This window comes from Pelodiscus sinensis, chromosome 11 (assembly GCF_052426305.1).
Source record: "Pelodiscus sinensis isolate ZL-2025 chromosome 11, ASM5242630v1, whole genome shotgun sequence".
Lineage (NCBI taxonomy): Eukaryota > Metazoa > Chordata > Testudines > Trionychidae > Pelodiscus > Pelodiscus sinensis.
In genome coordinates, this window is record NC_143062.1 from 20,391,340 (window position 1) to 20,461,753 (window position 70,414).

General features: G+C 45.0%; 1 protein-coding gene across 2 annotated transcripts; it reads left to right on the forward strand.

Moving 5' to 3' along the window:
* The first annotated feature begins 16,264 nt into the window (after positions 1–16,264).
* NINJ1 (ninjurin 1) lies at positions 16,265–50,434 on the forward strand. 2 transcript variants are annotated; one of them, XM_075938935.2, is made up of 4 exons: positions 16,265–16,658; positions 36,187–36,421; positions 44,164–44,329; positions 47,159–50,434. In XM_075938935.2, exons 1-3 carry the CDS (start codon positions 16,584–16,586, stop codon positions 44,316–44,318), a joined length of 465 nt encoding a protein of 154 aa, XP_075795050.1. In that variant the 5' UTR covers positions 16,265–16,583; the 3' UTR covers positions 44,319–44,329; positions 47,159–50,434. The 2 variants fall into 2 exon arrangements, with proteins under 2 accessions (XP_075795050.1, XP_089637311.1); XM_089781185.1 differs by lacking the exon at positions 16,265–16,658 and adding an exon at positions 32,496–32,943.
* The last annotated feature ends 19,980 nt before the right edge of the window (positions 50,435–70,414 follow it).

Sequence of the window (70,414 nt, forward strand, 5' to 3'; positions counted from 1 at the left end):
ATATGCCACGACATCATAACCGAACCAGGTAAAGTGGTGCGCGACCACCTGCGACCGTTATCGCGTAAGCTATGGGGTGTGGTGAAGGAGGAGCTCCAAGCGATGTTGAAGTGGGGGGTGATCCAGGAGTCGCGAAGCGAATGGCGAAGCCCAATAGTGTTGGTACTGAAGGCAGACGGATCCACCCGATTCTGCATTGACTTTCGCAAGGTAAACGCGATCTCCAGGTTCGACACGTACCCCATGCCCCGCATAGATGAGTTGCTAGACCGATTGGGAAGGGCCCGCTACCTTTCAACCATAGACCTTACGAAGGGATACTGGCAGATCCCCCTGTCCCCCAGGGCCCAAGCCAAGACGGCTTTCGCCACTCCGTTCAGGCTGTATCAGTTCGTGAATATGCCCTTCGGCTTACATGGGGCCACGGCCACCTTTCAAAGGCTGATGGACCATATCCTGAGGGACCACCAAGAGTATGCTGCGGCTTACATAGATGACATTATTATCTTTAGCGGATCCTGGGAGCAGCACTTGGGCCACATAACAGCCGTACTGGGGGCGCTCCAACAAGCGAACTTGACAGCCAACCCAAAAAAGTGCCACTTCGGGAAAACAGAAGTATCCTATCTGGGATATATGGTGGGACGAGGGCAGCTTAAGCCCCTACTGGGTAAAGTCCAAGCAGTACAGGAATACCCCGTCCCGACCACAAAAAAGCAAGTACGCCAATTCTTAGGGTTGGCCGGCTACTATCGGCGGTTTGTGGACAATTTTGCTTCAATAGCCACCCCCCTGACCGATCTGACAGCCAAGGGGCAACCATAACGTGTAAGGTGGACAGAGCACTGTGACGCGGCCTTTAAAAAGCTGAAATACACACTAACTCACGCCCCGGTACTAATCCAACCTGACTTTAACAAACCGTTTATTCTGCAAACAGACGCATCCGACCTCGGGGTGGGAGCAGTGCTAGCCCAAGAGGAGGAAGGGGAGGAACACCCAATATTATACTTGAGCCGTAAGCTATTCCCCCGAGAAAGGGGATACGCAACAATAGAAAAAGAGGCCCTAGCCCTTAAATGGGCCATTGACTCGTTACGCTATTTCCTTCTAGGCGGCGAATTCACCTTGGTAACAGACCACGCGCCCCTGCAATGGATCTGAAGTATGAAGGATACGAACCCTCGGATATTAAGAGGGTATCTAAGTCTGCAACCATACCAATTCACAGTAAAACACCGATCTGGCACCGCTAATGCGAATGCAGACTGTTTATCGTGGGTACCGGAACGGGCAAAGGAGGGGGCGGCAGGGCTAGGAAAGGATTTAAGGGGGGAGGTGTGTGACGAGGCAGCCGGTCTCATCCCGCTGCCCCGCACTGTCAGGAGTGGCGGGGGAGCCATGGGGGAGCCCGAGACCACTCCGCCCACTGCGGATACGGCCGTGGCGGTGGGGCCGCAGCCCAGGCTGGCGCACTTAGATGACATCACCCGTGGCATCACCCTGGGACTCCCGGGGAGCCGGGTGACGCAGCCGGGGGCGGAGCCTAGAGGGGATGCGGAATGGCGGCCCTTTCAAAAGGGCCAGGAGGGACAGGAGTCGGGGGGAGAAACGGAGGAGCCGAAAACCACTGTGGAGGCTCGGAGGCGGCAGAGTGCGGTGAGTCTCTCGCCGCGATGGGGGGTTGACTGACCCGAACCGGGGAGAGAAGGTCCAGGGCAGGGCCGTGGACCCCGTGAATGGAGGGTTAAGGGGTCTCAACCCCCTCCATTGGCAAGGGAGAGCTTCCCCTGCCTTAGGGCCCTGGGCTGGGACTCAGAGAGAGGGAGGGCCCGAGTCCCCTCCCCGGTCCCCCTCGTGCGACCCACCTTGCGACTGGCCCCTGCCGCTATACCAAAAGGCGGGTCAGTGGTCCCTCGGTACGAGGGGACTTTATTGCCCCCCCCAAACTTGGGCGGGGTGCAAGAGACCAGTCCATTACATATACATAAACTTTTATCAATCCAGGTTCAAAGATAGCACCGATGTGTATCTTCTGCACCCACCAGGAGTTATCAGCTACAAAGACAACAGGGCTACGTCTACACTGGCCCCTTTTCCGGAAGGGGCATGTTAATTTCAGCTATCGTAGTAGGGAAATCCGCGGGGGATTTAAATATCCCCCGCGGCATTTAAATAAAAATGGCCGCCGCTTTTTTCCGGCTTTTAGAAAAGCCGGAAAAGAGCGTCTACACTGGCCCCGATCCTCCGGAAAAAGCGCCCTTTTCCGGAGGCTCTTATTCCTACTTCGAAGTAGGAATAAGAGCCTCCGGAAAAGGGCGCTTTTTCCGGAGGATCGGGGCCAGTGTAGACGCTCTTTTCCGGCTTTTCTAAAAGCCGGAAAAAAGCGGCGGACATTTTTATTTAAATGCCGCGGGGGATATTTAAATCCCCCGCGGATTTCCCTACTACGATAGCTGAAATTAACATGCCCCTTCCGGAAAAGGGGCCAGTGTAGACGAGCCCCAGGTGTTCTACAGTGAATAACTACAATATTTATATACTATTTTCAATCCAGAGAAGATAGATAGGTATTTGGTGCAAACGGTCAAGCACGTCTGAGTTTCTCATTTAAGCTGAATGTGAAAATACACTTAAAATACACTTGTTGGAAGGTACAATGCATGGCAGAGAGAAGAAGCATGAAACCCAAGAAGAAAGGCAAAGAGCGTGGAACAAAGTGGTTTGAACTTTTTAAAAGGAGGGTTAGTGGTAAGTTGTAAACTCTGGAACAAAAAAGAAACAAGTGAACAAAGGGCGCACACACTGCCCTTGCCATTGAGGTGATGAAAAAAAAATTGTCCAAAGTATAGCTGCCTTCCAAAGGCATCTTTTAAATAAATGCAGGAGCAAGAACAACAAAAAAGTATGTGCTGCAGGGAGAGGAGATTGTAAACAGAATTACAGCTATTACTGACACCAAGTGTTGGTTTTGGAATTGCAGCCTCTATTGCCCGTAACCCTTTTTCAAAAAAGAAAAAGTACCCCCAGGTTCCCTGTTCTAACCCAATGTCCTGCCCCTCCCACAGAGCCAGGCATCCCAAGCCCCCTCCTGCTTTAACCCAATGCCCCTCCCCTTCCCCAGAAGTGCCCGCTCCCGCCACCTAGCCCTGCCTTGGTGGCTTGTCTGCAGGGAGCAAGTGGCCTGTCAGCGCTGTGCTCGCTACGTGGGGCTGTGTGCTTCCACCTCAGCTTGGTGCCCCCCCAGAGTGGCGCCTGGAGCCAACTGCCCCCCCCTCGCTGATGCAGGAGGGGGCCTTTAGAGCAAAGCTTATTGTTCTGCTTCACCACCTTTTAGCTCCACTCTGCAGCACCACAGGGGAGGGGCGATGGGGATGCATTGTACTGAGCTGCTGGGAGGGGGTGGGGATAATGCGCGTCTCCAGGTTCAGCTGCCCTCCCTCCTAGAGCATCCTGGGGAGGATGCCGTAGAGGAAACAAACTAGGGGTATGTCTACACTACAGCACTAATTGGAACTAACTTAATTCGAATTAGTTAATTCGAACTAAGCTAATTCGAAATAGTGCATCTAGACCTAAAAACTAGTTTGAATTAGCATTTTGCTAATTCGCGCTAGCATGTCCACATTAGGTGGACCCTGAACCGAGGTTAAGGATGGCCGGAAGCAGTGCCGGCAGGGCATCAGGTTAGGACTTAGAGCGTGGAGCTGCTGTCTCAGGCTAGCCGAGAGCTGTGCTTAAAGGGACCCTACCCCCACCCCGGATAGACAGTTCTCAGGGGTTCCCCGCGTGCTTGTCTAACTCAATGAGGGACAGCAATGTAGTCCTGGCTTGCAGTGCCCTGAATGCCCACACTCAGCACATCATAGCACTCGGCCATCAGCCCGGCTGCACTCTTCGCAGGCTGCCACCCGGGGAGGGTCAATTGGGTGACTGCAGGAGAGCTTCCAACCCAAGGAGCCTGCAGAGCCACCCCAGTCCTCCCCATCGGGGGCTTGTACCCCATTCCTCCCTCACCTCCTTCCACTTACCCCTCTCTAGCCCCCCTTCCTGATGTACAAAATAAAGAACATGTGTGTTCAAAAATAGAAACTCTCTTTATTGGACAAAACTCGGGGAGACTGGGAAAAGGAGGTGGGAGAGGGGAAGAGAGAGGCTGGGAGAAGGGAAGGCAATTAAAATGATCAGGGGTTTGGAACAGGTCCCTTATGAAGAGAGGCTAAAGAGACTGGGACTTTTCAGCTTAGAAAAGAGGAGACGGAGGGGGGATATGATAGAGGTTTATAAAAGCACGAGTGGTGTGGAGAGGGTGCATAAAGAAAAGTTCTTCATTAGTTCCCATAATAGAAGGACTAGAGGACATCAAATGAAATGAATGGGTAGCAGGCTTCAAACTAATAACAGAAAGTTCTTCTTCACAAAGCAAATAGTCAACCTGTGGAACTCCTTGCTGCAGGAGGCTGTGAAGGCTAGAACTAGAACAGAGTTTAAAGAGAAGTGAGATAAATTCATGGAGGTTGGGTCCATGGAGTGGTATTAGCCAGGGGGTAGAAATGGTGTCCCTGGCCTCTGTTTGTGGAAGACTGGAGATGGATGGCACGAGACAAATGGCTTGGTTATTGTCTTCGGTCCATCCCCTCCAGGGTCCCTAGTGTTGGCCGCTGTCGGCAGACAGGCTACTGGGCTAGATGGACCTTTGGTCTGACCCAGTACGACTGTTCTAAGCTCAGGGCTCAGGGTTGGGGGTCTCACTGGACCACCTTGATTTTCATGCAAATCTGCTCCTGGGTGGCCAGGCTGGCAGCTATCCTGCCTAGACGGCCACTTTCCTGTGCCTAGTGCGGAGGTTGTGGATGAGGTCCACGATGTCTGCATTAGACCAGGCGGGCGCCCGCCTCTTGCAGCCCCGGGCAGGCTCCTGGGAGCCGCCAGCCTGGTCCCGGGAAGAGGCGGAGGGCTGGGTGGCAGCGGGTGGCTGGCTCATGCTGTAGAGACCTGGAGATTTTGTGAAACAAAAGACAGGACTATGCAGCACTTTAAAGACTAACAAGATGGTTTATTAGGTGATGAGCTTTCGTGGGTCAGACCCACTTCCTCAGGTCAAATTGTGGAAGAAAATTGGCAGGACCATGTATACCAAAGGGATACAATCAAAAAAAGTGAACACATATAAAATTGATAAATCAGATTTTAGAACTGAGAGGGGTGGGCGGGGGAGGGGGGAGGTTAGTGTCTATGAGATAATGATATTAGGGGTGATAATTGGGGAAGCTATCTTTGTCAATTTTATATGTGTTCACTTTTTTTGATTGTATCCCTTTGGTATATATGGTCCTGCCAATTTTCTTCCACAGTTTCATTACAAGTTTTCTTACTGATCATGTCTAGATATCCAGTACTTTGGTTTTGCCTCAGGGCTGGGGTTAGACTAGCTTATCACTTCAGATCCCTTTGATCCCTATATTTCTATGATTCTATGTCACTACTTTATACATTCTCCTCCCATTATGGCCAGTCATGACTAACCGTTTGTAAATATTATATTGGAGCATTGGGTCTTTTCTTTATGGTTAGAAATGAAGCAGCCAACTAGAAAAAAAATTATTTTTAGTTTACTCAGAATAACTCTCAATTCAGATGCTCCTTTTTTGGTTAAAAAGTGAGTTCTGCTTTTACAGGCTGTAACACTTGGACTGACGGAAGCTTGAGAAGGGAATGTGCTTCGCCCCAGGTCACACGCTGCATTGAGTGTTTCAGACTGCATTTGAATCCTGGCTCCCAGCTCTTTTCTGTCAAACACCAGACCAAAGTGCATCTTAATATGTATACTCTTTTCCCTTACGTCTACAAAAAAGGGGTACATCCCACAAATCTGTTTGTATGGTAGCTCCAGGTAAACATCACAGGCAGCATAAAGTCAGAACCAAACCATCTAGAACTGCAGTACCTCACACACACAGAACTGAATTTCACCTCCTCAAATCCAATAGACGTACAACCAGAATGCTGGACATCATTAATGCTCGTTTACTCCCCCTATGTTTTCAACAATTCTATCAAAATGTGTGTGTAGGGAGAGGGAGAAAGGAGGTAATCAAAACCAGAATTTTTTAATAAAAGTTATTGCAGAAAACTTTAAATTCAGATAATTTTGGCTAGTTCTACTCACTGGCGATACTCCTTAAGACTGCTCTAGCTATTACAGGCCAAGCAGATTGAGGTTTTAATTAGGCATTACCGTGATGACTGATAAAACAGTTGATAGAATGGTAGACTACATGCTCAGCTAGGCTGGCTTCTACCAGCAGTGGCCTCTAGTCTAGCACACAGCCCAAGGTTGTGTCTTAGGCAGGAAGCAATGTCCCTCCCCCAACCTGGAGCTGGTTCAGCCTGTGATGTAGTTTGCAGCTAACTGCTACAGTGGCCCCTGTTGATCATTGCAATGCTATAGGCAGAATGGCCAGGCCCACCTCTGACAAACTGCCACAGTATCTCCTGCACAATTCCTTCCCATTGTCCCGGTAAATAGTTCAGTCATGTTCCTCTGTCATCTTGTATTGGGGATCCAAAGCAGTAGCAGTATGTATGGACAGTTTTTTTAAGCTCTTTTACTCTCTTCTCTTCTTGTATATTTCCTCTACATAACAAGGGGAGTTGTGGATATACCTTTGTTTCCAAGATGTTTCCAAGATGTTATTCCAAATATTATTTTATGGTGTTTTCTATCTTTTTTTATGAGTCCATAATGCTGTAAAAAAATGCTCTAAAAAAGTCTTTCCATCCAGCTATGTTTTTTAAAGTTCACAATGAATTAATATAGATTTGTAAATTATAGGAATTTTCTTTAAGTGGTCCAAGATAGTCCACTAAAAATGCCTACTGCTTTTTATCATGGGGAGCTGTACAATATTTTTTTCTTTGTGCAGATGTACATTACACTTTTTATAAACAGTAAGCTAATGATAAATTAGATTGGACTAATCTGAATTTCCCCCCTTCCCTCCAATCACCTTTTATTAGTACTGTGCTTCTTTGCATTCAGACATGTTGACAGTCCACACACTTTTATCTGGAATGTACCAAGACTAAAAGTTTACAGTGACTTGCTGAAAGTTGCTTGATTAATTGGTTTCGTATAAGATAGTGTGAAGTCCAATAGAAAAATCATTAGCAGCAGTGAGGATACAGAAGAAAGAGTTTAGTTTTGTGATTACTACTGTTACATAGTCAGCACTTTAAAAGCCCAGTTCTCCATTCTGCCCGTCTCTTAGGTACGTCTACACTGCGGCGCTATTTTGGGACACCGGAAGTATCCCGAAAGAGCAATTCTGCGCCTATTAAAGCCACCCATTATTTTGAAATGAAATAATGGGCAGCTTATTCTGATGTCCTGGTAACCCTCATTCCATGAGGATTAAGGGGCATTTCAGAATAGCAAATTATTTCGAAATACACTCAAAATAAGCTATGCAATTTGTGTAGTGCAAATTGCATAGCTTATTTTGAGCTAAGGGTCCTGTGTAGACGCACCCTTAGAGATTGTCTGTGTTGATGCAAAGAAGCCATAAAGCTGCTGGAGCGGTTAGGTGAGGAAGGAATTCCTTAGTGATGTAGCAGTTTCCTCCTATATCCTTTCCTACTTCTCTGCATAAGGAGCAAAGCCCAAAAGGTGAAAGTTGCAGTGTATCTATGCTATGGATAACCTCCGTTGCTCTAACTTAAACTGGATGATGAATGAGCCCTAACTAGCCAGAACCAACATTTTAATGGAAATTTATAGGATTATTTGCTATGTTTAAATACAATTACTCAGATATAAACAGCATAAGAATAGAGCTACTGAGCAACTTGTAACTGTGTACAGCCCTTTTGGAAAGCAATTTTAGTGGTAGCTATGCAGCTGCTTGAAAGGAGATTACATGTGTGTGTTAAAGAGTCTACTTAATTTTTTAATCTATACTCTTTCAATCTTTGGAAATCACAGGCATTACTTATAATAGCATACATTTTTAAAAAATCAGGAAAAATTATTAAATTTTTTCCTCTTACTTTTCACTGTTTCTACCCATCTTGCGGATCTGTGCTAATGTCCTTTACCATAAAATGAGTACACTGTGCAGTCATTCTTTTTTATGTGGATCACTCACACACTAAGGCTGTGTCTACACTGGCATGAATTTCCGGAACTGCTTAAAACGGAATACTATTCCGTTTTCAGTTTTTCCGGAAAAGGAGCGTCTGCATTGGCAGGCTGCTTTTCCAGAAAAGCCCTTTTTCCGGAAAAGTGTCTGTGGCCAATGTAGACGCGCTTTTCCAGAAAAGAGCCCCGATCGCCATTTTCGCGATCAGGGCTTTTTTCTGGAAAAGACTACTAGGCTGTCTACACTGGCCCTTTTCCGGAACAGTGTTCCGGAATAAGGACTTATGCCCGAGTGGGAGCAGAATAGTTTTTCCAGAATAGCGGCTGATTTTGTACAGTAGAGCATCGTTGCTTTTCCGGAAATTCAAGGGCCAGTGTAGACAGCTCGCAGCTTATTCCGGAAAAGCGGCTGATTTTCCGGAATAAGTGGCCCAGTGTAGACACAGCCCATCAGACAAGTGAAATGTTTCTAGAAAAATAGGACAAGGAGATTGAAAACCCACAAATATTGGAAGGAGGACACTGCTTATTTAATTTTTTTAATAGACTAGATTTCAAATTGGTGACCTTTTAATATACCCAGTGTTATTGGTTCAAGTTTTTTCTGTAATGCAATATTTCTGATGTTTATCAGAAGGTCTTTGTAGGCAGTGAATAAAACAGGCATTTGCAACCTAAGTAACTATTTTACAGTTGAAATACACAAAGTCTAAAGTCAAGTGCCTTCATCCACCCAAAAAGCACAAATTTCTGAAGAGCCCTATTTCCTGATGAATATTAGCGTAAGTCACACTTGGCTGTATTTGACCTATTGAATTATAACAGCTAATTTCTACACAGCCCAACCTGGACGGAATTGCTTATCGGCCAAAGTCCTCCATTAATCAGTAGAATCAACAAAACTTCCTAATAAGGAATATAAATTGGATGTACTTATTGTGTAAGGCACTGGTTCCCAAACTTTTCGGCATCATGCCCCCCTTTTGATTTTTGAGAAACCCTCACGCACCCTACCTCTTCTTTACCATCATTCTACCCCCCTTTTAACAAAAAATAAAACTTGTAATTTAAAATTAAAAACAAACACAAAAACTTGGTATAAAAATTATTTAAAATTAAAAATACGCACAAGTAATTTTTCTTGGCACAAAAATTTAATAAAAATGTAATTTAACATAATAGCAGAAACAAACTGAATTTAGTGTGAAGGATGCTGCTGCATTTTCTTCATCAGTTGGGAAATCCTAGATTTGAAAGATGAAAGTGTGCAACATAAATCATTTTCAACATCCAGTTGATTTCTTCATTTTGTTTTTAATGTGACTAAGCTTGAAAAGCTTTTTTTTCACAGAGGTAAGTTGACAAAAATGGAAGAATAATACGTAGCGCTTCATCTCCAACTTTTGACTACATTGGGAAATATTTTATCCAAAATTCCTCCAAGCTTGTGTTTTCAAAATTATGTTTCGCTCTTGAATCATATTTTATTTTGAGTGCTTATTCTTGTAATACTTCTGGCAATGAATCGATATCAACATTGAATCGATTTCATACTAATTTATGAATAGGGGTTTCCAGAAACATTGGCAGTCCAGATGAAACACAGTTTTGTTCTTCACATCGTCTTTACAAACTTCTTGGAAACATTCATTTTCAGTGAGTGATGAAAATGTCCAAAAAGATGAAAAGTTAGGTATCTGAGCTTGTGTTCGACATTTCCAAAGTTGGATATTTTTTGTATATGCTTTGATGGCATTGTGGTGCACTATAATGCTTGCAGCTTCAAATTGAGGTTGTTCAAAGGTTCAAAAAATGTCCACAAAGTATGCCAGTGAAAGTTGAAATGTTTGGTCTGTAAATACATGATATAACTCTTCTTTCTTCTGTTGCTTGAGGAAAATTTCCACTTTGTCTTTCAGTTTGAATAATCTCTAAAGCATATTACTTTTGGAAAGCCATCGTACCTCCATGTGAAACAAAGGAGTTTTATGATCTGCTCCCAAATCCATGCAAAGAGCATCAAAAAGTCTCATATTTAAAGCACTGTTCTTCACAAAATTGACAATTTTGATGGCCAAATTCAATGAGTCACGTAGGTCATCTGGAAGGGTTTTAGCAGCCAATGCTTGTCTATGTATGACACAGTGAGTTGTGGTTACAGCTGGATTTTTGTCTTTCACCAATGTCACAAATCCAGAGCGAAAGCCAAGCATTGCTAGAGCACTGTCTATGCATACACCATCAAGTTTTCCCCATGAAAGTCTATTTTCTTCAAAAAAATCGGAAATAGTTTTCATAATACCAGAAGCCTTTGATGTGGTCATCAATTCCTTTGAAAAAAGCAGTTCTTCTTTCACAGTTCTATTGTTAATGAATTGAAAGTAGACAAGCAACTGACAGCACTGTGCTACATCAGTGGTATTGTCACACTGAATTGCAAAAAAAGAAGCCAAAAGTGCCTCCACAACTTGAAGTTTAAGATGTTTCGCCAACTCATAGATGGGACATTTCACGGAATTGTCTGAAAGTGAAATTTCTGATAGTGCTTGGTGTGAAAAGCAAGAAAAAACTATCAGCTGCTTTTAACAGGCAAGGCTGCACAAGAGTTTCTCCAATTACGTGTGCTTTCTTGGCTTTAGTGATGAACAATAACAGCTCATAAGCTGCTTCTTCCACTTTGGCCGATATTTGATGAAAAACTCCAGTAGTGTCCAGCTTCATGTGTTACAAATTTTGAAGTTTAGCAGCAAAAAGCTCCCTTTTGGTTTCTCGGTGAAAGCACTGTAGTTCTTTGTCATGTGTCACTCAAGACGAGTAGGTCTCAAGGCATCATTGCTAAGAACTGTGTGGTATACTATGCACTGAGGATGATTGAGCCCGTTTTTTTCTATGACAGTGAGCCATACCTAATGTAGTCTTCCTTTTCTTAATCACAGACATAATATATTAATTAAAAAAATCTATAAAACTAATTTTCCCAATTAGAATAAATTTAATGGACACAAGTTACTTTGATAAGTTATTGCAAACATTTATGTACTGCTACTATTACGTACGGACGCGTGCTGCCTTATATATACCCCAGCACCAGTAACCGTGCAAGACTGGTTACCTACTCCCATGATAGAACAGTCCCAAACACTCCCACAAGCATGCTAGAAAGTTTGAAAAAAGTTTCATTGCCTTCTACATCGTTCTTTGGTCTCCCCACCAACTGAACTGGTACCCCTACACGTCAAAAGGCAAATATTTTCCTGGTATAAAATTTAAAAATAAAAAATTGTTTACCTTACTGTCTCCAATCTTTTTATACCCAAGATCACTTTCTAAATTTCAGGGCAAGCCTCAAGATCCCACGCCTTTCTAGAGGCCCTGCCCCCTCCATTTCCCTCCTCTCCATCATTTGCTGCCCCCAGCCCTTACTAACTCTCAATGGGTTGAGACAGGATGTGCGGACTCTGGAGTGGGAATGAGGGAGTGGGAAGAGGTGGAAAAGAGGGGGCTCCAGGCTGGACAGTGTTGGGGTCAGGTGGAGTGTTGGGGAGCTGAGCAAACCACAGGCTTGTAGCTCCAAATTAGCACCTTTTCAAAGTGGCTTTGGGGCTTGTCTGTAGCTCTAGGAGGAGGGAGGGAGACAGACCTTGGGAAACAATAGTGCAAAACAAACAGTTAAAGATTAACTTTGGGTGAGCTAACGCCAGCGCGGACTCTTTCTTGGGGGGGGGGGGGAGAGGGCTGGGTCACCTTGTGCCCCCCCTGGAATTTCTTCACACCTCCCCAGTTTGGAAACCTATGGTGTAAGGGGTTAAATATCTTAAACAGAGTTTAAACAGAGCTCTTATCTGCTCTGCATAGACATTAAAAATTCCTTGGTGGTTTTGGTCAGAGTAGGGGCTTCCTGTCATCTCCTTGGTGAAAATGTCCCATCCCTGATTATTCTACACTATGTGCTGGCTGCTATCTCTCCGCGTGCCAGTGATAGGTGTAATTTGTGTCCTGACATAAGACCCAACCTGCATATATTTATGTCTGTGGATAGTCCAACTGAGATGCTTCACTTATGTGCAGTTCCTCACCTCTGCACTAAGGATGTTAAATATCAGTTAATTGACTAGTCGATAGGTACTTCCACATTTCTCCTTTGAAATATACAGGAGCCCCTGATGGATGTCCCCGAGGTGGAGTTTCAAAGGGGCGCTGTGGAGCCTGGAGTCAGCTGGGTTCCGCGGAAATGCTGTGGAACTTGGGATCAGCTGGGGAATCCTCAGCTGACTCCGGGCTCCATCCACAGTGCCCTTTTGAAATGCTAAGGCAGCTTTCAAAGGTCAGTGCCGCACAGCTGACCCACTGGGGATCAGCTGTGTGGTGCTGCCCTTTGAATGTTTCAAAGGGGCAGCCCTGCACAGCTGAGCCCAGGCTCAGCTGTGCAGCACTGCTCCTTTGAAGTACCTACTTCCCCCTCCTTTGCTGCCTCTATCTCATAGAGGTAGCAAGGCAGGGGGGAGGGGGAATCGACTAGTTGACTAATCAACTGACTATCCAATAAGCTTTTGCTTATCAGATAGTTGACTAGTCCTTAACATCCTTAAGCTGCACATCTTTGACCTATTTTGTAAAATGTTTTTGATTAAATGTTTTCATTTTGTAAAATGTTTTCTTATTAAAAATAATCATACAGTGAACTGCAGGGAAGTGCATGGTTCTTGTACTAAAAGGCTGCTAAGATTTAGTATATTACAGTGCTCACTTATCTAAAAGATGTTTGGAATATATGTAACCCACACACCTACCAGGTGTGGTTTGCTGTCCCATTTAGTGGCACTTAGACCATTTACAGAGAGAAAGAATGAGTGTACTCTATAGCTTTAGCTGAGAGACTGCTGGGTTTTAGCTCAAACAATAGAGGCTCATGCACTAAGCTGTAGAGGTCCCAGGTTTGGTTCCACCTGTTGGTGTTTGTGATGGATGGGAGGGGGTGCTACCTTTATCTAGGTTTTCTCCTGGACTGGCCATTATTTGGGTCCCCCATCCAGTAAAAAAAACAGAAAATACTTGGTATGTGAAATGTCCGGTATTTCCTATTCCCCTCGGACACAGGCCCAGCGGGGACAATTTTCCCCTGCCACATCTGGTGGGGGTGGGGGAGTAAGGAGTGTGGGAAGCTTGGTGGGCACAATTTTCCCCGATGCATCTGGCCGGGGCGGGGGAGTAAGGAGCACAGGAATCCTGGCAGGCACAATTTTCCCCTGCTGCCTCTGGAGGGGGCGGGGAAGTGAGGAGCCCAGGAAGCCTGGCGGGCACAATTTTCCCCTGCTGCGTCTGCAGAGCCATTTAAAGGTGCAGTGCCCCCTTTTTTTTTTTTTTTTGCTTTACAACTTTGGTCTCCCCCTTTTTTTCTCTCAACAGTATTTTTCCTGCTTTTTTTTGTTTTGTTTTTGGGGGGGGCGTGTTTGGTAATTTTTGTTAAACCATCTGGTAACCCTATCAGCTATTAGAAATTACACTTTGTTTTCAAGCTCTCTCCTGAGGGAGAATGAAAGAGCATGGGGTACCCCGCAGGAAGAAATTCCCAAGTGAGTTTTCCTGGGTTCAGAAAAGGGGTTTTGCATGTGGGTGGCGGCAACATGCCACCCAAGGTCAGGGAACCTGTGATCTTAGGGAGATTTTAAGCAGAAGCCTGTAGAAGCAAGGTATTTTTAAAGTCTCTTGTTGGCCCCTACCTTCTGCATTTGAAGTGCTAGAGTGGAGAACAGTCTTGACAGCATTACATGTGCACCCGTGGTTAGTGCAGTGGGCTAGGAATCAAGAGGTGTGGGTTTCATTACCTCTAACATGGAGTGTGACCAACTCTTGTTATTTTATTGAGAGCCTTACATTTGGTGTTTTTTCTTGATGTACCAGGTCCTGGAGTCATAATATAATATGAGAATGTCAGCTTTCTTTTTAAATTATTTTTTTAGCCCTCACTGTTCTAGAGAAAAGCTTGAAAACCTGTCCTGAGTGTGTCCTAAAGGTTTGTAAACTAGGAAGCAAGAATTACAAATATATTTTTTAAAACTCTCATTTTAAAAACCAGCCTCAGAATTTTCGAATGCTTGGGATTAGGAATATTACATTTACTTTGTGATCTTGAATAAATGTCTCCTTAACAATCTGTAAAATAGAGGTAACTCTTAACTACTATCTCCCAGGAGTGTTGAAAAGACTCAGACCTGGTTTACACTAGAAAAGATTTGCTGGTACTGCTATACTGGCAAACCCTCCTAGTGCAGACATATTTTATACACATAATTTATGTGTTTAAATTAGGAGAGTAAGAACAAATAATTATACAAACAATTTTTCTTGAGAGGAAAAAAAAAGCCACATAATAGTTTGTGCTTCAGTGATATAACTTTCAGTGCACGTTGGCATTCTGGTGCATTGGAAAAGACTTTGCGAGGGTTAGCAGGACACAAAGAAAAGGAAGCAGATCCATGTTAGAGAAAAGAAACTGCTCCCCCAGTAAAAAAGTTTGGCCAGGCCGCTCTTGCTATAGTGGGCTGCAGTACTCCTTGAGAGAAACCGGGATGCATACCATTGCCTTTAGAAAAAGGGAAGGTGTGAAAAGGGGAAAATAGCCTCAGACTCTCCCACCCGCCACCTTGGCGAGAGAACTGCGGGGCTTACCTGGTCGCATGAAACCTGCACAGTTTCGGCCCTACCCTTGGGACACAGACCCCCCCACTTGGTGACCATTGGGCCATATATGGTAATATGCAAGCGCAGGAAAGCGATGTGTAGATTTGGGGATAAATACCCATCGCACAGTTCGCTCTAGGAGGTCTTCGCAACACACGTACCACCGTGCGTGTGCCTTCTCGTATACTTCAAAGAGCTGCCGGCCTGATCAACCGACCAGCCACCTCCCCTGACTCTTGGGCATAACCAAGGCCTTCACAACCGAACCGATATCTGTGAAATGTTCCGTGTGCTGTGTAAGTTGGTATGTATGATTTGATTTTTTCTTGTTGTATAAGCTTAGTGTTGTAGTTGTTTTAGGGTAGTACATAGAGTTTGTAGTTATCACTGTTATTTAATTAGTGTAGCTGGATATTTTAAGATTAGAGACTATTTCCCTTGCCGTTCCCATCCTTATATCTCTGACATGTTTAACTAGAAATCATAGAATATAATAAATACTGTAAATTCATTATTAACACGGTCTATTAAAAATCTTAGAATAAATACTATAAATTCACCACTGTCATAAATAAATATTTTTTATTTGATAAAACTGTCCACCTGGTTCTGTCCCTTGGGTATTTATCATCGGACCTGTGATTCTCGCGACAATCCACATTGTAATTTATGCACCGTACCTATAGTGAGTTTGAGATATTCAGTTTTATGAATTTCCTGATTTTATGAAGTCCTCAATCTCCCATTAGTTTGTCAGACAGGGGATCTACTAGTAAGCTTTTGCCTATAAAACTGTATCTAGATTAGGGCTTTGGGGTCGTTTCATTGTTTTTAATTCTTTGCCTAACCACTGCTATTGGACAAAAGTTTCTAGAGTAGCCCTGGCCATGGTTTATTATTCTCCCCATCTTCCAGGAAGGCTGGTAAGAATGGCCCTGTTGAGTCAGGCCAGTGATCTCTTCAGCCCACTGTGTTGTCTTCCAACTGTGTCTGGTGCCAGATGCTTCAGAAGGAATAACAGAATAGGGCAATTTTGTGGAGTGATCCATTCCCTGCGCCCAGTCCCTGGTTCTTACAGTCTGTGGACCACAGACTTGCCTGGCCCCTGAGGAAGGGTGTGTGTGGAGGGAGAGCGGGGGTGTTCTGTTTTCAGAAGGGACGGGGCCTTGGGTAGAAGGGGTGGGCTGGGGCTAACCAGCCCTCAGACCTGCCTGGAGTGCGCCACACCAACCCCTCTCAGGAAGTCCTCAGTGCAACTGGGAGGGCGCCATGTGGTTCTGGCAGCCCGGAGCCCCCTTTTGAAACGCTGGGTCCTGGGACAGTGTCCCTTTGGCCCGCCTGTCGGCAGCCCTGCTCACCATAAGAGAGTTAGGGAGAGCCAGAGGCCCCTGAGCATCTTGGCCAGTAGCCACTGGTGGCCCCGCCCTCTCCTCCCTGGCCTGAACGTATCGTTTTTGGCGTCCAGGGCGACTGTCCGCCTGCCCATCGTTCCCAGCAAGGGGGCCCCGGGCTGAGGGGCGCGGGCAGCGTGTCACGGTCTTGCGTTTGCTTCCGAGCAGCGGCCTCCCGAGTTCCTCCGGGCCGCCTGGCTCTCGGCTCTGCTCTCGCCCCCTGGAGCCGCCTCTGCCAGCGCTCCCAGCCCGGGACCAAGGGGAATCCCGGGCGGAACGGGAAGCAGCCGCAGCGCAGCCGCCTGGGTGCGCGTAGCGGGCCGGCCGGCAGGGCAGAGCGCTGGACCCGCGGCCGAGCGCGCTGCAGCACCATGACCTCGGCCGTAGAGAGCCACGAGCTGAACGGGCTGACCCGCGGCGGCGGCGAACCAGCGCCTGTCGATGCGGTGAGGGGCAGCGCTGGGCCGGGCCGGGGCTGCGGCCTGCCCGCTGTGGGAGCCTGGGGCTGTAGCGGGGCGGGCTGGCGCGGGCAAGATGCTGGAAGCGCGGCAAGATGCTTGGCGCTGCCAAGCCGGAGGGCAGGAGCCCTGCCGTTCACCCAGCCGCGGGCAGGGGGGCTGAGCGAGCCCCGGCCGCCGCTGCCCCTTGGGGCTTCAGGCTGAGCGAGCAAACCCATCACCTGCGTGCAGTGCGAAAGGGGGAGAGGGGAAGCAACCCCGGCCTGCCAAAAGCGGCCTTGGCATGGAAGGGCACGTTGGGGATTGGGTGCACTTTTGGAACAACATTTTAGATCCACAAGATTTAAGATCCGCACCTCCCCCATGCTCCCTGTGCTTCTGTCAGTCCCATTCTGGAATGGCTACTGTAACTTTGAATTTAGCTCACCAAAGCACAGTGCAGGGGCCTGCAAAACTTCCTTTTGTATTTCTTCTTTGCTGTTAATGTATCCAGAAGCAGGATCACACATGTGATTTCCTTTCATATATATGAAATAAATTACTGACAAACAAGCTGCTTTCTGTTAGAACATATACTGCATGGCGAGTATCAGACTTCCAGGTTTGCCTGTGGAAGGCTAGTAGAGAATTGTTCTTCCTGGCTCTGTATACTGTAGCTGCTACAGTCCCTTGTGCACTGCTATTCTAGCACATTTGTTTATCCCTTGACATTGTCATTAAATTAGAATATAAGCTTTTGGGGACTTACATTCTAAGATCTGTCTACACATTTGTACAGTACTGGGGCCACTAGGGCTACAAACAGAACGTAGCCTTTAGGTATTAAAAAAACCTTAAAGTATTACAAATAGTAAATGATGTAGTTCTGTTAAGTTCAAGGGGAGTTTTTAGGAAATGTGTGTGCTATTGCTTGGTATCAATTCCAACCAGTGACTGTTCACCACAGAGTTGCTCAATACGATGTACATAGGGAGGATGATGTTTGATTTCTACTACATTATTTAAGGAATATAGGAATTCCAGTAGCTAGAGGTATTTGAGTAAAGACAGTTGATCTGAACCAAAGCCAAAGCTCAAATATTTAATGGATATTGGGCTTACTACTAGTGTCAGTTGTTCATATCCCTTTTGTAAATCAGATTCTGACCCCATCTGGAAAGCCTTGAATCTCGTATATACTATAGTTGACCAGAATTTTTTTAATCTGTTCCTTAAAAGAGTGTGGAATTGGCAGAACTTTTTTCAATTCGAGTTTTTCTGTCTTTCTTGCTTGAGTGCACAGCTTTTAAAACATCCCCTATTTTCTAATTTTCTTACAGTCAGACTTGTATAAGGTATTTTTGAAGCCACTGCTCCGGCCATCCAGAGCTGTGGAGAGCCTGGGTGTGTTGCAGCCAGGGGCTGCTCCCGCCCATCTCCCTTTAATGATTTTTACATCCCTAGGTTAAGCTAACCTGGAAAATACCACTCCTATGCCTGAATAAGAGTCTTCATATAGAACAACATAGCACTATAACCGTAGCTGCATAATTGGTAAAACTTTCCCATGTAGTCCAGGCACAGGCACACATCTGTGTTAGATTTCAGTTCCCACCCCGATGAGCCCTCTGTGTGATGTCACATAAGCATTGCTGGCTTTCCCTCTAAAGCAGATTGTCAAATACTGGGAAAGCTCTGCAGTTAAAAAAAAGAAGAAAAGGGTTGACTTTGGCATTATTCATGTCTGCCCTCAATCAAGCTTGACATACTTGAGTCAGAATGGAGAACTGAACATTTCTTATTAGAACTGCCAATTGCTCATCCATCTCATTTTAACCAAAAGGAGTAGCTTTGATTAGGTCATGTTAACTCAAGGTGGGGATATTTTTTCCTTTCAGTTTCTGTTGTTGGAATCTTTCTATATACTTTAATGCAGTGGTCCCTAACCTTTTGGGGCTGCCGGGTGCCTGGGGGTGGGGCCGCACATGCACCGGGGCCCGGGGTGCAAAAATGGCTCGGGCCGGCCCTGGTTACTAGGCGGGCACACATAAATGACCCAGCAGGCGCCATGGTGCCCGCAGGCACCACGTTGGGGACCACTGCTTTAGTGCGTTTGCTACTCTTGCCTTATATTCTGCCATCTGTAGTTACTATACCATTTGTAGCAAACCTTCCCCAAAGAAACTGAGATGCAGTCAATTAAGATATCACAGGAAAAATAAACAGCTATAGATTAGCTGCCAACAATATTTCAAACCAAATAATTCTATAAAGTAATATTGTAGAGGTATTTACAAACTTTAACCCTCCCATTAGACTTGAAATAGGCAAGTGTCAATTTTATTTTGGTATGTGGGGGAGGAGGGAAAATGAGGTGGAAGTGAAGGGTCAGATTTTCTGAAAGAGCTCAGATCCCTTGTCTACATAGTGAAGAAAAACTCACGGCTTGTCCATGTCAGCAAACTCAGACTTGCTCGGGCGGTTGGGCTGTTCATTGTTGTGTAGACTTCTGGACCCACATTGCAACCAAGGTGCTAAGACCCACCCCACCCTAAGCAACCCAAAGCTTAGACTCCAGCCTGAACCTGGAAGTCTATACAGCAATGAAATAGCCCCAGTCTGAGTCAGCTGACACAGGTCAGCCATGTGCTTTTCTTTGCTGTGTAGACATATCTTTATATACTTAAAAATGGGGAAGCACTCAACACCCAGCAGATTCCACTGTGATATCTTTGACCAGATTTTAAGAAGAGCTCAGCATGGTGGATAACTGGGAGCAAAGTGCTTCTGAAAAAATGAAGGCACAACATTATTGAAAATCTGTCCCCTGTTAATTTGCCCAAGACCTCAAAGATTCTATATGAGAGAGAGAGATCTTAAGAACCAGAAATTCCTAGCTTCTACTGTTAGACTGCTAGAGGTCGGCAATCTTTTCAAACCAAAGAGACAAACTACATCAAAATTCAGAACAATTGGTCAACAAAGAGCTGTATAAGAATGCCCATTTGCATGACTGAAAATATGCAACTTAACATTGTTGATAATTGAATAGTAGTATAAACGAAACGTTGTATTCACAGACTTTATTTAATAGGACTTCTGCCGCTGCATCTTTTCGCACATTTCTTTGAAGTTTACATCATAACTGGTCAAATCCAGCTTCATATAGGCATTCAGGATGTCTTCTGTCAATCTTATGGCTGGGGCTGGGAATGTGGGGGTGCAGGAGTCTAGGTTGGGGTACATGAGGGGCTCAGGGCAGGGGGATCAGACGTATGATGCACTCAGGGCAGAGTGTTGGGTGTGGAGGTGCAGGAGTGTTATGGCGGGGGGCTGGGTATGTGGGGGTGCAGGAGTCTGGGTTGAGGAATATGAGGGACTCAGGGCAGGGGGTTAGGGTATGTGGAACGTGCATGAGGCAGAGCATGGTGCTGGAGGTGAGAAGTAGAGTATGTGGGGGTGCTCTGGGCTGGATTTAATTACCTGACCAGAGCTGGGATCCTGCATCCAGGCCTGGGATTGTGAGTTTGAGTCCAATTCCTGCTCTTGGGCTGTTGCAGCAAATGCAAGTCTGCTGTGGTGGGCTGTGGGGGTTGCCCCAAGAGCATGACAAACTGCTGTAGTCAGATAGGGGCTGGAGCTGGGATGCTGCAGCCAGATAGAGGCATCTGCTGCTGCCAGCCCCTCTCACTATCCCAGCTTGGAGCATGCAAAAGTCCTGTACAGCAGGCCCTCAACCAGTCTTAAACAAGCAGAGTGCCCCAGCCAGCTTTGCTACAGCTCAGGCAGTTCTTACCTGGATGCACTGCCTTATTTTCACCTGTGGTTAAAGGTGAAATAGACAAAAAAAAGACCATGAGTAATTGTGTGTTTTTTAAATTTTGAACTAATGTTTCATTGTAATTTAAAAAGTTGTGTGTATTTTGGGAATGACAAAAGAGCCATATGTGGTTCTGTACTGAGCCATAGGTTGCTGACCCCAGGATTAGATTGTCATGTCTTTACTCACACTGAGTAGTTCCTTTTTCACTTTTAGTAGCGCCTATTCTTCATTATTCTGATTAAACTCATTGATGTTGCCTGTGAAATTTCTGATACATCGTAAGAGGGTTTGTCATGCAACTGCTGCTAGGAATCGCTAGTGAAGACAGGAAATAGAAAAATAGGAAAGCTGTCTCAAAATTTTTCTTATAGCTGGTTTGCTATCTCACTGTATCAATACAGGTTGAACCTCTCTAGTGGGATACCCTTGAGACCTGATGGGTGCCAAACCAGAGAATTTGACCATGGGAGGTCAATACTGTCTCGCGGCATTACTAACACTTCCATTGCTTACTGGGCTCTTAGAAGACATTTAGCAGTAAATTAGAGCTAATCAACAGCACAGAACACTGAGTGCCGGGACTAGTGGCTGTAAAAAAATGTTATGGGACTGCAGGAAACTTGGTCACACCCATGATAAGTGGACATCCAGCTAACTAAAAATAATGCTGGACCACAGATGTTTCCGGACCGGAGAATGCCAAACAAGGGGGTTTCAACCAGTACACACAATAGAACTTTCACAATTACCCTTTTTCAATCTAGGCTATGCTGTTGGTTGAATAAACTACCAAAGAAAGGAAAAGTAAACCCAAAAGTTGTACAGCAAAGCAAATAAGTATTTGCTACATTATAGCCATTCATACATTTATAGTTTTTTTATTTGCTAGAAACATATGCAAAGCAGGCAGTATATTTTTATTATTAGCATCCATAAATAAACATTAATAAAGGACATTGAAGTGGCCTGGAAGTATAAAACTATAATGAACAAATGTTAAAACATGTGGGAACTTGACATAATTGTTCTGTTCTTCACTAGAATGAAATATGTCCTGAAGCATTACATATTTCAAATGGAAACTTCATCTCATCCAGGGACAAGTAATAATTATTTATAGCAATTGGAACATGTTAACAGAATTTTACAAACACAACATGACAAACAGTCAGCTTACAATGAAATTCTGACAAATGCTGTAACACCGGAGAGCAGCAATGGAAGGCAAAAGCCAACAGTTTAAAAATGCTGTCAGGGTAAAAATCATTTTAAAAATAAGTTCTCATTAGCTTAAATTATTAAACCTGCTTTTATTATTAAAGTTGGCTTTTTCATCATTTTTGTTGGTTTACTTTTTGCACAGTTGGTCACTTTGGGTATTAAAATTGTTCCAAATGGTGATTTGAGAAAAGAAAGGTTACTTGGTGTATGGGAGAGATTAAGCTGTTCTAAACACAGGGAACAGAAGGAAGGGAGCAGAGTCGAAAGCAGGATGATGAGCCAAGGAAATATTTAAACCTGGAACCTCTGGGCAAGAGAGTCTGCCCAGACTCTCAGGCTATGTCTAGACAGCGGGGCTATTTCGGGATACCAGAAGTATCCTGAAATAGCAATTTCACATCTTTAAACACACCCATAATTTCAAAACATATTTTAAAATAACAGGCACGCTATGTCGGCATCCCTGTAACCCTCGTTCCACAAGGGTTAAGGGATTGTCGGAATAGCACTCTATTTCGAAATTACCTCGAAATAAGCTACGCAATTTGTGCTATGCAAATTGCGTAGCTTATTTCAATGTAATGTTGCTGTGTACACACCCTCAGTGCCCAGACTTAGATATCTATCTTGGTGGTCAGGCAAGTTTGTGATAAGTACTAATTTAGGGCCCAATCCTAGTGCATACCCCAAACTCATTAATTTTACAATATTAAAATATCCATGTATAGTGGGGCAGAGTGGCCGCCCACTGACCCCGAGGGGGAGGAGCCCCTCTTGGAGTCTTGGTGGGCAGCACCTAGCCCTAGCAACCCACCTGACTGGCAGTAAGGAGGCGGGGCCAGGGATATAAAAGGCCTGCCAGAGAGGCCAGTCAAGACCCAGTGACCAGAGAAGCCAGAAGCCTCCCCCATGCATGCAAGTGAGGAGCTGGATCCTGGAGAAGCCGAGGACTGTCCAGGGCCGCTGGGCCCATTACTGAATGACTGCTTTGAGGGTCTGTTTACCTGGCTATAGGTTTCAGAACGATGGTGCCCCAAGAACCTGCACTGGATCCAGGTATAGCCCTAGGGGGAGAAAGGAGAGAGCCCAGGAGTAGTCGACCTCCTTTTGGCTGAGCTAGAACCAGGTCAGCGTGTTGCGGTATGGATCCCCACTGACCCAGCAGACTGCTCTGCTGCTTCTAGAGCCCTGGGCTGGGACGCAGTAGAGAGGGTGGGCCTGTGTCCCCCTGCCACTCCACTCTTGGATGGCAATCTCCCCCATCAGCACCTGCCGGACTCCCACCTGAGCAAGGGGACGCGGCTGGGGGTAGTTGTGAAAGGGACTTAAACTATTTGTTTGTTTGCCTGCTGCCTCACCCTGAACCAGGGACGGACCTGAGGATTGTTTGGGGGCTTATTGTCGCCCTGCCCTGAATGAGGGCCGGTGTGCAAAGACTTCTATTATAGACTGAATGTGGGGGTGTGGATTACCTTAGGGCTGGCAGCCACTGTTGATTCCTCACAAGAATTGAGTAGAGTGTAGTGGGGAAGAATGGCCGCTCACTGACCCCCAGAGGGACGATTCCCTCCATAAGCCCCACAGCACTACACCATGGAACAAAGATGCTCAAGTCAATGATACTTATTGGCAAGGAAATAGTTACACTGAGGCCTGTTAAAAAATAAATGGACCAGAACAATGAAGATGCAATATGCATCAACTATTCGATTAGTTGATAGGGCACTTTTGCCTTTGAAATGTAGCAACACCCCCCAGGGCTCACACAGTCCCACGCTGGTCCCGTGCTCCCCGCAGCATTTCAAAGCAGCAGCGCCGCATGGAGCCCGGGATCATTGGGAGAGTCCCCAGCTGACCCCGGGCTCCATGTGGCACTGCCACTTTGAAACGCCATGGGGAGCCCAGCGTCAGGCTCCCCATGGTGTTTCAAAGCAGCAGCTTTGAAGCACCACCGCCTTTCCCCTTCTCTTGCAGCCTCTTTCTGATAGAGGCAGCAAGGGGGGGGGGAATGATTAGTCGACTAGACATTCACATCCCTAGCAAGGATGCAACTAAAAACTAGATTTTTTTTTTGTATTTAGAGGCCCCTCATAATCTGAGGCCCTAAGATGTGTTTTACTTAGCTTGTGCATAAATCCAGCTCTGCTATTGATTTAAAATAGAGCAGGATCAGTCCTTCCCTTCCCTTTGAATTAAGTTTAGCTTTCAGCTAAATGCAGTCCGGGCTTGTATTTCTGTGGATTTGCTCTACCTTACTATGGATTTGAATTTAGTTCACTATCTTTTGTTAGAGACAATACTATATAGTAATATATAGTAATTCTTAGGATCAAGTCCTATGCAAGTATTTTCATAGGGAAATACATTAACGTCCAGGGACTCTGTTCTTGTCTAATCTGGCAATGATGGCAGATGCTTTCCTGAATCTGGGCCTATTTAAACATATTCTTATGTACCGCCCTCTGTGTAGTCCTAAATAAGGATGGATGTACATTCAGGCTTATGCATTTTCCTGAAACAAAATCTTAATGCAGAAATGAAAGGAAAACGTGATGTGGGAAGAAAAAAATCTCGTGTGAATGCTTTTTGTTTTGATTAAATAGGTTGTATTTGTTTTCCCTTTAAAACACTTTACCACCTTACTTGCCTTGTCTTCTTGATTGCTTTCTAGGGAATTCTGTATCATCTTTTTTATCTGAATATTCTATTAATCCTTTCTCATTCTCTTTAATGTTGCAATAATAATAATGCTCTTGATCAGAAGTGGGCAAATACTGGCCTGTGGGCTGGATCTGGTCTGTCAGGATTAACTATATTTACCTGTATGGCCACAGGTACCAGTGATCGCAGTGCCTTTAGGCCATGAATCACCATTCCCAGTCAATGGGAGCTGCTGGAAACTGTTTCCTGGTCCACACCACTTCCCCTGCTCCCATTGGCAGGAAGCGGCGATCTGCGGCCAACAGGAGCTTTGATCGTCAGTGCCCGCGGCTCTGCAGGTAACTACAGTGGGCTAACCCTGGCGAATAGCTGCTGTGTTATTAACCACCCCTGCTCTTGATTTTAGACATGAAAAAAATCTCCCTTTATAGATGGTCCCTGCTTTGTAGTAATTATCTAATGAACCACAGCCAAGCCATCTCAAGATGTGATCTCACCAGCTCTCACAAGCGAAGCATTGTTGAGCTGGATTAGCACTTGAATGCCAGACCTCTAGGCAAAATGGAGACACTGGAGGAAGGAGTGCTGATATTCAGTTCTGTGTGTGGTAGTCAGTATTTAACTAGTGCTTGAGTGTGGTTGTTGGGAGGGTTTATCTTTGAGGAGATAGAAGAGCAAGAAGGACCTAACCATCTCTTGCATAGCTGCCACCATTCCGAAGATTTTCCTAGGAGTAATACTGAAAAGCAGCCAGGAATCTGGGGCCTTCTCAGGTATTTCTGATTATTAAGTGACAGCATAGTTACCCATCATATTTCTGATTTGTGAATGACAGAGAGGTGGGGAAGTTGCAATTATATCAGACAATTATATCATCAGCTTAATGGTGTAGTTACAAGAATAACATTTCCACATAGACCCTGGGAAACGAATAATTAGGTTTCTGTTAAAAAATTCCAGAAGTTGTTCCCCTTCCTCTACTGGTATTTTGTGCTTTGCAGGCAATGGGTAGTTTTGAGAAGTCGCCGGGGCTTTTGCATGCTTTCATTTTTGGAAGCCTAACTTGAAACATGGGGCTTGCTATTCAGAAGCCCTGAGCACTCACAGTACCAGTTGAAACCCACAGGTGCTACAGGTGCTCAACAATTCTGAATCAGAGTCAAAGCATCTCCGATTGGATGCCTTGTTCCCAAATTTGTATTGTGTGCACACAAATCACAAGATTGCCGTACATACAGAGAACCTGGAAATGGAAAGTTTAGTATAATAGCTCTGACCTGTGGTTTTCCAGTGGAATCAGTTATAGATGGAGTGAAAGTTTTAGAGCTTGATCTCGCAATCCCTGATTCATCTATGTGGGAATGTCATTCATGTTAACAGCCCTATTGGCTAGGGATGTTAGATATAGTGTAATGGAATAGACGTGTAACCACACAAAATATTATCGGTTACATGACAATTCGATAATCCCCAGGGGGCAACTAAAAAACAGCTCCCCTTGCAGACCAGCTGCCAGCCGCCCAGTGTGGCAGCCTCTTCTGCTCTCCCCCGCCCCACTGCTGCTTCTGATAGAGGTAGCAGCGAGGGTAGAGAGAGGCGGCACTGAGGAAGAGGTGCTGGGGGGAACCAGCTTTTAAGCCGGCTCCTCCCAGCACTGTAGGAGGCAGGAGGCAGGGGCAGACAGGTCTGTGGAGCCGATATGCGCGGGGAGCTGGTTTGAAAGTTGGCTTTCCATACATATCGGCTCCAGCCTGTCAGAGGCAGCAGCGTTTGGGGGTGCGGGGCATAAGGATCTGGTGTTCATGGGGAGCCTCCCGGGCACTGGCTCCCCCCGCTGGATCTGATACAGAGGCAGCGGGGGGGACAGCAGGGAGACCAGGGGGGAGATTAACCAACAATCCTAGGCTTATCCGTTAATTGTATAGTTGACTACATGTTGACACCCCTACTATTGATTTCAGTGTGCACAAGCATTTGCAAGACCTGACTCATAACTTTTAAGTTTCAGGTTTCTTTTGATTTAGGGCATGTTATAAAACAAATAGAATTTAATTCTGTCCTTTTACAAGGCTTGTGTATGATGGGAGAAATGTAAGAGACTAACCAGAACAATGTAAACCAGAAGCAAAAGGGCATGCTTTGACATTTTCAGTGCATGAAGTCAAGTGCATTTTTTTCATACATGCAGTGGCACAAAGAAGTTACAGAAGTACATTTTAACATAATTATGGAGATTAATGAAATAAATGAGCGCTCAATGCTGCTGGTTTTTGCACTCTAATTTCCAGCATGGAGAGGTGTCCACACCAAAAACCACCATGTGAATTGGTACAGGTTGTAGCTTCCTTAACCAGGACTCCCTGGTTCGGCAACGTCTGTGGTTCAGCAGGACCACAGATGTTCCTGAACCACAGAACCCAGCTATAGGGGAGTATGGCCGTGGGGCAGGAGTGAGTATGGGAGGAGAGGGGTGGATGACTCAGCCAGGAGACTTGTGATGGGTGGGGGGGGGGGGGGCACAACAGTATGGAGACCTGGCCCCAGCAGCTGGGTAGTAGCAGGAGGCCAGCAGCAGCTATGGAGCTATAGACCTGGCAGCAGCCAGGAAGCCCAAGTCCTGGCAGCAGTGGGGCCAGCGGGAGCTGGTGAGCTCTGGCCCAGGGAGCAATGGCTGGCCAGGGAGCAGCGGGATAGGCTGGAGCCCTTGCTGGGGATGGGGGCGGGGCAGTGGTTTAGCATGGGCAAGGAGGGGAGGGACCTCCCTTGGTCCAGCAAATCCCCTCCCAGTCCTGAGGGTGCTGGACCAGGTAGCTCCAACCTATAGCTATACTTTTACCTCTCCTAACTGTGTAATTGGTACCTTTTGGAGATTCTCAGGAGACCAAAGTTTGAATAGAGAGTCTCTCTCTTGTAGGCCATTCCTCTTTGTCAGACTTTAGGCATGTAAGGGCATGTATATGTCTAGACTATACCTCTCTGTCGACAGAGAGATGTAGATTATTCACATCGAAATTGCTAATGAAACAGGGATTTAAATATCTCGTGCCTCATTAGCATAAACATGGCTGCCGCTTTTTTTCAAAACCGAGGTTTTTTTTAAAAAAAAATGGCAGTCTAGACGTGGATCTGTCGAAAATAAAGCCTTTTTCGACAGATCCCGTAAATCTCATTTTTGAGGAATACAGGATCTGTCGAAAAAGGCTTTATTTTCGACAGATCCGCGTCTAGACTGCCGTTTTTTAAAAAAAAACTCGGTTTCGAAAAAAGCAGCAGCAGTGTTTATGCTAATGAGGCATGGGATATTTAAATCCCTGCTCATTGGCAATTTTGATGTGCCTAATCTAATCTCTCTGTCAACAGTGAGGTGTAGTCTACACACACCCAAAGTGTGATAGCATTGTTTAGAGCAGGGGTTTTCAAACTTTTTTTTCTCATGAGTCAGTTGAAGAAAATTGTTGATGCCACGACCCAACATAATTTGACTAGAGTGTGGGCTCTGGGGATGAGAGCTTTGGGGTGTAGGAGGGGGCTGCAGCTTTGGGGGAGGGTTGTCAGGGCTGGGGCAGGAGGGACTTACCTTGAGCGGCTCCCAGTCAGTGGTGCAGCAGGGATTCTAAGGAATGCTTCTTGTCTCTCCTGACACCGCCGACCAGTCTGCGTGCCACAGAAGCAGCCAGCGGGAATGCAGAGTTAGTACTGAGGGCAGGGGCAGTGTGCAGGGGCAGTGCGCTCTCCCTCTTCCCCAACACCTCCCCCCTACCTCCTGTGCGCGTGAACTGAGCCTGCTGTGAAGTCTGAGGTGCAGGGCAGGCAGGTAGCCAGCCTTAGTAGTTAGGGATGTAAAAGAGTAGTCCATTAGTGACTACCTGATAAGCCTAGGCTTATTGAGTAGTCGAGTTGAGTACTTGCATTCCCCTCCCCTTGCTGCCTCTTTATCAGAGGCAGCAAGGGTCGGGGAAGCAAGAGTTGGTGCTGTGGGGAGCTGGCTTAAAAGTCAGTTCCCCCCAGCACCGTCTCCACAGTGCAGCTTGCCCTACCTTGCTTTGCCCCACCGCTCAGAGGCAGCTGTGCCAGGGGGGGCAGGGGCAGGGAAGGCTGCTCCAGCAGCAGCCTCTGTCCATGTCCCGCCCCAGCTGCTGCCCCCTGTCCTTGGGGGAGTCCCAGCTTTCCACTGGGACCCCCTCACGGACAGGGGCTGCTGGACCTGCCGTGAGCCGTGATTGAGCACGCCTGACTCAGTCCCAGCTCATGCTGGGTCCAGGATCTACCCCCACTGCGGCTCTGCAGTTTAAATGTAATAGGAGCTGGGCTGCCAGCGTGCCCGGCTCTTACTACAGTTAAACTGCAGAGCCGCAGTGGGGGTAGCTCCTTCTGAGCACCTTCTCTTATCGACTAATTGTGTAGTCGATACAAATTGTATGGACTACACAATTACACAGTTGTATGGACTACACAGTTACCCACCTCTTAACATCCTATTACCAATCTCACTGGTCACCTGATCCCCTGCAGTAATGATACCCGGTGCCTTACATTCCAGTACTGGGTTGTGACCCATAGTTTGAAAACCACTGATTTAGTGAATGAACAGGGAACTTAGGTCTTCAGGGTTGTCCTAGGTAACTTTCACCTCTGAGTCAACACACAGCAAATAAAAGCTAGAGCCTAGCTGTAAGGCACACTAGACCTGTATGTTTAGCAAACTGCTTTAATATTTGTTTTCAAACTTTACCTGAAATGGATATTGTCCCTGAATTGTAAATAAAAGCCAGAGAACAGTTGTTGAGTAATTGGGTGTAAGAAATAAGTATCTTTTTACAAAGGAAATCCCCATGAACTGGAAGGCGCAGAGTCATAATTGTCTGTAAAAACAAGTAGTTGCAAAATTATTATCTTCTACCCATACAGTTGCCAGTAAAATATTACTAAAATAAGTCATCCGGCGGGGGAAGTAAACATTGGCTTAACCCTTTTAATTTTTCAGAAAAGATTTAGAGAAGGAAAACAATGCAACTGTTCTGTAATGTCTGAATTAGTTGGCTCCCCACAGACGGGATTAAATGCTGCAGGTGCAGGTAGCCGTCCCACAAACCTTGAAGAGGGGCTGCAAGATGCTGGCCAGGTGGGAAAGTTCTGTTAATGAAAACCTAAGAGCTATTCAGCCAACCACTCTCCCTGTTCTGAGATGCACCGAGACTGGAGCGGGGAAAGCTTTTCACAGCTCTCCTTTTCAGAGCAAGCTGAAGAACACACTGGACAGACAGGCACGGTCTGTGCCCAGAACGAGGGTGACCAGATGTCCCAATTTTATATGGACAAACCTGGAATTCAGGACTTTTCTTATATGGGCACCTATTGCCACCCACCATCTGTCCCAATTTTTCACACTTACTATCTAGTCACCCTACCCAAGTACTCAGAGCTCAGATGCCAGCTCTGCTGTGGCAGACCCAGGTGCATGCTGGTTAGTATCATGGAAGTGAATGCACTAAGATCTTGTTCAGATGAGGCCTTCTTTGAATCCATTCTCAGACAGCTGTAATTTTTCCCTGCACCCCCCAAAATAGTAACTTGTGGTAATCAGGGTAATCAGTTAACCTTTTAAACATCATGTTAAACCAGTTAACTGTGATCCCGCAGTGGGGGGCTGCTCCAGCCTGGCCAAGCCCATCGCATTGCAATGCAGGGGATGGGCTGCTCCAGGCCGACTGGGCTGAAGTGCCCCGTGGCATTGGCTCAGCCAGACTGGAGTGTTCTCACCTGCGGTGCAGTTGGCCTGGCCCAGCAGGTGCACCCCCCACCGGTTAATCAGTTACCCTGGTAAGCATGTCAGTAAGGAGCATGCTCACTGGTTAATCAGTTAACCCTTTACATCTCTAGTCTGTACTAGATAATTCTGGTGGTAGAGGTCTAGTACAGGATTGCATCACACCTCTCTGACCAAAGTCGCAAAATGGTGCAGAAACATGCCTTCACTATTGCTGGTTTAGTGGCTTGGACCAGGAGTCACCGTCCTCATCAGGAGCCAGTACTGGCTCAGTGCAGTGCGCAGTAAACCAAGACCACATCCACATTAGGCAGATCACCTGCTGTAGCTCTACAAGTGGTAGGAACAGTGCTAGCACTAGTGTAGTGCTGAGAGCTGTTTACATTTTTTATTGCATTTGGCAGGAATGCAATTCTCTGGTGCATGCAAGACTATTAAGGTGCAGCACTGATGGAGAGGTGGACAAACAGCTTTATCCCAGCCGCATATATGTAGCGAGCCCCAGGAAACAAGGATAGGGAATATATTTCTTCATGGAATTGTCTTCTCTCTGCACTGGATCTACACCTTGCAATGTTACAGCACCGCCACAGCAAGCACTGGCTGGCATCTTACACCCACATAGCTGCAAGCACTTTGGAGCATTATTGCAAGGCCAGTTCAGGCTTTAACACAGGACTTGCATTAGGAATTTGAAGGACTAGTCGACAGGCTAGTCAAATAGTGGCTTACCCCTTTCCCCCCCTTGCTGTCTCTATTAGAGGCAGCAAGGGGAGGGAAGAAAACGAGGTACTTCAAAGCGGCAGCACCTCGTGCAGCCTGGGGCCAGCTGGGGTGTCCCCAGGCTGCTCACAGCCTTTCAGAGAGGCAGCTGCGTGGAGCCCAGGTGTCCCCAGCTGATCCCAGGCTCCGTGCAGCGCTGCTGCTTTGAAACGCTGTGAGGAGCCTGGTGTCAGCCTGCATGCGGCTTTTCAAAGCTACTGCGTTGCATGGAGCTCAGAGTCAGCGAGGGAGTCCCCAGCTGACCCCAGGCTCCATGCAGTGCTTTCGCCTTTGAAGTGTAGCAACAGCCACTTCCTTAAGGCTGTTGCTACACTTCAAAGGCGAAGGCACCCTATCGACTAATTGAACATTGATGCAAAATTCATCAACTATTCAATCAATCAGTCGATATTTAGCATCCCTAACATGCATCTGCATCTAACTTTGCTTCAGGCTTAAATCTTCTAAAACTAAGAAGCTGCAGCACAAAGATAATTTCTGGTACCTGCCAACTACTTGTTCTCTTAACCACAATATGAAATCGTTTCCTGCTCTCCCTCCCCCCGGCATTGTATTTAAACATATGTAGATATTGCTGCGTAACTTTTTTTTCCTTATTCTAATTCCCGTAGACCTCAAAGCCTCTGCAGTAGCACTGGCTAAATCAGTGTATTCAGCAGTTGCTTTAACCCAGTGGTCCCCAATACGGTACTTGCGGGCGCCCGTCGGGGCATTTATGTGCGCCTGCCTAGTGACCAGGGCTGGCCCAAGCCATTCTTGCTCCCCGGGCATGCGGCGCATGCGTGGCCCCGCCCCCGGGCGCCCGGCGCATGCGCAGCCCCACCCCCGGATGCCCGGTAGCCCCAAAAGTTTGGGGACCACTGCTTTAACCTGGTCTTTCAGCAGGTCTTCAGTGCTGACATACTTATGAATGCACTGTTCCCTTCTCTTGCCAGATGGCAAGTACCACTGCCTAGTTAGAGAGTGGAACACAGTTGTTCCTGGAACTTTTTTGGTTACATTTCCTCTCCCTCCTCTCCCCCCAAATAAAAAGTAATCAGCACCACTATCAGCTAACTGGTGTTTGGAAATACTATGCAGGCAGTAGAGGGCAGCCATTTTCAGTGGCAAATTTATTATTATGTTAGAACAGCTGAATCTGAGTTTCTGAGGTGTGTTAGTGTCACCATGTAAAATGTTGATAGTAAACTTAAAAAATGGGACATTAATTCAGTGGAGTGGGTGCTGGAATATTAAGTGTGGGTATTCTCTCTGTGCCTGGCTAGAAGTCTTACTTTCCCTGCAGTTTAAAGTTGTATGCTATTTTATGGATGGATGCTAGCTATGTCCAGTAGTAATTGTTGAAAAGGAGCTGAAACCCAAACTATTGTACCTACACGCTCTATGACCCTCAAAAGTCCAAAGCACAGTGCTAACAGAGGCTCTTGGCAGTAGCTCAGAGCAGAAGGTCAGTGAGTACTATTGACCATAATCCTTACATTGGGTTGGAATCCAGTGGCCATTACAATAGACTGTTTAATGAATAAGGGTATTAACCCTCCATGTCTCCTCCTTCCCCTTCCATTTTTTTAAATACAAAGGACTAAATTACCTACAGGTTGAACCTTTCTAGTCTGGCATCTCTTGTTTGGCAATATCTGTGGTCCGGTATGATTTTTAGTTGGCTGGATGTCCACTTATAATGGGTGTGGCCAAGTTTTCCATGGTCCCATAAAGTTTGTTTACAGCCACCAGTCCTGGCTCTCAGGATTCTGTGCTGTTATTTAGCTCTAACACCTAAATGTCTTCCAAGAACCCAGTAAGCAGTGGAAGTGTTGGTAATGCTGCTAGACAATATTGACCTCCCGTGTTTCGGCAAATTCTCTAATTCAGTACTGGTCAGGTCCCGAGTGTGCTGGACTAGAGAGGTTCAACCTGTACTCAGCTAATATGGTATGACTCTATTTATGAGTTACTCCAGTGCAATCAACAGCCATCGCACTATTCCACTGGATCTGCACAACCAAGAAGGCCTTACTGAATGGCAAGATGTTAAAAATGTGGCAGTGCTTTCCCTGGTACAAGGAAAAGGCCAAGTTTCACCCTGACATATGAGCACTCCATGGCCTCCGCAGATGGAAATCAAAGCAGAATGAATCCCAGGCTATTTGCATGGATTTAAAAAGACTTGTGTATGAAAGTAAATTATTCAAGGCCATGTTCCCACTCCCATTGACGCAAAAGGCAAAAAACAGGGAAAGCCCGATGATTGAGCCCTAAAGTTTTCATTGCAATATGGATAGAGGAGCAATATTTTTTTTAATTTAAAAGTGGACCCTGGCTCAAAGCAATCTACTATTTACCTATATATCAAATATTGCACTCTAAGTCCGTTTCTTTGGCAGGAAGATGGAAACAGCTAGCCAGCTGAACAGATATTTCTGTGCATCCTCATTTATGAACTTACAGCAAAACCCCACAAATGGTGTCAGTTTTATAGTCTGTAATTTTTTTAAAGCAGTTTATTTTCAATAAAAACACTGGCCAAATTTTACTGTTACCCTGGCGCAACTTTTTGATGTTGTTGGCATTACATGGTTGCAGCCACAGGCAGACTATGGCTTGTACTATTAATATTATTCTAAGTCTTTTTCCTCAATAGCACCAACATTCATTTTGTGCCACTTTTCCTTGAAGGTAATGGAAACACAGCCACAGCAGTTTTCACTGCTGGTAGGGAGATGCTATCATCCGAGGAACTGCAGTGTTTATAAAGTTGAAGTAATATAGTGGCTTGTGTCCATGTCCTCTTTTCCCTCCTCCGGAGACTGAGGCAAATAGGGTTGGGTTGTTTTTAATATCTTAGGAGCTAAACAAGCTAAATAAATAATTAGTTCTTCATGACTGAAGTTTGGATCTGGAAAATTTGCACTTCCTCTTTTCACAAAGTCTCAGTGATCAAGCCTTCTGGGTGAGGCTGCGATTACACAGCTTCATTCCCATTGCTGCTGCTGCCTCGTGACATTTTTTTCCTCGGTACATTATTTAAATTGTGTCCGGAGAAATGAGGTGATCTGTTGCAGTTTGTTCTCTTGGAAGCAATGGGGAAGTTCTGTGGTGTAACATAAAACATTCTATGCACTGAAGATTTTCTAGCTTCAAAATGACAAGCATAGGATGGAAGTGGCTGAACTGGCATTGAAACTGGAAGTTTGGCTGCTTTGATCATAGCCACTGACTGGTTTGATTAGAGTGTCTTCTGCAATTGAGGCAATCTTTAAATAGAGACTTTCCCCTCACCGTGGTTGACCTTTCCAAAGGCAACATTTATACGGTAAAAATATCCCTAACAAATAGAAGTTAAAAACCCAAAACAAAACAAAAAGCCATAATCGTTTTAAAAGTTTTCAAAATAAATTCTACTGAGGGAGTTAGAAACCAAAGATATGAAAAAGGAAGTTGCTTGCATAATTAAACATTCAGTGAGAAAGAAGAATCCCTAATTCAAGTACTGTGTTAAAGAGGTCTATATTCTGCTCCCTTTTATGCCTATGCAATTCCATGGAAACTGGTGAAGGTGCCTGAATATATAGTTGTGCTACATGGATGTAAGAGAAGGAATAATTTGGCTCTTCTAAAGAGTCCAAAGGGAGGTAGGTTGCTAACCTGCTTTGAGAGAGACAAGGTGGGTGAGTGAATATCTTTTATTTGACACACGTCTGTTGGTGAGAGAGACAAGCTCTCAAGCTTCTGAAGAGGAGTTCTTTGTAAGCTCAGCCACTTGAAAATGCATGACCTCACCCACCTTGTCTCTCTAATAGCCTGTGACCAACATAAGCTGCAACATAAGCTGCTTTTAGGCAGTTTGGAAAATCTCATCAGGTGCCTAATACCTTTTAAAAATCTGGTGACAGTTTTACTGGTATCCTAAAGAATGAGGAAAGAAAAGAAGCAAGTTTCCAAACAAAAAGTCCATTGCTTTTGTAGCTGAGGGTGGGAGAGATGTCTCATTTCTCATCACATGAGATCAGAAGTGGAATATCCATATTTGTGTGAATGGGTAGGGGCAGCATGAGACGATCCACCAGTGTGTGGTTGGCAAAAAGGCTTATTCAGCAGTTTAAGCCAACAAATCCTCAAATAGGATTTATGAATGACTCAGCCATTGTGCGTAGGCCTTCTGTGGGATGTGGGCAGGGAGGAGTTTCATCTGGTGAAGTGTGTGTTTTGCAAGCTGTGGCACTCAACCATTCCAGACTTCTGTACGCTTTTAGGAATCTTGCATACCCCTCATGTTTCAGCTCATTTAAAATCTACTTGTGTAAAATCTACCAAATTAGACCAAAAACAAACAAAAATAAAAAAGTGTTATTGGTACACAATTATGGAAAAGTTGTAAACTGTCTCATTTTTACCATATAATTTTAAATGAATTAAAATATATGAACATAATATTTACATTTCAGTGTACAGTACATAGAAAAGTATAATCAAGTATCCATATGAAATTTTGGTTTGTACCAACTTTGCTAGTGTTTTTTATGTAGCCTTTTATAAAACTAGGTAAATAGCTAGATGAATTGATATTCCACCTAAAAGACCTATGTCTTCCCCCAGACATACCCCTGTTTGAGAACCCCTGGTTTAAAGCATGCCCCGGTATTACAAATATTTAAAAGCAATCCAATTTCTACACTTCTCTGCCTTTAGATTCCCCAGATTCCACAAGTGTCTTGTGAGATGGAAATTCTGGTGCACATGTTTTAACAGTTAGTACATTTGTATATGTATCGGAGGGGTAGCAGTGTTAGTCTGGATCTGCAACAGCGACAAGGAGTCCTGTGGCACCTTTATAGACTAGCAGATGTATTGGAGCATAAGCTTTTGTGGGCAAAGACCCACTTCGTCATGTATCTGACGAAGTGGGTCTTTGCCCACGAAAGCTTATGCTCCAATACATATATTAGTCTATAAGGTGCCACGGGAATCCTTGTTGCTTTTACGTTTGTATATATCTGCCTTGATGTCCAGGCACAGTTTATTGCTCCTTGATTAGAGGATCTTGGTAAGTGTGAGCACACAGAGACAGATATGAGCAACACAGCGTAGGCATGTTAAAAGAGTTAACCCTTTTAACTCTGGGCCTGCTGCCGGCCCCGGGGTCCGGCCACTTACAGATTAACCATTTTACATCCCTATACAGAGCATTATTTGGGAGATCAGTCGCTGGACCGAAGTCTCTTCTGTAGCTCGCTAACCCGTTAAATTTGATGTATCCATAATTGGAATCTTTTCACTTTCAGGCTCAATCACGCCGCTGGCTGCAGAGCAATGGACCTATTAACATGAACCACTACGCTAATAAGAAGAGTGCTGCAGAGAGCATGTTGGACATTGCTCTTCTGATGGCCAATGCATCCCAATTGAAAGCAGTAATGGAGCAAGGACCTTCCTTCTCATTCTACATCCCACTGATTATTCTCATCAGCATATCCCTCATACTTCAGATTGGAGTGGGTGTGCTGCTGATATTCCTTGGTATGTATTAAGGATATTGTCATTTGTTTCTCCAGTAGGATTCATCCTATTTTTGCATTTTTTCCTTTGGGAAAGAAAACTATTTGAATGGCCTTGTTTTAGAAGAGGTTACAGTTCAGCTGCAGAATCCAGGGAACATTTTCACTGGGGAAAGTGGGTTACTGATAAGTGTCCTCATTTTCAATTGCTGACTGCCAGAAAATGGACTTCCCAATGTGGTTGGAGGAACAATGAATTTAGTTAAATGCAATGCACATAAAAAATCTATATAGGGCAGGCTTTATATGCACAGTAGCCTCATGCAGTTAGAAGCAACAGATTGTTAAGGAATGACCAAGAAGTTATCCTGCTGTTACAGAATAAGAGTATATTACTCCTCTTCCCCTCCATTACCACCAAGGACACTATCATACTCCACACCCAATTACCAATGTTACAGGTTTGATTACTTATAAAAGACAGTGGTATCCTAGATGTTTTCTTTAATTTATTAGTGTATACACGCCCCCAGCACCAAATTTCTTTTACATTGTTGCTGACAGCCAAAGACATTATCAGCTTTTACTCTGATGTTACGTGTCCTGTTGGCCAAAAAGACAAGATGAAGTGATGGTGGCTTGATGATGGATTAGATGTCTCTGGTGTGAAGACATTCTGCTTCAGCTGTTTGTTAGTTAGACCATTCCACAAATAGAATCCAGGGTCTTGTCTTTAAACAATTCTCTAATAGCTCATGGCTGTCAATTCATTTCTTTCAAGGAATTATATACCTATAAGAGATGTTAGAAAGGGTGAATCTCTTCTTGGGTTTAAGTCCAATAAATACTTCAAATATTCACTAGTGTCAAAACCTTTAACAACTTTGGCATCCTTGAGTGTATCTCTTTATTGTTCTTTGTACTACGTGTGGTAACCAGAATGTAAGAATTCTAAAATACTCCTTAATGCCATTTGTTGTACTACATGCAGTAATATCAGTTACTCTATTTACCCCATAAGGCTGAGAGTTTTCAAATAAGTTGATGATCTATGCTGATGTCTAGTACTCAGGAGGACCAAATTCTGCTATTAGAGAATTGTTTAAAGGCAAGATCCTGGATTCTGTATTCCAATCCCATGGTTGTGTTAGTGATCTAGCCCCCATTTTGGCAGAAAATTCCAAATCAATGGTGCTCAAGAACTATAGCCCAGAGTTTGCTAACATGCATCTATGGGATAAGATGGGAGAACGGCAAGAGATATGCAGGCTTCTTCCAAAACATTTTTGAAAGTAGAATCATTTGAATTATCACTGTCAGAATTCTTGATAGTCGTTGCATATACTTTACCATCACAGGAGTGAGATAGGTAGTAAGATTCCAACGTCACTCTACTAAGCTTTTCTAAAAAGGCTTGTATCTGGGGCTAGAGCATTTACAAGAATCACTGAGTCAAAAGGAAAAATATTTGCAGCAAAATATTTATATCCAAAATATTTGCAGCACAAGTTTAAAGAGTTGATCTGAGATGCTTATGCAGATTACCAGAGGAGAAGCTTAGGTTTTCACCAACCTCCTCTCAATAAGGAGCTGCGCCAACCCTCCGGAATGCTTCCTTTCTCAAGGCCTCTCTTACTCCCAGGGTCTTCTTCTCTAGGGCTATGTCTACACTACAGAGTTTTTGTGCAAAAACTTGTGGAGCGTCCACACTACGAGCCCATTCTTGTGCAAGAAAAAGTACAGTAAAGTGTAAGAACACAAGGCTTTTTGCACAAGAGCTTGGTCCTGCCTTGAGGGCGGGGGGCTGGACTCGATGACCTCTTGAGGTCCCTTCCAGTCCTATGATTCTATGATTCTATGAAGAGTTATTCTTCTCCCCATGAGAAATAAGCCTTTTTGCACAAGAGCTCTTTTCTTGTGCAAGAAACCCCTATGGCTAAAATGGCCATCAGTGCTTTCTTCCACAAAAGAGTGTCCACACTGCCATGGATGTTCTTGTACAAAAGCACATCTCTTGCGCAAAAGCACATGGCAGTGTGGACGCGCTCTTGTGCAAGAACTTTATGCGCAAGAACTCTTGCACAAAAAGTTCTTGCATAAGAAGCCGGTAGTGTAGACGTAGCCTACAGTTCTAGTCTAAGCAGTTGCTGCAGCCCATTAGAATAAGTGGGAGTCCTACTGACTTCAGAAGGCAGTGGTGTCAGCCCTTAGCTGCTGACAACCATATACATATTAACATCACTCATGTAGATTTTAGGGGCTTTTTTTTAAAATTAAGTCTGCAAGATGTGTTTTTTCTAAAAAAAACAAGAAGTCTGGTGGGACTTAAAAGATTAACACATTTATTAGGGTATAAGTTTTTGTAAGATACAACTTACTTCCTCAAATGCTGAAGAGAAAAGAGAAAAAAAGAGATACAGGGAAAAGAAAAAAGGAAGGGAAACAGAGAAAGCAGAAGTTTGGAAAAGTTCACACTGGGCACACTGGGCACTTAAAAAAAAACCCAGATTTCTCATCGATTGTTACTTTGGTTAATTAGCTTTCCATGCAGTATCTTTGAGGTGGCCATCTCCTGTTGCAAAGGGGAAATTCCCAGTTAGCAAGGATGCTTGAACTGTGGTGACTTTGATGTGCTGGTGGCAGCTTTATTTCTCTCTTCTCATCCAGCCAGGGGAATTGAATGTCTTTTCCAGTAACTGGAGGAGAGGGACTTCTAAGGCCAGGTCTACACGAGAGGCAAAGTCAAACTAAGGAACACAACGCCAACTACATTAATAGCTTAGCTGGAGTCAACGTACCTTAGTTTGAATTTCCATGGCGTCCCCACTGTGGGGAGGTATTCTACTTCCCTTACTCCTCATGACCCAGTGGAGTACTAGAATTGAGGAGAGAGTGACCAGCGATTAATTTAGCAGGCTCTTATTGACCCCTGAAAGATCGATCTCCACAGCATTGATCTTCCAGTAAGTGGAGACAAGGTGTACTGACTGCAATTCAAGTCAGATAAGAAAGAGGAATGATGATGGGTTACAGAAAGTAGCCTGAATGCAAGGCAAAAATTATCTTTGTCATCAATTGAAGGGGTCTTCATTGTAAACATGAGCACCAGTCGCCCTAAGAGACTGGTTAGAGCTCAGCTGTTGTTGAATAATATATCTCAGCAGCAGCAGAGGCTGCTTTTTAACATTTACATCTGTCTGGGAGACTGAAATTTTCTGTCAGATGTGGACCTTGCCCCTCTGACACATACCGTTTGTCACCTTGAGAGTGGGCTGCTGTAATGAGCTCTGTTTGGGGCCTACACCCAAGCTCAGTTCAGAAGCTAGAGATAAGGCAGCATGCTGCAGTCCACTTGGTAAACAGAGTGGTGTGCAGTCAGCATGTGCAGCTGATGCACCAAGGTCAGTACTGGCTGTCTGTGAGTTTCCAAATGTTTCAAGTTTTGGCATGGCAGATAAAGCCTTGAATTCCTTGGGGCATTCCTATCTGAGAGGCTTTCCCCCAGTGGCACTGTCGAGATCAAAAGTGGTCAAGCTGGACTGCCCCTTGGTCTAAAGGAGGGAGTGAAGGCATGAGGCAATGTTATGGCTGCTTACCTTTCACAGTGAAGATCTGGCTGTTGCTTCAGTGTGTGCTTGCTGGACAGGTAGGTTAGCTCTCTGGCTAAACAAACCCTCCGCTCCTTGCCACGTAGTGCTCAGTCCAACACTCCCCCTCCCCCAAATGCTTCCTTTCTCAAGGCCTCTCTTGCTCCCAGGGTTCTCTTCTCTAGGGTTCCAAGCAGCTTCCCCCAGTTGCTCAGGTGAGGCCCAGAGTGCTCTCACTGAGCTCTGCAACGAAGCCATGGCATACCTCCTGGCAACTCCTTCCCATCTTTCCTTGCTATGAATCTCTAACTCTCCTCAGACATGGGAACACGAACTCCCAGAATTCCCCTGCTCTGGACTGAACCAGCAACTTGGCCATGAGCCTGCTGTAAAGGACCATTGGTTCCCTGCCACAAACACAAAACCAGTTCAGAATATTTTAGCTTTCTGGTTCTAGGCTGCAGGCAAGAGCATAAATGGCCTGTCCTTTGGAGACCCTGGTTTTCTGCATACTTTCCCCTGAAGATGCCATGGCAGTGCTAACGGCATTCAGAATGGAATGGGAAAAGAGTTTTTTGCAATAGTTTAGGTTGCCTGAAGTGATAATGGGATTGGATTACTGTGAGACAAGGCTTACGAATACCTGTACTAAAGAATGGCTGATGTTAGCTGCATGGATAGTACTATAATAATGAAATAGGGTTCCTATAATTCCATCTGAAATCTCAGAATTCTGCTTTAAATAGATAGAGCTGTATTTTACCTACTTCCTTGCCTCCAATTTTGACAAATCAGAATGACAGCCCTCCGCAATCTGATGTCTAACACATGAGCTCCTCTAGCTATATATTTATCGCTGTCCCCTTTTCTACCAGCAGCCAACCCTAAAAATCATTTTTCTTCAATACTACAAGAAAGGAATTCCAGTTAATTCCTGTCTGGAACTGTTACCCGGGGTTCTTTCAACCCAAGCCTCTCGATAACTTTTACTCTCTGCGAGGTGGTGTCAGGAAACAACTCAGGGGAGACACGGTCGTCTGACCGATAGATGGATGGTACAAATGGGACAACACAAGAGTGCTTTCACTTAAAGCTAAACTTTACGTAGTCTCAAGCACTTACACACGTCCGCAACAGGTTAGTAAAACAACCCCACCCTCGATAATTACCGAAGTTGAGTGTGGCTCTCAAGTGTCACCGAGCAAGCTTCTGATGGCCAGTCTTCCGTCTGCCAGTGGAGACAAAGATGCGTCCAGAAGTGAAGAGTCCTCGAGGTGTCCCTCCAAGTGTTCCCAAAATTGTCCCCCCAACCCAAACTTTCCTTCCTTATTTATCCATTAGTATTACAATAACATGTCACTCAAAAACTTGTTAGGCGAGCACTTTTTAAAGGTTAGGCAACAGGTTTTCTTCTGATCATCACTTTCACCAGATGCGGCTTTTTTCTTTTTCAGAGACTTCATGCTCGGGTTCCCTGATAGATATATGTCTTAGGACATTTAGACAAACTTCCTGTTTTTCTTAATGTATAGCTCAGTGATTTCACTAGAGATTTGGGCCTCAGGAAGGACGAGGGGTCAAGCTGCCCTCTCTGTGGCACGCAAACTCCCCTTCTTCCCCCTCCCTGACTTGGTCATGCTGTTTAGGCCTATTTTGGGCCTGTTAGCTTGGTTGCTAAAGTTCAAGCAGTAAGCAATAGTGGTTCAGGTACATTACTGGATTTGCTGAAATCTCCCCGTACAGAACTGCCAAGCCATCATAGTGCTTCCAGGAGAAGTCAGAAGACCTCTTTCCTCCCCGCCCCCACCCTCCCCCTCCCCGTGTTTTCAGGGTTGTATATGCAGTTAGCTCCCAACAGTTCTGGTGTCAATGTAACTGCAGAATAACTGAAATGGTCAAACAGACCCCCCCACCCTTTCCCAGCTGCCGCCACCCCACAGTGCTCTGGCTGGCCTGGAAAGTCTTTCACAACACTCTGCTTCTGGGAGCAGAGCTGAGAACTGGGGGACAGACCCCAGAAGCCATTGAAATCAAGACCGTTTAGGACAGCACTAGTGTGGACACAGGGCAAACCTGCAATAAGTCTAGGGTTGCCAACCCTCCAGGATTGTCTTAGAGTTTCCAGGAATTAAAGATTACTCTTTAATTAAAGATTGTCATGTGATGAAATCTCCAGGAATTCATTGAATCAAAGTCAGCAATCCAGAATGTTTCAAACTAATTTAGCATGGCTAACCTGGATTCGCTGAACTATTTATACTTTCGCTCAGTTACAAATGGCTCAGTACTAGGTAGTTCTTGAATGTTTATAAGGTCCAGATGCTAAACTAAAAAAAAATCCAATTTTATTTGCATAGCAGATTTCACTAACTAAATGGAATTTTACATCCTTACTAGAAGGACATGTGATCATGCCACCTGGTACTGGAATCCATTTTTAACTTGGTGTTTTTCCATGGGAAGGGGCATGCAATACAAAAGATTGTTGTCATAGGAGAAAGGCTATTTAAGCAATGGAAAGCTATGAGCCTTTGTCTTCAGTGGCTTTTGGAACTGACTGACACACCCTGAGAGGATAAAAAGAACTTTATAGAGCTGGACACTGAAGTGAGAGTAAAAGATTTTGACTCCAATTTGAAACTTTTACTTGAAATAAGAATAGCTGTTTAGAGTAAGCATTTATATGTAACCGTTTTCTTAGTGAATTATAACTAGTTATGCATTTTCTATTCATTTTAGCGTAGTAACTTTGATCTCTCTTTTTTCACTTGCAACGACTTAAATCCTACTTTTTTGTATTTAATAAAAACATTTTTGTTTATTATCAGGCCCAGTGTAAATAATTGTTACCTGGGGGAAGCAACCACTGTGCATCTTTTTTATTGATAAGGGGAATTTACCTTATGAGCTTTCCCTGTTTAAAAATTTTACAACAAGAAAGAGATTTATTTGGGGGGCTTTGGTCCCACTTAGGAGTTGGTTTCTTGGGTACTGAGCCCTTCAATCTGCATCTTCCCAGAGCTGAACCAGTTCAATGTCTGTTACTCTGCAGGAGGGTGGTAACCCCAACTCTGTGCCTTTTCTGGGGTGGATCAGAGGATCTGGCCCAGCAGGACAGGGTGGTAGGGAGCCCCAGAGAGCAAGAAGGGGGTATCAGTGGCAAGCAGGGGCAGGGTGGGCGGGGCAGCCGCCCCGGGCCCCGCGCTTCAAGAAGCCCTGCACGTGGCGTCACTGCGCATGCGCCATGGCAAAGGGGGGCCCCGCGAAATTGTGCTGCTCTGGGCCCCGCAAAATGGTCATCTGCCCCTAGTGGCAAGATCAGCATACTGGAGAACAGTCTCAAGGAGTCTAATGTGATTGCACCCCATCACAGAGGCCTTCACCAGTCTAATTGTATATTCCTTTATTTGTCCTTCCCTCAGGAGTTCATGTAAGGAAAAGTGCAAGCAAACAAAAGGAAAGAATGTTTAACCAGCTGATGATCAAAATAACACTGACTGCAAACTGTGATGGTTTGAAATTACATCTATTCAACAAAGAGTGATCTGTTTCTGTTTTCTAAAAATAAAAACCAGAAGCAGTAGGAATAGCCATCAGTGGGTGGGGATAGGGAAGGCAGGAATCTCACACTGGAAAAGATGTGGGAGAGAGAGAGATGATTGGGCTATCAGGAAAGGCTAGACTGCCCCTTCTGGCATAGGAGCCTAGACTTTATTGGCTCTCATTGGTAGATCTTCTAAATGAGTGGAGCCAAGTTTTCAAAAGGTAAAATAATTTTAAAAAATTAAAATTTGCATTATGACAGTTTTCTTTTGGAAGGAAAGATTAAATGTACCAGAGGGATTATTACTGTTCCAGGCATTACGGATATCTTTTCTGTAGGCCACATTCTGCAGCAAGCTACACACAGCAAGTGAGAAGAAGCTGCACAAATGTGTCTCTGATCAGAACTTGGCTGTTACCATATTAAAGGATATTACACATTCTTCAGAAATGAAAGTAGCCCCCTTAGATTTTGTAACATTGGCTGCAATGCTAACTTCCCCTTTTGCAGGACGCATGCATCAGGCAGGTAGTGTGAGGGGAAAAAAACTGTATAAGAAATAATAAAAAGCTTTTTACTTTTGCGTAAATATGTTTTGATAGTAAAACACTGGTTTTCTCATTTTCTTTGCAGTAAAATACGATCTTAATAACCCTGCAAAACATGCCAAGCTGGATTTCCTCAATAACCTTGCAACTGGACTGGTATTCATTATAGTAGTTGTGAATATTTTTATCACTGCCTTTGGAGTGCAGAAACCAGTGGCTGGAACAGCCTCAAGACAATAGGGAACAAGAAGGTGAGTTATGAACCTTTCAGATTTTTTCCTATTGCCATCCACCCAACAGTGCACCTTCATACAGCCTCCCCACTCCTGAAAATCATGTTGTATTAAAAAAGTGACCATTTCCCCATTAAAGACTATCTATATGATCTCTGTAGAGAGCAAGTGTATTCTTCACAGTGTTCTTTAATCAGATTATAAATACAAGGGATTATTGATTAATATGATTCTGGATTTTTGGATGCAAAGTACAAAAAAAAAAAAAGACTCAGACACACAGAAGAGTCTTGCACCTCAAAAGGGGTCCTTTATATTTTCCCTCTGTGAACTCATAGGGAGCAAGCATTTCTCAGGAGAAGCCTCTCCCTCCTCTCAGTGCTGATGAAGCCAATCAAGGGACTAAAAACTGTACTTTTACCTTTCTCCTACAAAAGTCTTTTTACTAGGCAGGATTGCATTTGCAGTGTTTTGCTATCCCAGTCAGTTATTAACACATGAAAGAATTTATCCAAGTTACTGGTGTGGTTTATTGTTAACCCAATGTAGTGTTGTTAGCCAACAGCAGAGACGTTTGACTTCATTTAATGTGCCCTATGGTTTTCCTGGGATGCACTTCTTTCCATTTGTAGGAAGCCCAGCCCAGGAAATTCTGCACCACAGGTTGTTTTGATAAATGTGTTAGAACATTATTATTCTCCCACTTGAGCAATCTGAAGCTCTTCAATGTGGAAGATATTTACAATCAGAGCCTCTTATTTTCATCCTCCTGCATAAGTGTAGAAGAGTTGGCATAAGATCAAAACATGTCATGCACTTCATAACCCTAACACCAGTCAGTAAGAGCTGACACCAGAATGAGTGAATTCTTCCTCTCGGTCCAGCACACCTTCCCCTTTGCAGCGTACCATGAAATGCTTAGTAGAGTCTTGAAGCATGCTCAGAGCAATTGCTTTTGTGAGAGAGCTATGTGTAGCCAGAACATAGTATGTGTACAAGAAATAGTTTGAGATTTTCCAGCTGGCTTCTAATCAGCTGTCCAGAGTGTGTAGATAACAATTTACAGGGGGCATCAAATCTAGATGAGTTTTCCCAGAGACAGGAAAAGGCACTTCATGCTCCAGGACCATTTCTTTGCCAACCTCAAATACCTCCGTCAGGACGGAGGCACTAAAAGACAAAAATGTAACTAGAAACATTTAAAATTCAATCCTACCTATTTGTCCCTAACCCTAGTCTCAGGAATGGCTTTGTGGTTGACGTCGAAGTTTAAAAAAGCCACAGCATGGGACAACTATCTGGCATAGAAAACTTTAGCTGATGTGGATAGGATATCTCTTGGCAAAGCTAAAAGGAACAGAAAATAGAGGTTGATAAGATGACGTACTAACCAAACCTAACAACAGGTATTTCTTCCAGCTCTCCCTGTAACAACAGACTGATATTCTAATACAATGGTTGACTCACCACTGGTATGGCCCTCTCATGGGACAGGCAGTCTCACAAATAGGCTGGTCCCAAATGAAACTAGATTATAATAGATAATAACCAACATCGTAGACTCTGTGCAGAAGCCAGCCAGTAGCCAATCCCAGAGCACAGGTGTCCTCTGTTCTCTGTGAAGAGCCATTCATTTACTAAGCAGCGACTGTCTCCTGCACCAAATTTTAGACTTATCTGGTTTCATAGCCTCTCTCCAACAGTGTTGCGAGGTCCTTCACAGCTACAGGATTCAGCAGGTGAGCATTTTAATGAGTCTTGCAGCTGTTACATAGCTGTTACATAGGCCATATGTTTCCAGGCTTCACAAGCCACTTCTGCTTTGTGCAGCATTAACGTGCCAGGCTGATTTCTGAGTCAGTTATTGTACATCACCCCTCTTAACCTGAACAAGTGCTTCCTCCTGCAGATTTCTAACACCTGCCCATTGAAGGTGCGTCTACATTGCATGGTAGGTTGAAATAAGATACACAGATTGCATATCTTATTTCAATGTTATTTCAAAATAGGCAGCGTCTACACAGCACTTATTTTGAAATAGAGCAAATAGAGCAATAGAGCACTTACTCCTCGTACAATGAGGGTTACAGGAGTTGGAGTAAGAAGTCCTCCAGCTTGACAGTATTTTGACATTATTTTGAAATAACACATGGGGAGCTGCTGTAATAATAATTTCTTTAATCTGGCTTGGAAAAATCTAACATGATCTAAAGGCTGGAAAGGTGAATTTGGAGTGTTTTTTAAATTGTGGGAGTAATTAACCACTGCAACAATTTAGCAAAGGTTATGGGCTCAGTACTTCAGTGACCATTTTACAATCAAGATCAGATGATTTACTAAAAGATCTGCTGTAGGAATTATTTGGGGGAAATTCTGTGTCCTGCAGTATCAGGAAGTCAGACTGGTTAATCACAGTGGCTCCTACTGGCCTCAGAATCTACGATTTTTTTTGCCCGCTGGCACATGCGGTCTTTGCTAAAATTAAAAAAAAAAAAATCCGCCCATTCACTTACATACAGTTTTTACAGGTCACTGAAAGTAAATCTCTCCTCACTGAGATTTTGGCAAAAATACAGCCCCTGGTAGTCAAAGGAGAGTGTCCACTGGAAGCAAGGCCTTATTTGGAGAGCTCCCTGAGTCTGTAACAGGCACAGGCATTGGTCTGCTCATGAAGGACTATGTTGGGATGTAACTTGTGAAGGACTGTGCTGGGTGGAGTTGGGAACCTTCCAGCTTTGCCTTACGTAAGGCCCACATGGCAGAAGATTTTGATTCCATCACAGAGGGAACTTGTGAGTCACTGTAATTCTTACATAACTGAGCTTAATTTTTTTGCTTTTCGTTTAGTTTCAGAGATCTGAACCATTGACCTCTCCTTTAAGTACTTCTGCACTTGAGCCAGTTAAACTTGGACACAGAAGGAAAACCTGGAGAATCTGAAGTTATTCAAACCAGCATTTTTGTTTCCTTCAAATGGCTTGTTTTCTGTGCCTGGAATTTTCATCCTGTTACACATGTAATATACTCAGTTTATAGTGGAAAGTCTGAGAGTTTTAACTGCTAGTTCATTGATACTATCTTCGAAGAGTCTGGCATCTCAATTTCTATACAAACTGGAGTTCTTCAGAGAGATGTGCAATGCGAATGAATTAACAGGGAACACAAAGCAATGGCATTAGCTCCAAAGGCATCTTGGACATCTCACTTTTTCTGCCTTCTGTTTTCTTGATGGCTGAGAAGTTATTCAACAAAATGTGCTCTAATTTCTACTGTGGAAACCAAGGGTCTGAAGGTCTGGCAGTTACACTGTCCTAACCTCTCTGCAATGTAACTAAGTGTTTGTATTTCCGTATTGCTGTACAGGTTGCACCTTTCTAAACCAGGACTCTCTGGTCTAGCAACATCCATGGTCCGGCATGACCTTGGATGTTCCTTGATGAGAAGTCTGGGAGCAGGAGGGCCAGCAGCTGAGAGCTCGGCGCAGCGAGTCTGGTGGTGGCGAGTTCACAGCAGCCTAGGCAGCAGCAAGGCTGGAACAGCCCGGGCAGCAGCAGAACGTGATCAGGGCTGCCTGGCACCTGGCAGGGGAGCTGGGCCTGCGGCAGCCCAGACGGAGAAGCCTGGGAGGGGCCATAGCAGCCCAACAGAGGCAGACCGACTAGGGCCTTGTGCTGCCTGGCAGCAGGACTGAGATCGTGACAGTCTGATCAGTAAGGCTGGCAGCGAAGCCTAGGATGGGACTGGCCAGTAGGTAGCTTGGCTGGGCTGAGGGAGCTGGCAGCGGGGAGGGGCAGTGATCTGAAGGGCTGGTATCAGGGGACCTCCTTTGGTCCGGCAAATTCCCTCATTCGGGACTAGTCAGGTCCCGAGGGTGCCGGACCGGGGTAGTTCATCCTATAGCGGAATGCCTTTGATATGTGAAGGTGGCCATGGCTAATTTTCCCCCTCTTCCTAGGGAGCAATTAGTCTCTTCAGTTAAACCAAAACTTCACCTCTTCTAAGGTAACAGGAGAGGAACAAAAGTTAACCTTTTTTCTAGCTAGTTTCTCTCTCACCAGAACTCATTGACCCAGATTCTGTGTCACTAGATCACAGGGGCCTGCATAAACCTGCTCTCCCACTGGGGCAGGGTCCTATAAGTGGTCCCTTTGCCTATTTCTCACTCAGTCACTGCTCTCCTCCAATCCATGCAGGCTGATTATTTTCCACACCTCTGTGTAAAAAAGCTGCCATAGCTTAGCACCACTAGGCAATTTAAGGGCAGAGGGTGACCTTTATCCTTGCACTGAGGACAGGGCGAGACCTCTCAGTTCTTAAGTCACACATAACCTATCCAATCAGGGTATAGAAAAGCAAATTTCCCTCTGAGAAAAAACCTGATCTTGGCACTTATTTGCTTTTGCGAGATTGTAACTGATCTTTAACATTTTTGTAAAGTAATAAATGTAAAGACCAAGAAAAAGATCATAGAGAGCTCATATTCCCTGCTGGCACAAGAAGCACAATTTTTTCCAAGGGCATACTATTGCTGGCAATGGTGTATATTGTAAGTTCTGCCACGGATAGCCTTTTAATCCTTTTTCTTCTAATTTATTATGTTTGCAAATAGAAAGATTTTAGTGTCCTTGCATTTTAACTTTATTGTAGATATATACATTTATACTAATATATTTCTTGTGTTGTCACTTTATTTTGTACATTTGTAGCCCAATAGGTTAGTTTTTTAATATCAGTACTCATTTATACTTTTAGATTGATAATCCTCTCTTCTATGAATACATGACTAACTGGTCTTAGAGATTTATCTTGCTTACTGTAGATTACTTAAGAATTATCCTTTAACTCCAGAAACAAAGTAATCAGGTTAATATTTTTCTGTATTGCTAGTACAGGTTGGACCTCTCTAGTCCAGTAGACTAGAGATCTGATTGGTGCCGAATTATCCAAACCAAGGGAGGTCAATATTGTCTGGCAGTATTACCAACACTTCCACTGCTTATTGGGCTCTTAGAAGACATTTAGGGCTAAATTAGAGCTAAATAATAACACAGATCAAGAGAGCCAGGACTGGTGGCTCTAAAAAAACTTTATGGGATTGCCAGAAATTTGGTCACACCCGTGATAAATGGACATCCAGCTAACTAAAATCAAGCCAGAGCACTGATGTTGCTGGACCAGAGTGCCATTCTAGAGAGGTTCAACATGTAGCAAAATAGAGAAATTCAAGCAACATAGAAGCATATTATACTTTTCTTGCTTTGTGCTTGGTCAGTTTTTCTGCAGTGTTTTGGAAAATGCTGCTTCTAATGATGAGTTATATATATTTAAATGTAGCTGAGAGTGACCAGGGGATGAGCACTTAGCATGAATTTGTCCAACAGTTAATTTATCTTCTGTTAAAATGTATGAAGGAATATCAGAGGGTGTGTCTAGACTACATGGGTCTGTCGACGGAGCCATGTAAAGTAGTTTACTCGACATAGTCAATGAAGCGGGGATTTAAATAAGCCTTGTGAAACGAGCTTTACAGGAGTGGTTGACAAAGGCTTCCCTTGTCGACTGCGCTGCGTCTAGACTGCCGTGCTGTGCCGGATCAGCTGATTGTTGGCACAGCGTGGCGGCCATTTTTATTTTAATGAAGCGGGGATTATTTAAATCCCCGCTTCATTGACTATGTTGAGTAAACTACTTTACATGGCTCCATCGAAACGGAGCCATGTAGTCTAGACACACCCAGAATGTACCTGTATTGTATAATAATCTCAATAATATATTGCAGTGTATTGACTCGTAAAAAAAATCATTGCTTGACTGCTTAAAATAAAGACGCTTCCATTAAAAAAAAAAACTGTAAAACTGTAGGGGGAACCCTACTGAACATGTAGTTACCATAAATAACTATCAGCGAGTGGCTTTGATATACACAACTGGGGTGTATTGCGTGTGCAAAAGGTAGCAAAATATAGTACTATGCTACATAACATGTAAGCAGCCATTGTGGGCAAATGATTCTGACCCTTCAACTCCAGTTGAGATCCTAATTATTTCTGAATGCCAGAGTAGCATGAATTTTTTTAGGTGCAACTTTCCTCTTTTTATTGGTAAATAAATCATTTTTCTTACTTTTGTTTCTGGTTCTCATTTACTCTTCAATTTTAGACTTTTTATTGCCTTGCCTGATGTAAACCCCTTCATTGACTTCATTCGTACTTCACTGACCCCACTGGAGTTTCTGCTGCTTGTGCCAGGTTGGAATTTGGCCCAGGCTATGATAGAGAAGCACAAGGGATACGATTTCCTCTACAGAATCATGCTGCTGCCTCAGCTACATTCAACAGCCTCTGGGGATCTAGGTTTTTTACTCACATCACACTTATCTCTAGAACAATCATTGGGGCTTGTATATGACTTGACCAGGTCAATTTCCCTGCTTTTAATTTTCTCTAAATTCTCTCCATGTTTTCTAGATTTTTGTGTTTGATTCATTTGTCTTCTACATGCTGTCTGTTTCTCTTGACTTTCTGCTATCTGCCAATTTGTGTACATCTGCCCTTGGTACCTTTTCAGTTTCTCCTTGCTGTTTAACTTTAATTCTCATTGCATGCAAGGGAACAAGCTGTTTCCATGGTTTTTCCATGCAAACATCATAGGAACAGCTGTTTTCATAGTATTTTCCGCCAGGAACATATCCTGCCCTCCAGCTGCTGATGTTATATTGGGGGAATATAATCTACTGGATCCAAAACAAGAAGTGGTGAAGTTATGGCTGGATACCATCTGTTTCCAAAGGATTTTGGGGGTTGAGGAATCTAATTGTACACATGTGAGGGAGGGTAAAATGTACCATAGCTTAGAACAACAACAAAAACACGTCTTGGGTATCAAGAGCAAGGCATATATCTAGAAATTAAGAGCCAGATTTTCAAGACAGATGACCTACCATAGCAGCCAGATTTTCTAGAGAGCACAGCTTCCCATTTACCCAGCCTGCTGAGCTCTCAAAAAATCTGAACCATCAAATGTCATAATGAGAGCTGCGACTTGTCCTCAACTATGAGTTCTGAGCATATGGAAATCAGACCCTGAGTAAGTAGCCTGATTTTCAAGGTTCCCGGGCCATTGTCTTTAGATCTGAATAACTTTTTTCAGATGAAAGGGGTGATCGTTTATTGCCATGTTTTTTTCTGCAATTAAATGAGAATTGAAGACATTTTGCAATCATGCAACCTATAGTTTTTAAGACACCGAGGCCTTTAAAGAGCATGTATTTTTTATCAGGCAAAAGCTTCTCCAAGTTGGTTTCACCTATAAATAATTTAGTCTCGCTGAAAAATTCTTATCAGACACCTATTCATAACCCTAGAAGAGCATCTCTTAACAGTATCAGACAAATGGGTCTTTTTCTACCCATTCAAGCTTCTTGGTCTACTAAGCTTTCCCCAATATGCCATCAGTGTAAAAAATGGCTTGTTTCTAGGCAAAAATTTCAGTTAAAAACAAATAATCAATAATGAAGCAAGATGAGCTTTCAGTGGCCATCTTGGTTCATATCAGTTCATCCTGCTCTGTATTCAGCAGAATGGAAATAGAGGAAGAGACACAAGTTGTTTTGGTTGTTTTTATCAGTACCTCCAGATCTAGGGCTGGTTTATGTTGCAGTTCTCTTTAGTTGATTTTAATTCACTTCAAGTTACAATGACCACATTTACTGGTGTGCAATGTTATTCTAGGGTGTATACTCTAAAGCTCATGAGCTGGAAGCTGTTCTCTAGCAAAATGAACTGAAGTGGTAAATGTGTCTCTGGTTAATTTCATTCTCCACTCAGAAAGGAGTAATTAATAATAAAAAAACACACTAAAACTGTAGTTCTAAGCATGCTGCTAAAAGCGGCATAGCTTAGTATATGCCATACCTGTACTTGCTTGTTTCAATAGGTCTGTATGTGTAGGTTTGTTTTTGAACTCAGCTCTGGCACTGGCCCCCAGAAGAATTCTCCATGCATGGCTTTTTCTTGTAAAAAACAAGGAGTCCTGTGGCTATGTATTAAATCTGTTAGTCTAATGTGCCACTGGACTCCGCGTTGTTTTTGCAGATGCAGACTAACACAGCTGCCCCTTTGAGAACTTTGTGTGAGTTTATTGCCATGTGATGGTTGTGTCACAGGGTGGCTGGACCTGTAAATGAGGGAGCCACCGTGCCAGAACAGATGCTCTGAATTTGGCCAAATAGTAGAGTTGGGCAGCACCTACGCCTAAGGGATCATGGACAAATCAGACAGGAGACAAGCTGATGAATCAGAGCTGGTTGAATGGGAGTCAGGGGTGGGGTGAGAGCTACCAAAAGACGGTGGAGGGTGTTACCTGGGGAAGGCTGAAGGCGAAGAGAGCAGCAAGAGGGGTTTGCTGGCTGACCTCCCCAACCTCGAGTCAGAGGGATAAACAAGACTGAAGCCAATGGAGCAGCAGGGCAGCATAAACACTGATCTCCACACTGGAAAGCTGCATCCAGCAGAGTAGTGGGAGGAGGAAGGGGAGAGAGGCTGGTCTATGGGCAAGGAACATCTCCCAGTAGAGAATCTGTGGGCGTTCCCACTGGGAAGCGCAGGGTTGCAAGCTATCAGGAAGGTCAGGATGGCTGTCCTGGCTGAGGGAGAGAAGAGGGTAATAGGAGCCTACGTGTGACAGAAGACACTGGAGTATGGTGTAGCTACGCTCCAGCAAGGAGTCTGGGAAGAGCAGTGGTTTAGAACTAGATGCACAGGAGGTGGGGGGGGGAGGGGATATGGACTGTGTTTGGGGACTGTTGTTACAGGCTAGTTAAAATTATGTCTTGTAATAAACTTGCCCCAAGGAGGGGGTGTTATTTCATCAAGAGCCTGGTGCAGTCCTTAGGTTATCTCAGGGGAAACTGAGGCAGGCACACACATTGTGCTGCAGCCTATCATGGGAGGGCACTTCAGGTGGCGTTGCCCTATGACAGATTGTCAAGCTCAGAAAACTAAGCGATTTCATACCATTTGTAATATGCAGTACTGTAATACAAACGATCATGGAGATATTTGGGAAACAACCATCAGGTGAAATGGCACGTTCCAGGCAGTTTGTCTGATTCACTTCACCAGGAAATTGTGTGGAAAGTCTGGTCTGAATTTCATCCATGACCGCTGCTGTTGCAAGTTACTTCTAGTGCAGAAGTTTTCTATTAGTAACTGCTGTCATGTGGCTGTGGCAATTGAGCCAAATAACCCACCATCTGTGCAGACCCCTTCCTACTACCAATGAAATGGTTGCATGTAAATTACGAGTAGGGCAAGGCAGGTGATTGGTTGCATTACCTTTGATATCACAGTGGTGTAGGACTCGTTGCAGGGCAGAGACACAGCCGTGCAACAGGAAGGCAGTAACTCATAAAGTCAAAATGGCAGAGAATTTACAAGGGAGATGATAGCAGATGACAAATCCCAGGGATGATTGCTCTGGTGATAGTCTGAACCAAAAGAGCTCTCAGTCATGCTTGCAGCTGCTTCACACTGACTCCACAGATGTTCTAGGCTTCAGACTAGGTCTACAATGCAGCCTTTTGTTGGCAGAGACAATGCAAATGAAGCGCTCATTCACATTTATCATGTTGTCATTGGCATATTTTCTGTGGATGCTTTTTGCGGAAGAGGTTTTTGCATAAAAACAAGCAGTGTAGATGGTGCCGTTTGTGTAAAATCCCCCTGTTGCACAAGATCCTGTATACCTCCTTTTTTTGAGGCATAAGGGAGTTTGCACAAAAGGGGAGGGATAGCTCAGTGGTTTGAGCATTGGCCTGTTAAACCCAGTTGTGAGTTCAATCCTTAAGGGTGCCATTTAGGGATCTAGGGCAAAAATCTGTCAGAGATAATACTTGGTCTTGTTGTGAAAGCAGGGGACTGGACCTGATGCCCTTTCAAGGTCCCTTCCAGCTCTATGAGATAGGTATATCTCCATGTTATAACCTTATTATACAGCTACTACACCGGTTGTTGCACCATTTTATAGCATGTTTCTCTGTAAAATAAAGGCATATCAAGCAAGTAATTCTGCAATGTTATCATTCAAACCACCGGTGTGACAAGCCTGACAGAATAGGCTAGTTTATTACAGGCCATAGGAGCAGTCACTAGTGAACAACTAATACTATTATTCAGTGACTTGTGTTATTGGGATCAGGATTGTTTGGTAATTCCGGATTCCCTATATTATATCTGGCTTCAATGAAAATTTATATGAATAATCCATTTGTTGGTTTATGATCCTTTTAATTCCTCATGTGATGTTCCTGAAATGCTACAGTTTTGCTGCGACTTCTCACGTGCACTGCAGTAGGGAGACTGCAGGGTATGTCTGGATGGCATTGTAAGATCAGGGTTGGAACTCACATTCAAGCCTAACCCCAACTCAATTTCCATCTGCACACAAATCAGGCTGACCATGGCTTGGATCCCACAAGGTGGGGAAGTCAGAGCCTGGGTCAAGCCAGGACCCAGAGGCAAAGTACTAGTGCTTTGCAGTATAGATACAGCCCCAGTGGATTTGTGCTCTGGGAGTCCACCAAAAGTATACACAATCCCACAGGTTATGGGTGGGTTCTAGGAAGTCTAGGCTAGGGTGGCTGGACTCAGGCCTGCATAATGCAGTAGAGATGCTGGATCTCCAAGTTGGGAGGCAACATTCAACCACTCCAGACTTGGAGTCACAAATGAGTACAGACACTCAAACTGTAGGTTAACAACCCAAGGTCTGCTAACTTGAGTGCTCTTGATTCTGGGCTTTGACTGCAGTGTAGCCATACCTTCAGCAACTCCTCAGGCAAAAAGGTTTTTGTGCATTGATTTTTCAAGAATCTGTATGAACCACATTGCATTCATGACAAACTCATGTTGCAGGAGTGTCAAATGGAGGTGAGGGGGTTGTTTTGATTTTTTTGGAAGGATAGAGGCTATAACAGTGAGGAAGTTAACGATGTGAAACAGCCACACAACCAGAACTGCAATGTTGTAACGTGGCTTTCACCACAGGTCATCTGAGTATCAGAGATTGAGTTAGAAAAATAAAAACGTGAGACAAGAATTACAGGCGAGCTCTCCCTGGCCTAGTGATCATGCTTTCTATTGCCAACCAAAGGAATCAGGTTTCTTTTCCATCCTAGTCTTTTGCTTCCTGCAGCTGAGAGTGGGATATCGATTAGGGACCCTCATTGCTCTGCAAATAACATAAACAGCTGGACAGCAAGACGGTTGCTGCAGTTTGGCATTAGCTGCTTCCAGAGTGGATCCTGCTTAATAGAGAATAACTTGATGCCTCCGTGTGCTCAGCTGACTCTGGAGATCTAAATGTCAAATGAGTTAATTATCCCTGTGGCATAATGCAAGGTAGAGTTGGCTTATAAAAAAGGGCCTGTAGAATTTAATTCATATATTCATTTTTTGTAGAACTGTCAAGTCCTCCTATATAATTATGCTACTATAATAAGGAATATCCCTGTTCATTCCATAGACTGCTTTAATACATCTATAGAAATAGTGGAGTATGAGCAGTTTGAAGACTACTTTCTATGTACGTTCATGCCTAGCCTAGAAGGTTTTTGATAGGCCTACAATCCTGTTCAACCACACAACAGATATTTCATAGCCAGTAACAATACTGTCTTCTGTGTACTGCCCCACCAACATGCCTCAGTCCTGACTAGCGAGGACACCACACGGGCTGAGAGAATAATCCAGTGTTTCTATACCCATTCGGCTCTTAGCAGCATTTATGAGGCAAATACAAGTGTGTTCAAAGCCATGAGACAGAGATGGAGAGCTCCATGCTCCATAACCAAAGCTAAGGGCTCCCTATTCTTCCTAGAAGGGATGATTACAGAAAGCAGTATGATAGATTGTGACTGTTCTTACACTACTTTGCTACTGTGTTTGCCACTCAACAGGCAGGAAATGTGTTTACCCGGTCAAAATATAACTTTGTTTGAATGCTCCATCTACTCTGTAAGAACCACAGTTATCACCATTAAACCAATAGCCATGAACAGTTACCACAGCGATATCTGAGCCACCATATTTCTCTGCTAGAGCAGGAAATAACTAATATCTGAGATACATCCACATGGTAATTGTATACGGAAGAATTTATAACAGAAGCCATTGTAGTTTAGATCACTTTTTAGGACATACATATGAGTTCAACTTGCTCCCCTGCTGGTTTTTTCCTATTAAACAGCTTCATGTCCTCTATCCCCTCTCCCCCCACCCTCTGCTTTACAAATGCAACACTTTGCTTTGCATTGGTGTTGGAGTAGAAGCTGTGCAGGGTTCTGGACACTAAAATGTTGTCAAGGAGTCCACACAAATGTATGTATGGATTTGTATGTGACTGGCCACTCAGATCTTATCTAACTAACCTTCATTATGGACCTGGTTCCAAGAGAAGCTGAACAACCACACTTTGCCACCTTGATGTGAAGTACGTCTTTGGTTTCAGGCCCTAGCTGTACTCATTACATATCCAGGGATTTAAATATGTATTTTAATGCTTCCCGTGCAAACTAGAATTTCCACAACCTTGTCTCTGGAATAACAAACAGCTTTTCGGCTGGGAATGCATTTGTTATTAGTTTCAGAAGCTATTTTCTGACCTTCTTTCTTCCATGGGAAGATTATGCAGCACTGGGTAACTAGCAATACAATGTCAATACGTTAAGAGCCAAATTCTGCCCATGCATGCATTGAGCAGTGAGCACCCTAATTTGAGGGCACAATTTGACCTTAGGTTTTGCCTGTCACTAGGGCTATGTCTAGACTGCAAGCCTCTTTTGAAAGAGGCTCTTTCGAAAGCATCTTTCGAAAGAGCCTCTTTAGAAAGAGAGCGTCTAGACTGCACGGAGAAATTTCAAAAAAGCGGCTTGCTTTTTCGAAAGAAAGCATCCAGTGAGTCTGGATGCTCTCTTTTGAAGAAGCCCTATTTACATTGAAGAACGCCTTCTTTCGAAAGAGGAACTTTCGAAAGAAGGCGTTCTTCCTCGTAAATTGAGGTTTACCGCCATCGAAAGAAAAGCCGCGTTCTTTCGAATTAATTTCGAAAGAACGCGGCTTGAGTCTGGACGCAGGGGAAGTTTTTTCGGGAAAAGGCTACTTTTCCCGAAAAAACCCCTGAGTCTGGACACAGCCTCTGAGACTTGCAGGTTGTACCTCCCTTGTCTGTCACCCTTGGGACCTGACTGTTCCCAAACCAGGGAATTTTCCATACCACGGGAGGTCAATGACAGTCTCTCTGCTTCTTCCCGCTGTGCAGCTCCACTCTAACAGCAGCAGAAGGGCTAGCATTGATAGAGCAGGGACAGGGGAGCATTTAGCGAAAGAGGCAGAGCAGCTAGGAGTGCTTCTCATCCCTCCCATCCAACCGTGGGGCTGTGCTCGTGGCCCCCAGCTGCAAGGGTATGCTCCTGGTCCCCGCTGCCAACAGCAGGGCTCCACACCAGCTGCAGTGCTGTGCTCCTAGCCCTTAGCCACAGGGATCTGCAGTCCTCTTTCCTCTTCCCGCCAGTACCGCACCAGTCTCCACTCCTCCCCTTCCCTCCACAAGCTTGAAGGTGGTAACTGAGCTATCTGCAGCGCTCCAGAGGCTCTGGGAGTCCAGGGGAGGCGTTACTGAGTGCAGGGCCCCCAGCTTTTCCCCTTCAGTGCTCCAGCCCCAGAGTCCGCAGAGATGTGGGACAGGGAAGCTTGGTTTATAGAGGTACAGCCTGTACAAAACTCCCTTCTGAAGTGCAACATTTCATGTAGCTAAATTCATAATTAAAGATATAAACGCTCAGTTTCTGGCAATGTAACTGGCAAAAGCCAGTTAATCGAGAATGAAACAGCGCTCCAAAATGGGCATTGTACATGTCTGATAATGAACCACAGCTAACTATCTCTTCTGGGTTGTCACTGACTCAGGAACAATTATTGGCAGTCCAGTCTGTTTTCAGACAGGTTCCCTATGTGCATGCTGGGAACTTGCTTCAGTAAATCAGAAGTTAGTAAAGCGCCATTACCCTAAATAGTGCACTAACTGGTGAGTTGTTTTTGGCTTGTTCCCTCCCATCTTCTAGACAGTGCCTTCCTAATCTCACCTTCCCATCTTTTCCATCATAAATCTACAGTTGCAACTTGGACCAAGAGTTTCTTTCATTAAAATTCTTGCTTTTTTGGAACCTACATCATCCCTTATAAACCTCCTTTTAAAGGATTTGATGTCTTTATCACCACAACTTTAATTTAAAGGTATTTATATGAGTATATGTTTGGTAAATTGTCTTCAGTCTTTACAAATAAAAGGATTCTTGTCTAGAGATTATACAGACTATTTTCTGCTATTTATTGCATCTGGGCAAATTTATTTTGGCTAATAGCATGTTTGCTAAAAATGCAGTTTTGATCAATATTTGCACATTTTTATCAAGTTTGCCAAAACATTTCAACCAAATTGAACAATCAAAATGTTTTGATAATGTCCAGGCACAGTGCCAACACACTGTAGGCCAGTGGTCTCCAACCTTTTTACACCCAAGGTCACTTTTTAAGTCTCAGAACAGGCGAAGATCTACTGCCCCGCCCCTTCCTTGAGCCCCGCCTACATTACCTGAGGAAATCTAATGTAAATGTACTGCGCAGGTGCGCAGTTCAGAGAGGGCTCAAGAGCTACTCTTAGAGCCCCTGAGATCTACCGGTAGCTCGCGATCTACTGGTTGGTGACCACGGCTGTAGGCTATGCCTACACTGCCCCCGTTTTGCGCAAAAAATACAACCGCGCCCCAAGTTACGAACAAGTTACGGACCAACACTTGAAGTAACTCGAAGTGTTCGTAACTTGGATCCCATACAGTTACATGGCAACCGCGCTGTTCGTAAGCGCGGATCGCCGTTCGTAACTTGGATCCACATTTACGACCGCTTTCGTCGTAAGTGCAGATGGTCGTAAGTGGAAGTGGTCGTAACTCGGGCAGCAGCTGTATGCAAATGAGGTGAAGCATGGAATAGTACCACGTCTCATTTGCATGCTCCAAAACGAAACTAAATATTTGCATCAGATCAAATACAACATTTTGTTCAACCTGAAAAAAATCCACTAGTTGCCCAGCTCTGCTTTCACTGCATGGATTTACTTATATACAATAACCCGAACTTGCCCCCTCTTCTGTATCCTCCTTTTGTCTGAGCCAGTGGTTGCAAGGGCCGGATAGCAGCCAACCTCCGACCCAGGACCCCTGCGCCCTGCCACACAGCTGTCCTGGACAGGGTCCATGTGACTGCCCCAGATCCTTGCCACACAGGGAAAGCCAGCTACCTACCCTGGATCCCCACTACAAGGCACCCTCAGGCCCCCAGACCTCACGGGGCAGGCCAGCAGCCCCAACTCTGACCCCACTGTGCATCAGCCAATATCGTTCCACATTGGGCAGTTGGAAGCCAGCAGATAACAGCACGCTGCTGGCTTTTAGCACACAGCTGGGCTGGGCTGCAGCTGTGTGCTAATTGGGTCATGTGGCTTTGAGAACCACTGGTCTAAGCAGTGAGAAGAGCAGACTTTCAGCTCTGGATTATTCTCAAAACAGAAACGATGTAATGATCTCTGCCTAATAATGATCATGTATCCACCTCATGGCACTGCAGCACAAATGGGCACCATTCCAGGTCTCTTCCCCAGGCATAGGGCCACGGTGCTGTTGAGATATGCCGTGTATTTCCAGAGATCAAGTCAGCAGTGTGAACCCCTCCTGGGTGAGCTTTGTCTGGCTTTGGTCAGCACTTCTCACAAGAAGGAAAATTCAGTGACAGAACCAAGATTATAAAAGAAGATCGATTAGACAAGTGCAAGGAACCGTTTTCCAGGATGATCTGTTATAGGCGAGGCAAACGGCAGCATTTTGTGTATTCCCCACCATTAGCGTGCGAGGCAAAAAGTTACTTTTAAGTTTCCGCTCATCTGGCAAAAAAGCCCGGTCAGGAAATATGAGTCATCCGAGATGTCAGAGAATGTCCCAGCCTGCCAAGGAACTGAACGCCTCCCGTGAGTGAGCCTCCCCCTAGACAGCTGCAAGTTCCGGTCTGAACTAGCTTCACCTACTGCCAAGAGACTCGGGCCACAGAATAATGCGATATTCAACCAAAGCGCTTGGCAGGCGAGTGTGGAACAGCTCAGGTAGCTGCCTCAAAAACCACTCTTCCGTTCCTGCCCCGTAAGCAAGTACAGGCCTGCACACTCAGAGGCAATGCAAGAATGGCTCCTTTGCCACATACACTAAGTCCCTTGAAGGCTCTTACCCCACCAAAGCCTAGCTGCCTTGGATGATCAGAGGTAGAGCATGAGGCAGCGTGGGAAGGCCACGGGACTGGGAATTTAAGGGCCTTGTTTGATATCAGCATGAACATTCCTTAAAAACCACTTCACCCTTGAAAGTGGTTACAGCATATCTGTGCATAAGGCGTGCAGTGTTACACCCTCTCCCCCCATGGCTAATGCCAATGCCTGGGAGGGTTCTCAGTGGGGTCTGTTTTGCAGTCAGCTAGTTTCTGGCTTTCTTACATTTGAGCCAAAGATGATGGTGACATGGAATACACGTCTGAGTCTAACCACGGGAGAACAGACCAGTCTTTGTACAGGCATCACTACACCCTGCAACAGTGCCATGGAGCCACAGGGCTGGTGCTCTCACATGGCTCTGGAACAGTTCCTGGGATGGACCCTTAAGAGTGCCAACCACCTTAGGGTCACATTCTCTCACTGGGGAAAGCCCCTTTGGCTTCACCGCCTCCTGGGGCTGAACCTCGATGGCTTCAGCCTCTCTGCCTCACTCCATGAGCTCCCCTCAATGAGTCCTCTTGAACTGGACCCCTGGGGATGGCTTGCACACCCAAAGGGAGGCATGCACCTGTAAAAGCAGAAGGGTTTATTATGACATGGAAAGTTCTTAGAAAGTTTCAGCAAAGTCCATCTGGGTCAGTCCGGAGCCAAAGTGGGCTCAGACACCTCTGTTGAATGGTCCCATTTGCCCCCAGACCAGGAACACGTGTCTTACTTCCAGTGGCTCATACTCGAACCAGAGTGTTGCTCAGAGGCAACGTGTATGGAAGATGGGGGGAGGTGCGTCAAGTGTCCCCCAGATTGGCCTGGCAGGGACAGGGAGGGAGAGGGGCTCACTCATCTCTCCCTGCCTGGGAGAGACTACATGGATTCTCACTGCCTCCCAGGCAAAAGTGACTCTGTCCCATGCTCTGCTGTGATGCCAGGTACAGCAGCTGAGCCTGTTGTGGGGGAGGCACTGGAAGAGGGCAGAATCCACTGCCCCCCCATGGTAGTGTAGGGTAGGGAGAACACTGTAGCCCTGGGCTGGGTGCAGAGAGGAAGGGATGACTGGGCAAGAGAGGCACATGGGGTGGTCATGTAATCCCCCCACCTCCATTATAGGGAGGTACCAGTCTTCTACGCTCTGGCCCCTCAGTTCTTTGTTAGTTTTCCCAGGCAAGACTGTCCACTTCAGTTCTTTGTTCTCAAGCTGGTCACTGATGTCTGGCTTCTTGCAGGGGGTGAGCCCGTCATGTCATCAGTTGATCTAGTTAAACATGTAGCACACAGGGGAAACTGAGGCACAGACACTAGGCATACAAAATAGTAAGACAAATGCCCACTTTGTCACAAACATTCTTTGTTTTCGTTCCACATTTGAACACAAAGGAAAACTTCTGAACACTTTTGTGAAACTGAATTGTGGAGAAACAGACTTTTCAGAGCAAACAGTGTAGATTTTTGGTTCTTGCACTGGAAATGACTGAAGTCAGCCACCTTCCCACTGAACATGTCAAAAAGCATTACGTCACTGTGATGCATTTTTGCTTCAATGAAGGCAGCATATTTTGATGAATGAACATTTAGCTCTGACCAGCTCTGAGAGTGAGGGGTGAGGCTGTAGGTCTGCCCAGTTGAGTTGTAAATGCAGAAAGATGCTCATTTCAGCTGGAGCCAGGGCAGTGTAGTCCAATGTGAGCATAAGGAATTGGTTGACCGAGATGTAGCCGCCACTTCTGGGAGTTGATCTGACAGTGGAAAGAAAAGGGCAGAGGAGAGAAGAGCAGCTGTGGTAGAAGAACTGGGATAATGGAATGCAATTTAGCAATGTTTGTCAGTAACTCCAGGAAGGAGGTTGATATAGGAATATGGGTATATAGCAGCAGCTGGAAAGATGGCTAGCCAGGAGCTTGCGATATATGTGGGTGTTTGCTATAAAAGCTCTTTTCATTGCAAGGCCAGCTTTGGAAACAAGCAGTGCTGATGTTAACTTTTCTCCCAAAGATTGCAGGTTATTTATGATCTTGTAGGGGGGGCAGCTACCCCACTCCAGAAGGGAAGGGGTTAAAGCAGGCTCTGGCCATTCAGAGCCCTGGCCATTCAGAGAGAGGCTTATAAGGAGCCAATGAGAAGGTGGCTTGTGGGAGTGGCCCTGCTATAAGGAGCTGCTCAGCAGAGCAGAGGGCAGTTGGGCCCTGAGCAGAGAAGATGCAGGACAGGTTCTCTGAGAAGCACTGTGGATAGAGCAGTGCTGTGCAGGCTTGGGGAGCAGAGCAAGAGAGGCTAGTCTGATTGACACAAGGGCCAAGAAGGCGCAAGGGGTCATGGGGAAATGGCCGAGGGAACAGGAGGCAGTAAAGAGGAATGAAGGAAGGCAGGACAAAGCTGCCACTTGAGAGCCCTGGGTTGGGACCCAGAATAGTGGGAGGGCCTGGGTCCCCACCCCCTTTCCTGCTTGCACTGCATCCTGCCACACCTAAGAGTGGCCTCTCTAGAATCTGACTTGTTCCTGCGTTGAGGGGCTAGACTGGAGCTGCATGAGGGGCTAGACTGGAGCTGCAGTTTGCTGTGGTGGCAGGTGGGAAACAGAGGACGGCTGTTAACCCCCGGAAGGGGCTGAGAAACCAGAGCAGTGGGCACTGCTGGAGGGCAGTGCCCTGAAGGGGATGCTGTGGTCCTGGGAGCAACACAGGTCCAGAGCACAAAGGGGTAAGAGCGCAGAGCAACCATGGGTGAGACAGAGGGCAACGTGTTCAGAGTAAGAGCTACTTCTCGGTGTGACCAGCAGGAGCTGCAGTGACAGTGAATCTTGATCTGTATAGAGATGTGTAAGGGGCTGCCCATGGGAGTCCATGATAAAAACGAGCACAGGTCCCAAAGTTTTCAGTCAGATGCTGTTTTTGTTTGTGGCAGTGGGAGGCATTGCCAGAGGGCCACTCCTTGCATCGGGGCTACGGACTCCCTTCCATTCTGCTGCCTAAACCAGAACCCACACCTCTCTTGAACAGCCAGCATGACCACTAGGAGGAGAGGTTGAGAGGCAAGGTAGTCTAGTGCAGTGGCTCTCAGCCTTTCCAGACTATGGATCCCTTTCAGGAGTCTGATTTGTCTTGTATACCCAAGTTTCACCTCACTTAAAAACTACTTGCTTACAAAATCCGCCATAAAAACACAAGTGTCACAACACACTAGTACTGACAGATTGCTGACTGTCTCATGTCTACAGTGTAATTATAAAATAAAGCAATTGGAATGTAAATATTGTACTTACATTTCAGTGTACACTGCATATAAAACAATATAAACAAGGCTTTCTATGAAATTCTAGTTTGTACTGACTTCACTTGTGCTTTTTTATGTAGCCTGTTGTAGAATTAGTCAAATATCTAGATGAGCTGATGCATTCCCTAGAGGACCTCTGCAGACCCTAGGGCTGTGTCTACACTGCACCCCTTTTCCGGAAAAGGAATGCAGATTAGACGAGTCAGAATTGCAAATGCAGCGGGGGATTTAAATATCCCCCGCTGCATTTGCATGAACATGGCTGCCGCTTTTTTCCGGCTCAGGGCTTTGCCGGAGAAAAGTGCCAGTCTAGACGGGATCTTTCGGAAAATAAAGCCTTTTCCGAAAGGTCCCTTATTCCTCTTAAAATCAGGAATAAGGGACCTTTCGGAAAAGGCTTTATTTTTCAAAAGATCCCCGTCTAGACTGGCACTTTTTTCCGGCAAAGCCCTGAGCTGGAAAAAAGCGGCAGCCATGCTCATGCAAATGCAGCGGGGGATATTTAAATCCCCCGCTGTATTTGCAATTCCGACTTGTCTAATCTGCATCCCTTTTCCAGAAAAGGGGTGCAGTGTAGACACAGCCTAGAAGTATGCATATCCCTGATTGAAAACTGCTGGCCTAGTAAAGTAGGCAAAGAATAAAGCATTCCTACAATTCATTCTAATCTCTGACACTGATTCCTTGCCCTTGGTCAACTCACACAACCTTTTCCCTTAGCTTCCTCATTGAATGAAGGGGATAATATTAACCCATCTGAAGAAGTGCTGTGACCATTAAATACTTTGTATTCTGAGTACTCTACATGCTTAAATTCCCTCCAAAAGGAATACAGAATCTCCCAGTGAGAGGGAGCAGCTGGGGGGTCCAAAAATCCCCTTCCAAGATGGTTTTTTTAATGTTATGTGTTTGCAGCTACATGGAGGACCCGTGCCAGCCCACTTCCTTGATCAGCCACACTTGACTCCTGCAGATAGAGGAGAGGGTGGAGGAAAGCTAAAAATCCCATTCATTACAATACACGTAAAACAGTCGGTTAAATTTGGGGGCTAGTCCAAATATCATCTTACTAGACCTCCCAAAAATTCTCCTGGCTGGCTGCATACTCAGTGATGTGAGCATGCAGGGCAGGATTTGTTTATGTTGGTACAGCCCTCCTCTCCCTTTGATTTTCAAATGAAAAGGTCATTGCACCAAAAAATAACGGGGCTGGGGTGGGGAGGATGTGAACAAAGCTAGCACAATCTTTTTCTAGAGAAAAAAGAAAAGGTTGAGATTTTTTCCAAGCAGTCTTCTACCAATGTCAATGGGAACTGTGTGCCTAAATCTCCTATGCTGGAATTTGACAGCTATTCTTTCTTCACCTCTTAAGGACAGGAGCAAAATCCAGATATTTGGAATGATCAGTGAAGAGGAATAATAATTCAAAGGCCTAGACTCCCTTCTCATAACTTTTTCTAGCTCTGCTACTATGTGCTAGACTAGATGATCCCAAAGCAGCTTGAGAGACGACACACAAGTCGGTCACTTTTCACTAATTATGAAAATTGCTCCATTTATCAGTTTAGAAATAATGTATAGTCTCTGTTGTGGAAAACAAGGGAATCCCAGGAACAAGGTATTATTTTATTGTAAGGTTCATTGATCAGATCAGAAGAAACTATATACTGTATTAATGATGGATGTATACAAAACATCCACTAGGTGTCACTGATCAACTTTGAAAACACAGTGAGCTAGGGTTTGTGCAGCCCAATATGATTATGTAGAGCCCCAGGTATTGACACAGCTGTTCTAACACAAGAGGGTGTGTTTTCCGGGATGATTATCAGAATGTGACCCCACAGCTAGCCTCTCTTGAGTCTCCCGCCCCACAAATCTGAGCAGCGCAGGGTACTGTAGTATATTTTAAGGACATTTGCAGCAATCTCTGAATATTCTTTTCAGAGCAGTGGCTGTGTTAGTCTGTTTCAGCAAAAACAACAAGGAGTCCAGTGGCACTTTCAAGACTAATACATTTATTAAGGTTTTAGGGCATAAGCTTTCTTTTTTTTGTGAGAAACAACTCACTTTCTCAGATGCTCGAAGAGAAAAGAAAAAAGTAATGGATACAGAGATGGGAGTGTGATAGCTGTTCTAATTAAATCAGGGTGGATGTGGCTCATCTCCAAGGTCATAGTACCTGAAGGGAAATTACCTACTGTAATATGAGAACCACTCCATGTTTCTATTTCAGCCTCTTTTCAGAGTGTCAGGTTTGCATGTGAATTCCAGCTCAGCAGTTTCTCATTGTGGTCTGAGAAATAAATACAAAATACACACTTACCGACTGAGCTGAAGGACTTGTAGCCTCTGCTATCGCTTCATTAGCTTCAGGCCTGGCCCAGGCACATGCCCCACATGGCAGAGGACACAATTTCTTTTCTGGGCAGAGCAGACATTACCCACCTCCTCTACCGCTCTTGGCCCATCTCCCCCTGATCCTTAATGATAAGCATATGGCTTGTCTCCACTACACCTACTGCAGTGATCGATCCACCGACCATCGATTTATTGCGTCTGCTTAGACACAATAAATCTATCTCCGCGTGCTCTCCTGTCAGCACTGGTGCTCCACCAGGACCAGAAGACTAACAGTGATGGAAAAGCAGCCCACGCAGGCTGCACCTCATGCAAGACACCATGGTAAGTACTAAGGATGTTAAGAGGTGGGTAATTGGTTAATTGTGTAGTCAATTTGTATCGACTACACGATTAGTTGATCAGGGAAGGCACTCAGTCCAGGAGTGAGGCAACCCAGTACCTATTACATTTAAACTGCAAAGCTGCAGCAGGGGTAGGTCCTGGACCTAGCGCGAGCTGGGACTGAGCAAGCCTGGCTTAGTCCTGGCTTGTGCCGAATCCAGTAGCCCTTGTCCGTGGCGGCCGGGGCTAGCCACAGAGAGGCTGCTGCTTATTGCTTTGTAGCAGCCTCCCCTGTGCCTCTCTTCTGCTGCTTTAGGCAGCACTATAGAGACTGTGCGGGGGAGGAGGGGGAAACCGGCTTTTAAGCTGGCTCCCTCCAGCACCAGCTCCTGCTCCCCCCTCTTGCTGCCTCTGATTCAGAGGCAGCAAGGGGGACAGGAAATTCAAGTTGTTGACGTGGCTATTCACTTACATCCCTAGTAAGAACATCGACTTCAGCTACACTATTTGCATAGGTGAAGCGAGTAGATTAGGTGTGGGTTAGTATAGACAAGGCCTAAGTATGTTTTCCCCAGCTCAGTGAGAATTGGATGGGGTCATAAATCCCAGTTCTTTCTATATATGGTGGGGCTGCATTGTACACAGGGAATACCTAGAGGGGCTGATTATCTCCCCTGAGTTAGTGCTGATGCTCAGAAACTCAAACTGCTAAACTAATTTAAAAGGTTATAAAGCCAGAAGGGACCAATTGCTGTGTTCATGTAGGCTGATCTCCTGTATAACACAGGCCATAGGCCTGCTCTGACTTGAGTCCTGTTTGCATACAGCAGATCTTTTAGAAAAACATCCTAAACTTGATTAAAAATGTGGGTGCAAACAATTTACAATGGACTCTTCAATCTAGCAGAGAAAAGTCTAACGAGATCTAATGACTGGCTATTGAAGCCAGATACATCCAGACAGGAAATATGGTGCTACTTTTTAACCATAAGGGTAGTTAGTTATTGAAACAACTTCCCAAGGCTGTGGTAGCTTTTCCATCACTGACAAAGCTACTCCTAAGTTACGTCTACACCATGAGCGTGGGATGTGACTGTGGTAGTATGAGTAGCAGCAGCACAAGCTTGGATTAACTGTGCCTGCACTGCCCATGCTACTGAGGCTGTGTTACTATTTATACTCTCACTAGCTCTCATCCAGCTAGTGTGAGTCTGTGTACCTGATCTGGGAGTCACTCTCCTAGCTCATAGTGTAGCTGTAACCATGGACTGTGATCAAATCGCCCCTGAATCTGGGGTCTCAACCTCCTGGCTGGAGCAATTGCACTTTGGCCCAGGAGTTCTGGTAGGCCAGGGAGGCAGTGCCTGTTCATTCTCATTCCCTAAACCCCACCACTTCCTCCCCCCTATCGCCCATTCCCTGAGGACACAGCTTTGGGGATAGATGGTGGGGAAGGGCCTGGCCGGGGGTGGCAGCCATGGTTGGGGCCACCCTTCACTCCCTGCGGCAGCAATGAGTTATACCAGATACACCATCTGCAAAAAATTGTAGTCTGCCCAATATGATAATGTCATTTAGATGTTTGTATCATTTTTGGTTTGGGGATCTGTCTGTATTACAAAGCTTGTGCCATGCTCCTCGGTGACACCCACGGGCAGTTTGGTGATGCACCGCCTAGCTTGCTTGATGGCCCATCAGTTGTCCCAGTGAGAGAAGGCACCGTCTGTGCTTTATGACTCTCAGCAAGGTCTGTAGGAATATGTCTATGGGAAGAACTCTAAGGTTTCCAGGCAACTTGGGTTTGGGACAAAGGAAGTAGAAACCACATGGCAAAAGGAATATAAAAGGCAGCTTTGTTTTCTCCAATTTGTCTTCATTCCCACTTCTTACCTCTGGAGTAACCTTTCTACAGATGAAGCCCTGAACAGGGACTGAATGACCCATCAAATCTATGGATGTATTCCAGCTGGACTTTCAAGCCTGCAGACTCACCAGTACTGCTAGGAACTTGATGAACTTTGAAGTTGTTGTATATATGTGGCTGCTTTATCATTTAACTTCTCTTCTTGTTTTTCTTGTTTCATTATAATAATCCTTTAGTTTTAGACACTAAAGGATTGGCTGGCAGCATGGAATTTTGGGTGAGATGCAAACTTATACTGACCTAGTAATGAAGCTGACCCATTGGGGACAGAAGAACTTTTTCTATATGTGAGTGGAGTTTTAAAATAACTTCTCACTGTACCGGACCGAAGTGTGACTGGGAGCTTGAGACTAGAATGAAATAAAAAGGGTTTTGGGATTTCCTTCTTGGCTTCCAGATAACCAGTGTGTGGATCAGAAGCACAGTTGGTGACTGGTTTGGGAGTCTTGCGTCAGTGTTACCCATCAGTGTTGGGAATGTACGCTCTCCCTTTTGGAGCCTGCCTTGACCTTGGCATTTTCAATGAGGGCTGTTACAGGCACTCCCAGTCACAGTGGCATCACAAAGTTATAAGTGGTGAGGGGTGTTGTGGGAATGTGTCTCTTATTTCTACACTGCTGCAGGTGGTGGCACTCCCTTGGGAACTAGGCAGCTGGAGAACAGTGGCTGCTGGCCAGGATTCCAGCTCTGAGGGCAGAGCCACCGCCTGCAGAAGTGCAGACATAAGGATGGCCTGGTATGGTATTGCTATCCTTACTTCTGCACCGCTGCCTGCAAAGCTGGAGCCTCAGTCAGCAACCACATTCCTCTGGCTGCCCATCTCTGAAGACAGCAGCCCAAATGTAAGGATGGCATAGTATGGTGTTGCTAACCTTCTGCGCTGCTGCTGCCTTCAGAGCTGGGGTTTATGCACTCCCTGGCTGCCCAGCTCTGAAGGCCACATAAACACAAGTGTGACATTACCACAATTCCCTCTAAAATAACCTTGTGACCACCTGAAAATCTCTTTGGGGACAGGACCCCAATTTGAGAAACACTGGTGTCTCCCCTGTGAAATTGGCATAGTATAGGCAAAAAGCACACCGAAGACCAGATTTCATTGGGGAGGACTAGATTTCATGGTCCTTAATGTGTTTTTCATGGCCCTGAATTAAGCAGGGCTCTAAGCCATGGTTTACATAGAGGCTGTGTCTAGACTGGCAAGTTTTTCCGCAAAATCATCTGCTTTTGCGGAAAAACTTGCCAGCTGTCTACACTGTCCGCTTGAATTTCCACAAAAGCACTGACGATCTCATGTAAGATTGTCAGTGCTTTTGCGGAAATACTACGCTGCTTCCGTTCGGGCAAAAGTCTTTTGCGCAAAAAGGCCAGTGTAGACAGCAGAGATTTCTTTTCCACAAAAAAGCCCCGATCGCAAAAATGACGATCGGGGCTTTTTTGCGGAAAAGCGCGTCTAGATTGGCCACAGACGCTTTTCCGCAAAAAGTGCTTTTGCGGAAAAGCGTCCTGCCAACCTAGATGCTCTTTTCCAAAAATGCTTTTAACGGAAAACTTTTCCGTTAAAAGCATTTCCGGAAAATCATGCCAGTGTAGATGTAGTCAGAGAGTTATTTCGAAATAACTCCCCTTATTTCAAAATAACAAGCAGAGCATCCAGACTACCAAGCCTGTTGTTTCAAAATAAGTGGCTGGTTATTTCAAAATAATAACTCCGGTTTTTCACTAGGAATAATGCTAATTTCGGAATAGTTATTTCGAAATAGCAGTTGTGTAGACATTCCACTGCAGCTATTTTGCAATAACAACTACTCCCCAGTGGGGCTCTAAGTTGAGGTAGCGTGTTCACATTAAGAGAACCT

Coding starts and splice junctions, on each gene's coding strand:
- NINJ1 (XM_089781185.1), top strand. CDS start 32,839: ATGACTCTATTTATGAGTTACTCCAGTGCAATCAACAGCCATCGCACT. Junction 32,944..36,186: donor AATGGCAAGATGTTAAAAAT/GTGGCAGTGCTT, acceptor TTTCACTTTCAG/GCTCAATCACGCCGCTGGCT. Junction 36,422..44,163: donor TGTGCTGCTGATATTCCTTG/GTATGTATTAAG, acceptor TTTTCTTTGCAG/TAAAATACGATCTTAATAAC.